The 72089-nt window shown below is 43.2% G+C and overlaps 1 protein-coding gene across 1 annotated transcript; it reads right to left on the reverse strand.

Annotated features, from left to right (window-relative positions):
* Nucleotides 1-2127: 2127 nt before the first annotated feature.
* LOC121582708 (microtubule-associated protein 1B) lies at nt 2128-37657 on the reverse strand. Its single transcript, XM_041898725.2, has 7 exons — nt 37418-37657; nt 32343-32444; nt 15763-15845; nt 11702-11842; nt 6487-11458; nt 6085-6323; nt 2128-5860 (listed from the first exon to the last, which is right to left on the reverse strand). The coding sequence occupies exons 1-7, from the start codon at nt 37599-37601 to the stop codon at nt 5705-5707; spliced, it is 5877 nt and encodes a 1958-aa protein (XP_041754659.2). The 5' UTR covers nt 37602-37657; the 3' UTR covers nt 2128-5704.
* Between the last annotated feature and the right edge of the window lie 34432 nt (nt 37658-72089).

Here is a 72089-nt window from a genome sequence, read left to right on the forward strand (position 1 = left end):
TTACAGTAATCCCACCCTCCCCAAAGATGAATACACACACATATGCTTTTTCGGGGATAAGAAGTCTTCAATTCATGAAATATTCTTCAATTCCTGAATATTACAACACCCTCCTGTTGAAGATTTAGCAATTCTATGTTTTCCCTCAGTGTAATAATTAAAGTAAAATACACTGAGTGTACAAAACATAGACTGACCAGGTGAATCCACGTGAACGCTATGATCCCTTATTGATGTCACTTGTTAAATCCACTTCAATCAGCGTAGAGATAGGTTAAGAAGGATTTTTAAGCCTTGAGACAATTGAGACATGGATTGTGTATGTGTGCCATTCAGAGGGTGAATTGGCAAGTCAAAAGATTTAAGTGCCTTTGAACAATGTATGGTAGTAGGTGCCAGGTGCACCAGTTTGTGTCAAGAACTGCAACGCTGCTGGGTTTTTCACACTCAACAGTTTCCCGTGTGTATCAAGAATGGTCCTCCACCCAAAGGACATCCAGCCAACTTGACACAACTGTAGGAAGCATTGGAGTCAACATGGGCCAGCTTTCGACACCATGTAGAGTCCATGCCCCGACGAATTGAGGCTGTTCTGAGGGCAAAAGGGTTTGGGGGGTGGGGGAGGGCAACTCAATATTAGGAAGGTGTTCTTAATGTTTTTCACACACAGTGTAGATTGCAAGTGACAAAGAATTGCACATTTCTGCACTCAGAATGATCCCATATGGCTCCTGCGCAGCAACCAGTTAATTACTGTCATCTGGAGGGGTTACAATTAATGTGTGTGTGCATGTGTGTGTGTTTGTCAATCTGGAAGGGTTACATTGATAATCTCCCCGTCTAACGAACTCATTAGGACTCTGTTCCAACCCCCTCCCCCTAAACGTTGTTTGTGGCCTAGACAGACAGACAGACACCTGCTAACGATGCTGCTGTGCTGGTAATGATGCTGCCATGAGAAAGGTCACCTTGAGAAGGCTATAGACCACCTGCAGGTGCAATGCTTCCAGGTTCCATCTATCATATTGGTTGGTTCATTCTTTATTCCATCAGTTTCATTGTTAATTGTTGATTGCTTGTTCAACCTTTTCGGGTTCATTTTTATTTTCAGCAAGAGTAAAATTATTGCATTGTCATGCTTCTCACACCCTCATTGCCTAAGAATCTGTCCAACATGTCTCTAATGGGAAAATGTGTCTCAAGCCAGGCTGGTTCCCCTACCAAGCACAGTGGTGACAACATGACAAACAGGGTGACTGTCTGAGCCTCGAATCTCTCCTCCCTTGTCTCCCTATCTCCCTCCAATCTCTCCTCTGGTTTCAGTCTCTTGCTCCAATCTCTTCTCCCTCGTCTCAGTCTCTCTCTCTCTCCGTCCTCTACATCTCTCCCTCTACATCTCTTCCTACAATCTCTCCTCCCTCTCTCCTCTCTCCTCTCTCGGGGTCATAAATCCCCTTGCTGGGCCTGTCTGCCTGGACTGTATGCCTGTCAGGGACACCTGTCACCCTGGAGGCCATGGAGCCTGTCTCTCCCTGGGGCCTCATTGTCCTTTTATAGCCAATCACACACCCAGAAATTATGTTAACCATTAACCTACCAGCCAGCCTCCATACAGCCAGGAGACTGTGTGTCTCTGAATCTACAGTACGTGAGAGCAGATATTATAGCTACAACAACAACCTTACGTTTCTGTCCACGGTTGGTTGGTTGGTCGGTAGGGGGGTTTGCTTTGCTCCAGTGGTCTTCCTCGCTCCTAGGGGGTAGGGATTTGTGTTACTGCTGTTTGTTTTTGATGTGATATATTGATTTTGGGTCTGACCCCTACCTGTTGGTAAAGAGCTAATGCCTGTCCATTAGGGCAAAGCACACATATAATTAAGGATTGCTCTCATGTCTCTCTGTCATGTAATGTAGAGTGAAGCACAGCTTTTCATTGGGTCATGAGTTGAGCCATATAGCCCTGTTTTGTTTTATGATTCTTAGGTCACCAACATAGGGTAAGCTTGTATAGTGAGTCCATTCTTCTTGTTGATGTCATCATCGTAATCATTATCATCACAATCATTATCATCATAGCACCATTACTTCCAAATATACCTTCATTCAAGAAAAAAAGACAGACACAGATTCACAGATTTTCCACAAGAGTTTATTGTGACTCTTTTTGTAGGTTTTAATAGTAGTTCCCTTTACATCAAATGTCCCATAGGAGGGAGAGGAGACATTGCACACAAATATCAGAAAAGCACTAAATAATACTTTCACTTGAAACTAACCGCTACATTAGATATGAGTTTGGAAAAGGAGAGGGAGGATGCAGAGATCACAAGACAATTTTATACCACAGAGCTGCAGACAGACAGTATTAACAATCACCCAAAATAGAGAAAGATAGAAAGAGAGAGTTAAAGCAAGGAATACAGTATAGTAGTTGAGTGAGGAAAGATCAAGAAAGAGTGGTGTGTGGTCGATCGGTCACAATAGTTTGTGGTTTAACGGCAGGATGGTCATGCTTATGATTAAAGTATCCTGTTGCAGAGCTGTACAGGACAACTGGATAACTGTGTTGCCATGGAGACCTGTCGTGGAGGAAGTAACTAAGTCCCTGGCCCTGGTTGGTTGACTGTAATATTTTGTTTACGTTGTTAGTTTTTACTTACCAGTGACCGTTTGTTCTGAGTGGTGGATGCTGTAGTATGTTCGTGGCCTCCCTATAGGAGTGGTCATTAAATTGTTTGGTTGATGTGCGCGGTTGGTGTTTGAACATTAGTGTTTTCTATTGTTCTGTTCATGGCTTTGTGTTACAATTATCATCATTTGTCCTGGCGTTTAAAGTGTCTCGTTTTTTGGTCTTTCACACCCCAACTCATACCCCAAACAGTCACTCAACCCCGTGTTTGACTCTTATCAAGGCGTATCTATACCGAGCTTTACCTGACTCGTAGGGATTTGGCAGAGGTGCTGCCATCTTGCAACCACAAAAGGCATACTGACCACTGCTTTATACACACCCGTGGTCGGCCGAGGTACTACACATCCTCCTTGAGTAGCCAAGGCCATGGACTATGATGAAGCAGATTTAAAGATCTTAAAATTGCCAACATAGTCAGAGGATGGGGCCTTTAGTTTCACTTTTCACTCCATGCCATCATGGTGATACTGGTAACACCTCAAGGAACAACCAACTCTTATATTAGCACAGCCTTGAATTGTTGTTTTGACAGTTAAGAACAGATTTCCCCAATCCTTAAAAAGAGAAAAAAAGCTTTGTATATTTTACATTATTCATGCACATTTCTTCCGACCATTCACCCTGCCACAAAGCTTTTTATAATTATAGTACAGTGTTTTAAAAACATAAAAAAATGTAAGGTTAGGAAAGTATCTCGCTTCACAAGCCTGAACATATTGTAGCACATTCAAGCAGTCGCTAGGGCTCCATTTGTGGTTCTACACAAAAAGCTGGGGAGGACTAGCCAAGTAAAACTCAACTCCACTATGTACTTCACATCAACGGAGTTGAGCGTCGACAAGTGTGGGCGAACTGGAGCTCCGAAATCACATAAAACAAGCCAACCGTTAACATATGAAAAAAAATTTATGCACTTAACTTTAAGTCGCTCTGGATAAGAGCGTCTGCTAAATGACTAAAATTTAAAATGTAAATGTAGTTCCCCACGAATTATGCAGAGTTTTACTTGGCTAGGGAGGACGGACTGAGCAGACGTTTACAGTACACTACATAGGGTTCTATTGAAATCAATAGAAACCAATAAGCTAAAAAGACAAAATCTGAACATAACTGACATTATTTTAAAACAGCGCGCTTTTTAAATTAAGTTTGGCCAATTATACACATATTTTTCATATTGTATATCTTTAGGAGACTAGATTACATTTTAAAAGTTAGCCAAGAATAAATTAAATAAATAACAAATCTTAAAACACTGAGATGAAATAACAAGCATCATGGCCCCCAAAGAAAAGGTTTGCATTAACTCATGTTGACAAAAACAATCAACAATCGTTTGCACGAACAGGATCACAAAGTGTGCAGCGTAATTCTAAATCAAGATAGTGTTAGAGTCATGGACAAATCTTGACTATAATTGTCTTGTTTTCAAAATAATCACAATGAATTAAGACAATAAACATGTTTTATGTTTAATAGGCCCCTCAGTGCAGTTGAACTTTCATCTTGCTCTATGTATTTACTCCATCAGTATTAAACTAAACTCACTCTATACAGAGATTATCTGACAGTTGGGGACAGACTCTTGTTTTATTGTGTTTTACATTTTCTAATCATTCTTACATAGGCTATTTGTCCTCAGTGCATCAATCTTTTACATTCAATTCACTTCCTAAGGCAATAACTTAAATGTGTTCTCCTTGATCCTTTGGTGTATGCAGCTGGGTTAAATCAATTTTATAGATTAGTTATTTTTATAGACAGAGATATAATCAGTGGCTTGAGGCATTGCTTGATGACCTACTATCACACCCAGGGGAGTAACTGATTACATGAAGAAGAAAAAAAATTCAGATTACAGATACTTTTGAAAAACTAGATGAATACTTATTGGATTACTTTGAAATTCAGAAAGGATGTTTGCTTAAAATACATTATGACACCTTTCTGTTCTCTCAATGACATTGAATTCAGCATTGAACAAAGGCGCAAGTTTAAGTTTGTTCCACCTGAGCGAGTGTGACCACTAGTCAAAGACCACTATGATGACACACCAAATGTGTTTGATGGATACTTTGTGTCTTCTTCTAATGTGTCTAAAGGGGAAAGTAATCCAAAAGTAATTTGGGTAATCCAAAATGTTCATTACTGATTTCAATTTTGGACAGGTAACTAGTAACTGTAACGGATTACATTAAGAAAGTAACGGCATGTCCCAGAATCATACACTTTTTGACGTGTAGTCCCAACCTTGAGGACAAATAGATTTCATCATAATATCTCAATAATTTGGCAGTATTGTCAGAACCTTTTTTGTCCCCAATATGAACAAGTATATTCTCATGAATTTTTCTATATTGATTTGACTTGATAATTAATTGATAATTGGTGCTCATGGGAAAGTGAGTTTTCTGAAGAAATCAATGTACGTCAAGAGCGCCAATTTATATGGTGGGAGCATTTTATGTTCTCAATTGATGTTCTCTATAGTGGCCAGATCCAATATTTCATTCCGTACAGGATATTGCTATGACATCATCCCTTACTCAAAGTGCTCCACAAAGCTGATACTTGTGTCAGATACTTCCTTTGGGTATTGTGGACTTCATTAAAACAATTATGTTTGCCATAGTTTTTTCAAACCAGAACATAATTTTAATGTAGGCTATGTATATTTCATTAATGTTGGCACACAGCCTTTGTTTAAATGACATGCGTTTACATTTACTCTATGTCTACGTCATCCCTCACCCCAACACAAAGATACCACTAACAACATGATCCACTTGATCACTAGATCTCTCGGTTACTAGATCATTTGATCAGAAGAGTCCAGAGGGTTGTTCCAATCCAAATTACTAAGACCCCTTCCCTCCATCAGTCCCCTCGCTCAGAAGGTGCTCCCTTGCAGAAACGTCTTGGAACGTCAATGGAGTGCACACTCCAGTGAAGGGAGAAGTTAAGGGAAGAAGAGAAGCATAATTTGGAATGGAACGAAGCCCAGGATCAGGTTCACAGCTCTATCTTGCAGGCGGGGAAGGACTCATCCTGCATGACCACGGTGGAGCTGGAGGCCAGCACCATGATGTTCAGGTCCTGCTGCTTCTCATGGGTCTCCTGGTACCACTCCCTCATCACCTCTGAATCATGAGTCGGGATCAGGGTCACCTGCCAACAGGGAAGAAGGGTTAGGGATTGCATACTATTGTTTCATAAAACTCTGAGCATATTAGCTTCATTTTGTTCAGCTCTAAGAAGCTAAAAAGGTTCTGACAGTATATTCTCAATGTATACTATTTAAGTCTTGTCTATTGTCTCTATGGTGCCTCTCTTTCTGATACTATGGGATTATAACACGGTTATTCTGATAAAAGTTGACTGTCTCACTGTACCTGCATGTTGTTTCCCCACGTGGCTTTGCCCACCAGCAGGGAGTCCAGGACAGCTTTGCTGGGCTCCTGGGCCGTCTGGTCGTTGCCACTTGCTACATAGTAGGAGGACCTGACCCGTTTGAAGAACTCTGCATCCACATTCTTGGCGCTGCAGTGGTTTGGGATGTAAACCAAGTCCATGTACATGGGAGGGCAGTTGGGTACGGGTATTGCAGCTGCTGCCTTTCCACTGCCTGAACCTGAGACAGAGATGCAGCTTTGTTAGAAAAGCAATGTACATAATGGATGAAAAACATGTGATTCTATACTGAGGCAAACTGAGCTTAAACCTTAAACGTATTTCATCAGAAAACGAACCAAAGCTTCTAGACTCATGACCGAGTAAAAAAATATGAGTCTTACCTGCTGTGGCACTTTTCACACCCCTGGATGCAGAGCTATTGGTTGCATTTTTGGCATCTTTCCCTTCTCCCACACTCTTCTTAGGAGAGGCCATTACTTTTGAATCCTTCACTTTTGAAAGTCCAGTCTTTCTGGCTGGTGAGGAGGACTTGGTCTTGGTGAGCTTCTTCTTCTTAGCCTTCTCAGCTCCCTCTGCCTTTGAGTCCTTGGTCTGGTTGTTGTCGTCAGCGGGGGGCTTGTCAGCCTCCGGATCCACCATGGTGACATCTGGGTGGGCTGGAGACGGAGCACAGTCTCTGGGAGCCACAGGAGGAGGATCAGCATGTCTGTAAGTCAGGGTCCTGTCTGTTGGTAGTGTCTCAGAATCATCCTCAGAGTCTATGTTTGCGTCCGCAGTAATAGAGGGACACTCCTCTGTCCCAGGGGGAACATCCGAATCCGTCTGGGAGGGGGCGGATTCACTGATGGAGGTTGGTGGGGTCTCTTCACATTGCTTAGCGTGGAGTTTACCACCAGGGGGTGGAGGTCCTCCACCTGACTTAGCCAGAGGCTTTTCTTCCTCCAGAGGGTTCTCCTCGTTCATGAAGTACTCCAAAGGACTGGGGTTGATGAAGGACGGGGACAGCTCTGTCTTAGGGTGGCGGTACTCACAAGAGGTCACAAGGCAAAGGTCAACATCTGTCCTAGACCCAGGAGAGGGGCTCTTCTTGGAGGAGTCTGGGTCCCTGGAACCACCTGCACACTTCTGATAGTCGGAGAGGTTGAAAGAGAGTGGTAGGTAGGATGGGGAGGGAACCTTGGGGCTGACAGGGGATTTGGAATCTCCACCACATTTGAAGGGATTAGTCTCTGCTGCTAAGGACATATCTGTTTTCTGAGTGAAGCAAGAATAGGAAGGGGAAGAGGGGGAAGACCCTTTCGGGGTGGCAGGGGATTTGTCCATCTGCTGGGCTAAGCCCGGTGACATTTCCCTCATCTGACAAGGTGTAGTTGTCGAGGGGGTGGACTGAGATGCGTCTGATGGGGACGCAGAGGTGGCGCGACCTGAGTCATTGTCTTTGAAGAGCATAGGCTTGTCCACAGTGGGTCTGTACTGCTCGGAGGATCTCAGATCATTCCCCTCTGAGGGGCTGTAGTCCACCTCTGTTGGCCCGTTCTCCGTGGCGCGCAGGCTGCCCGCAGAGGGGTGCTCTGGAGACTGTTTGCTGAAATCTAGGGCTAACGAGTGATCAGGGGACTCCTGGCCAAATGACATGGTGGAATGCTCTGGGGATTTAGGCTCCTGCACTGGTGTCCTTAATTTGGCTGTCTTTGGTGAGATGTCTGGAGAGATTGACATGGGCCTGGGGCTGTCCCCCTTGGGTGAGACCTCTGCCTCCTGAAAAGGGGTTGGAGTCTGAACCACAGAGACAGATAGGGAGTCCTCCACCTCTGTTGATTGAGGGGAGCCGGCTTCAGCATGGAGAGCAGGGGAAGCGTCATCTGTCGTGGGCTCTGGGAATGAGCTGGTGGCCAGTGAGGCGGTGGAAGCTGAGGCAATATGTGAAAAAGTGTCCTCTGCTACAGCCTCATCTACAGGGCTACCCGATTTATCAGACGTGGTTCCCTCCGAGATCGACATTTTACTCTCCTCTTTGAAACCTGCGAAGGGGTTTGTGGATGAGATTGAGGTACTGTCGCTAGCCCCATTTTTCTTCTCATCTTGACTCGAGTGCATTGTTGACATATGATCTAAATCAAAGAGTGGCTTTCCTTCTCCTACAGGCGGCGGGCTCTTCATTGGGGACAGCACCTTCTCTACAGGCGAGGTGTGGTCAGGAATTGGGTCGTCCATGGGGCTGACCCTGTTGGAATCTTCTTTGTCACTTGTAACCTCTACAATTACAGGACCATGGTCATTTGCAGGTGGTATAGAGCCAGCCTTCTCATCCACGGGAGACTGAAAGTAAGGGGTGTGACCAGAGGAATGAGGTGAGGTGGTACCTTCCAATGTCTTGTCATCTGGGCTAGTAGAAGACCCAGCTGCTGCCTTTGATGATCCTGAAAGCATTGTGCACAGTTCAATTGGTGCCACGAATGCAGATGAGTATGAGTCAAAGGTTCCTTTGGGAGCTGAAGGGGATCGTATGAGAGGTGAAGTAGTGGTGAGTACAGAGCTTGCTGAATCAAGACCAAATTTGTCTGACTTGAACCCTTCCTCTTTGTCCTCTTCCAGTGACGATGGTGGAGATATTGTGGACGCAGAAGCGTTGTAGTCCCTGCCTTCGGTGGCATCGCTCTTTGAATGGTCTGACTCTGGGCCGTCGTGTAGCGGAGACAGCCTCTTCCTCTCAAAGTCTCCTAACGTGGTTCCTCCAAACCTGGCAAAGTCCTGAGATGGAGAATCCTCTGTCTCATCGTTAGTGGTCTCGTCACTCATAATGTCCCTTGGAGTGGACATTTCGTCCATTGGAGTAGGCACACTGGAGATCTCAATAGTTGACTGTGTGTGGCCAGATGTAGCAGTGTATGCCTCGTCACGGTTCTCATCATCTGAGGCTACTTCATCATCAGAACCAGCTGGAAGGGTCTCATCATGAATAGATGCAGCCGGAGACGTTTTGGGAGGGGGTGTCACAGACATGCCCCACTTCTGTACTTCTCTTTCATTTCTGTTATGATCTTTTCCACATTGGTCTGCCTCTGCATCCTCGTCCTCAGAGTCCTCTTCTTCACTGTCATCAGCATGTTTATGGTTGTCCATTTCCCTTCTCATTGGCTCATGGACCTCTTCTGTCTCTCCCTTCTCTTCGTAATCTAGCCCAGTTCCCTCATCTTCAAACTTCTCACTGCCGCTGCCGCTCAACTTCCCTTTATGCTCCTGTTCCTCTGGAGTCTCCCCGCTTTCTCCTTCATGCTCAGTGGTTGTGATCCCCTCATCCAGAGACTCTGCTGCTTCAGGGGACTCCTTAGAGTGCATGAGGTCCTCTCTGAGGATCACCACTGGCTCTTCTTCCTGAAAGATCTCCTCTTCTTTGAGCTCTTCAAAGTCCTTAGTGAGGTCCTCTGGAGAAGACATCATGGCTCTTTCTGTCTCAAGGACCTCCGCAGCACAAGTGGCGGTGGCTACCACTCCTGCTGTGACAGCTGCAGCTCCTGCAACAGCAGATTTAGCATCCGTGGCCTTGGGATCCTTCTTGGTGACTTTTGGTTTTGCCTTGGACTTGAAAGGGCTTCCAAAGTCTTTCTTTGTAGTGTCATCTTTTTTCAGAGGTTTTGGTTTTGGTGCAATTTTTTTTCCTTCGCCTAAAGCAGATGGAGTATTTTTTACATCCTTGGACGGCTTCTTCATGTCTTTCTTTAGATCGTCTTTCTTTTGCTCCTTTTTCTCTTCCTTCCTCACCTTCATGGGGGAATCCCTCCTGAAATCTCTGTCTTTCTTTAAAATGTCTTTCTTTATCTTTTGTTCCTTTTTGGGTGTTTCTTGCTTCTGTTCCTTTTTGGGTGTTTCTTCCTTTTTAGATGTTAGCTTGTCATCTTTCTTCGCTATTTCTTTCTTTACCTCCTTTTCATCATTTTTCTTTTCTACAGACTTCCTGGGTTCTTTTTTTATAATCTTCTCCGTAAGAGCTTTTGGTTTCATTTCAGCCTTCTTCTTTTCTGGAGTTTCAGAAGTTGGCTCTGCTTTCACCTTGACTTCTTTTTCCGGTGCCTTCGCTTTTTCCTTTTTCACCAAAGGTTTCTCTTTTTTCTCAAATGTTTTAGTCTTTTCTTGAGTTGATTCTGCATCTGTCTTTGCCTTCTCTGGAGCCTCCTCCTTTGACTCCTTCTTTAAACTTTTGCTTGGTGATGGCCTAGAGACTGACTTCAGACTCTCCTTGCTGTCCGTTTTATGTTTCAGCTTTGCTTGCTTTAAAGCTGGTGCCAAGTTAGAAGATAGCTCCTTCTGGGTGACAACTGGCTGCTTCAAGAAGTCCAAGTGTTTTAGTTTTTCCAAACCTTCAAGGATGTGATACTGAGTGGCATTGCCTGGAAACAGGACACGTACTATCTTCTCTGAAGGGTTCGATGGGTGCCACACAATCAAGGAAGAGATTGAGGTCATATAAGAAATTGGGAGCTCAGATTCTTTTCCATTGGGCAGAGTAACAGAGGCTTTGTCTTTCTCGGTGCCTGTCCACTGCTTCATAAAGTGCTGCAGCTCCTTGCTGTTCTTCGACGGGTTCAACACATACATCTCAAGCTTCCCCACACCCATCTTCTGAAACAGAATGATGGGTTCGATAGTGTTCCCGACCGGCCTCTGCAGAGGCTCGGGCCTCAGATTCAGCTTGCTCAGGTAATGGAGAGTGTGTGCCGCCTCTTCAATGTTCCTCCTCACCCTGAAGTTGGGTTCAGCAGGGTTCCCCAGATTCTCAGGGGTGTTCAAGAACACAACCCCAATGTCTGGGGATATGAGGTTCTTCAACCAGTCGCCAGTAGCTTGGGAACCCTGTGACTGCTCTTCCTCCAGCTCAGCCATCTTCCTCTGGAGCATACTGTTGATGCCTGGCAGGTTGTCGTCCCCGATATGGGTCAGGAGGATGGAGTCTACCCGGTCTAGGTGTCTCACCAGCTTCCAGAAACAGGACTTGCGGTCAGAGCCCCCGTTGATAAGCATGTTGAACCCATTCACCGCAAAGAGGGCAGAGTCGCCGTGGCCGCCGGGAAAAATGTAGCAGCATGGTTTTGAGAGCTTCAGGAAACCGCCAGAGGTCGGAGGCTCCAGCATGTCAAATGGCGATGGGATTTCTACTGACTCCGACAGGTATTCTGTGAACTCTGAGAGACCTTCCATCTCTGGGAGTATCAGTGGTGAGTTGAGCTTCATGTTGATGAAGTCTTGTAGGTTGTGTTTGTCCAGGTTTGAGTTTTTCCAGTCGCCTTGCTCAGGGCAATAGAGGGTTAGGCTTGCTTTGTTTGCTGGGTGAATAGTGCTAAGTAATTCACCAATCTGGGCAAAAGAGAGAGAGAGAGATTTGGAGACCTGAGATTAAAATCATGAGACTGTGAGATCAAACAGAACATATTCACAATTATGACAGATATCAGATGTATTGTGTTCAATCAGATGTAATCAGGAGGTTTGCTAATTGAGAGGTCAGTAAACTTCAGCAGATCATGAGTAGTACTGCAAACGATACAATTATAATTAAACAGTAATTGCTTAGCAAACAATTTGCTCAATTTGACTCACCTCTTGGTCTGTGAATATATCTATGAAGTTGAAGAAAGAGAAGGAGCCAGACTGCAGAATCAGCGCTCCTGTGTTTTCAAAGCATTGTCCTGAAAGCACTAGCAGCTTGTTTCTGGCTGTGTCTGAGATCATCTGACAAACCTATGCAGAAAAAAGGGAGCAAACATGTCAGAATGAAAGACGTCTGTATCATTGGAGTTTCATTGCAATTGTGGCATGAATTTATTTTGCAATCACAGTCACGTGTGGCTCAGTTGGTAGAGCATGGCACTTTCAATGCCAGGGTTGTGGGTTTGATTCCCACGGGGGTCCAGTACAAAAAATGTATGCACTTTACTGTAAGTTGCTCTGGATAAGAGCATCTGCTAAATGACAAAACAAATAAAAAATAATAATAATAACTAATATATCAAATAAAAAGTTTATGTTCAGAGACAATCTTTAGTGAGCTTGGAAAATGCTGTTAGCTGTAAAAATAATCTGATGCAATGGTAAATGAAAAGGGGTTGTATGACTATCCCTCAAGTGTCATGTTGTACTTTATGTCTTTAATACTTATAGTCCATTTCAAAGTGAATTTATCATATTTGGCAGGGTCTACAGACAATCACGGACTACAAAAGGAAAACCAGCCACGTTGCCGACACCGACGTCTCGCTTCCAGACAAGCTAAACACCTTCTTCGCCCGCTTTGAGGATAACACAGTGCCACCCGACGAGGCCCACTACCAAGGACTGTGGCCTCTCCTTCTCTGTGGCTGACGTGAGTAAGACATTTAAGCATGTTAACCCCCCCAAGGCTGCCGGCCCAGACGGCATCCCTAGCCGTGTCCTCAGAGCATGCGCAGACCAGTTGTCTGGTGTGTTTACGGACATATTCAATCACTCACTTTCCCAGTCTGCTGTTCCCACATGCTTCAAGATGGCCACCATTGTTCCTGTACCCAAGAAAGCAAAGGTAACTGAACTAAATGACTATCGCCCCCTAGCACTCACCTCTGTCATCATGAAGTGCTTTGAGAGACTAGTCAAGGTTCATATCACCTCTACCTTACCTGTCACCCTAGACCCACTTCAATTTGATTAACGCCCCAATAGATCCACAGACGATGCAATCGCCATCACACTGCACACTGCCCTATCCCATCTGAACAAGAGGAATACCTATGTAAGAATGCTGTTCATTGACTATAGCTCAGCATTCAACACCATAGTACCCTCCAAGCTCATCATTAAGCTTGAAGCCCTGGGTCTGAACCCCGCCCTGTGCAACTGGGTCCTGGACTTTCTGACGGGCCGCCCCCAGGTGGTGAAGGTCGGAAACAACATCGCTGATCCTCAACACTGGAGCCCCACAAGGGTGCGTGCTCAGCCCCCTCCTGTACTCCCTGTTCACCCATGACTGCGTGGCCAAGCACGCCTCCAACTCAATCATCAAGTTTGCAGATGACACAACAGTAGTAGGCTTGATTACCAACAATGACGAGACCGCCTACAGGGAGGAGGTGAGGGCTCTGTAAGTGTGGTGCCAGGAAAATAACCTCTCACTCAACGTCAACAAAACAAAGGAGATGATCGTGGACTTCAGGAAACAGCAGAGGGTGCACCCCCCTATCCACATCGACGAGACCGCAGTGGAGAAGGTAGAAAGCTTAAAGTTCCTTGGCGTACACATCACTGACAAACTGAAATGGTCCACCCATGCAAACAGTGTGGTGAAGAAGGCGCAACAGAGCCTCTTCAACCTCAGGAGGCTGAAGAAATGTGGCTTGACACCTAAAACCCTCACAAACTTTTACAGATGCACAATTGAGAGCATCCTGTTGGGCTGTATCACTGCCTGGTACGGCAACTGCACCGCCCGCAACCGCAGGGCTCTCCAGAGGGTTGTGCGGTCTGCCGAACGCATTACCGGGGGCAAACTACCCGCCCTCCAAGACACCTACAGCACCCGATGTCACAGGAAGGCCAAAAAGATAATCAAGGACACCAACCACCCAAGCCACTGCCTGTTCACCCCGCTATCATCCAGAAGGCGAGGTCAGTACAGGTGCATCAAAGCTGGGACAGAGAGAATGAAAAACAGCTTCTATCTCAAGGCCACCAGACTGTTAAATAGCCATCACTAGCACATTAGAGGCTGCTGCTGCCTATTGAAATCACTGGCCACTTTAAGAAATGGAACACTAGTCACTTTAATAATGTTTACATATATTTCACTACTCATCTCATATGTATATACTGTATTATATTCTATAATATTCTACTGTATCTTAGTCCATGTCGCTCTGTCATTGCTCGTCCATATATGTATATATTCGTAAATTCCATTCCTTACTAGATTTGTGTGTATTGGGTATATGTTGTGAAATTGTTAGATATTACTGCACTGTCGGAGCTAGAAGCACTAGCATTTCGCTACACGCCTAATAACATCTGCTAAACACATGTATGTGACAAATAACATTTGATATGATTTGATTTTATATCAATGTCCACTTAGCCTTTTACTGCTGACAGTCTTGATTAGAAATATCACCCATTTTAATTCATTTTTACTTCAAATCCCTTAGATTATTAGTGGAGTTGCTCTCGCTCGCTCGCTCTCTTTCTTTCTTTCTCTCTCTCTCTAGTGCCCAACCTCTGCCTTTTTTCCTCTTCACAGGCATGGACTTTTCCGGAATGCTAGCCAGGGTCAAACCTGCAGTGCTGTGAGATATTATTAATGCACAGTTTGATTGCAGACACCGCCAGGCAGGAAGGGAAGCTGGAAGAGTGAAAGAAAGGATCGACAGATCTGCCCTTGTGTAACATGCTTCTGTTTCTCTTTTCAATTTAGAACCTTCTAGTAATTTGGGTGAATTCACTTAGTAAAATGCTGCACTGCAAAGTAAAAATATATAGGGACAAAACAGTAACCTAGAATCCAAAAATAATATAATTCTGTTTCGCTCATGTTTCACTATTCAGTCAGTATTTAGTTTAGATTCCAGGCTAGAATCTCAGAACCTATCTGTTTGTTGAGTAAACCAAGGGTTGTTGTCTTTGTTGTCTTAGCTTTAGCTGTAACCAAGGCAGTAGTCTTCGTCCCCAGAGCTTCTTATTGTGATGGTTCTATTCTAGTTCACATAGCAGAGTAGCAGCAAACAAAGGACTGGGGAGGATAATTGGCCAATTAAGTGTGCCAAGCAGTCACCCATTTCAAGTTGCAGTTGCTTTGAAATGTGTGTATGTCTATGAAGATGTCTTCTATGTATGGGAGTCAAGAGTATGTTTGTGTACGCATTCTTTTTTTTGTTGGTATTTTACCCCCTTTTTCTCCCCAATTTCGTGGTATCCAATTGGTAGTTACAGTCTTGTCCCACCGCTGCAACTCCCATACGGACACAGGAGAGCTCGAGAGTCGAGAGCTCGAGAATCGTGCATCCTCCGAAACACAACCCAACCGAGCCGCACTGCTTCTTGACACAGTGCCCGCTTAACCCGGAAGCCAGCCGCACCAATGTGTCGGAGGAAACACTGTACACCCGAGTCAGCGTGCACTGCGCCCAGCCCACCACAGGAGTTGCTAGTGTGCGATGGGACAAGAACATCCCTGCCGGCCAAACCCTCCCCTACCCTGGACGACGCTGGGCCGGTTGTGCGCCGCTCCCATGGGTCTCCCGGTCGCGGCCGGCTGCGACAGAGCCTGGACTTGAACCAGGATCTTTAGTGGCACTGCGCCACTCGGGACCACTGCGCCACTCGGGAGGCCCCCTGTGTACGCATTCTTGTGGTGTGAGAGAAGGAAGGAGGTTGAGAGGAACAAAGAGAGCAAGAGTAGAAGTGTCTCAATAAAGGAGTATAGAAAATACCAATGAGACCACTGAAAGCATTCCATCTTTCCAGGGTGGTGTTCAGTAAAGGAAAAACGTTTTGAAGAGCTTTGAAATGTTCTGAAACGGTGAGGTGCTAACCTGAACTTGTTGTATAAGAACATATTTTATTTTGTTCTGTTGCAAATGTGCTACAATGTGCCCTACTGAACGCAGCCCAGGTGTGTTTGAATGCAATGTACTTACCTCAGTGCTGACAGCTTCATCTGAGGGGTTGATCAGCACTACTGTCTCGAGAACGCTGCTTTTGTGGTGAAGAATTCTCTGCCCTGAAAACAACACAGGGATACGGAACAACTCAATCAATGTGTGTTATGGAAATAAAACTATCAACACAATGTCTAGATGAATCTAAAATATAAATTCAATACTGAAATTATTTCTGCTTGTTTGTATTTTCTGATAGTGGGTGCTTGTAAAAGCATGTTTTAAAGGGATAGTTTGTGATTTTGGCAATGAGGCCCTTTATCTATTGCCCCAGAGTCAGAAGAACTGGTGGATACCATTTTGGAAGTTGTATTGTCACATACACTGGATAGGTGCAGTGAAATGTGTTGTTTTACAGGGTCAGCCATAGTAGTACGGTGTCCCTGGAGCAAATTAGGGTTAAGTGCCTTGCTCAAGGTCACATCGACAGATTTTTCAACTTGTCGGCACCGGTATCTGCGTGCAGTTTGAAGGAAGTTGCTAACTAGTGTTGGTGAAATTGCTAACTGGCGTTGCAGATACATAAAAATGGTATCTACGAGTTTATCTGGCTCTCGGGAAGTAAAGGGCCTCACTGCAAAAATCCCAAACTATCCCTTTAAATAGCCCCAAACTTTATATGGCCCTATTAAACAGAGGCTACAGCTGCAGCAGATCATTTTTTCCTTTGCCCTGTCAGGCCAGTCTGGCATGTCTGCCCACCAGAGAAGATATATCATTTTAGTAGTCTCCTTTACTCACTTATCAAGGATGCACACAGCCAATTACCCCCACACCCTGTCACCAATGACCCACCCACCACCCCCAGTTGCCCCCAGCCACTCCCAAGTCAACCAGGGAATCAGTGAGAAAGAACCATCTCTTTGTACTCTCTTAGTTTCAGTTTTATCTAATGACTCCAGTGTTTCTTCATTAAATTAATTAATCATGTAACGCCAACTTCATAATTCTCTCCTTTAATATCAAAAGGCAATCGTTAATCATTTTTTGTGGAATCTCATTTCTCTCCCTCTCCCTCTCTCTCGCGCTCTCGCGCTCTCTCTCTCTCTCTCTGGCTACATATTATTAATCAAACTGTTCAGATATGGATGTTTCTGACAGTGTTAATGTGACTATATAAATGTTGATGTCCTCTCCAAAGAGGTGCCTTTATCACTGCCTGTCCAATATGCCTGTGAAATGGTTGGATCTGAGTCAGCCCAGCTACCCAGAATCTAACTACACAAGAAGCCCGCTGGGCACACACTGGTTGAATCAACGTTGTTTCCACGTCATTTCAATGAAATTACACTGAACAAAAATATAAACGCAACATGCAACAATTTCTACGATTTTACTGAGTTTCAGTTCATATAAGGAAATCAGTAAATTTAAATAAATCTATGGATTTCACATGACTGGGAATACAGATATGCATCTGTTGGTCACAGATACCTTTAAAAAAAGGTAAGGGCGTGGATCAGAAAACCAGTCAGTGTCTAGTGTGACCACCATTTGCCTCATGCAGCGCGACACAACTCCTTCGCATAGAGTTGATCAGGCTGTTGATTGTGGCCCTTAGGAATGTTGTCCCACGCCTCTTACATTTACATTTTACATTTAAGTCATTTAGCAGACGCTCTTATCCAGAGCGACTTACAGGAGCAATTAGGGTTAAGTGCCTTGCTCAAGGGCACATTTACATCATTATGCAGACGCTCTAGTCCAGAGCGACTTACAAATTGATGCATTCACCCTATAGCCAGTGGGATAACCACTTTACAATTTTTTTTTGGGGGGGGGGGGGTAGAAGGATTACTTTATCCTATCCCAGGTATTCCTTAAAGAGGTGGGGTTTCAAATGTCTCCGGAAGGTGGTGAGCGACTCCGCTGTGTGGGGGGGGTAGAAGGATTACTTTATCCTATCCCAGGTATTCCTTAAAGAGGTGGGGTTTCAAATGTCTCCGGAAGGTGGTGAGTGACTCTTCAATGGCTTTGCGAAGTTTCTGTATATTGGCAGGAACTGGAACATGCTGTCATACACGTCAATCCAGAGCATCCCAAACATGCTCAATGGGTGACATGTCTGGTGAGTATGCAGTCCATGGAAGAACTGGGACATTTTCAGCTTCCAGATATTGTGTACAGATCTCTGGCAACATCTCTGGTGGACATTCTTGCAGTCAGCATTCCTATTACACGCTCTCTCAAAACTTGAGACATCTGCACATTTTAAAGTGGCCTTTTATTGTCCTCAGCACAAGGTGCATCTGTGTAATGATCATGCTGTTTAATCAGCTTCTTGATATGCCACACCTGTCAGGTGGATGGATTATCTTGGCAAAGGAGAAAATGCTCACTAACAGGGATGTAAACAAATGTGTGCACAACATTTGAGAGAAATAAGGTTTTTGTGCTTATGGACAATTTCTGGGATCTTTTATTTCAGCTCATGAAACATGGGACCAACACTTTACATGTTGCGTTTATATTTTTGTTCAGTGTATGTTGAATAGACGTTGAACTGATGTCTGTGCCCAGTGGGAATCTTTCAGCAGCTTGCTTTATCTTAATCATTTCCTTCACCATTATTATATCTTAAGAACCAACTGGGTGTTCAGTGTTCTTAAGGCAGAGCTGATAATAGTTCACAATTTCATGATAAAACAGGACCTGTGCTTCCTGATAACTACCCAGTCAAGAGCAAGAAGTGAATATAACAAGAGCAGCATGGGAATATAACATTAATACAAAACTGGCATGTTGTCTATATTTAATTTGATTGTGTGCTTCTGCCCTTTGTCTGTGCTCCTCTGGTCCAGGTGGCACCAATACACTGCAATGGCAACCACAGACTCATCATTCACCTATAGTAGTTGAGATTCCTTCCTTTAATCACCTGAGTGGCATCACAATCCATCTTGCTCTCGGTCTCCTCCTCCTCCTTTCACTCATTGTGGCTATACTGCTACATTACTTAACTGAAGAGACTGGCCTTTATGTTCCTCATAATTTACAAAAGCTGTGCTTGATTCTATCACATATCGTAACATGATAACACACGTAAAAGCTTAAGTTCTATCGCTATTGGAAAACCAGCCCATGGTTTGTAACACTAACAACCGGATTCCAACAGAATAGAAAAACAGAAATACAGTGCATGCTCAGTTGGAGGTTGAGGGCTGGGTGGGGGAATCTGCTGCTCTGCTGGTATATAGAGAATACAAGAGTCATGTGATTATCTCAGAAAGAGCGAGAGATAGTGTCTGGTCTCTGGGGGTTCCATACTGCAGTAGGTTCTGGCTGCAGGGCCGATTCATCCATACATATTTCATATTCTAGATAGATCCTCCTCTGAGCTGTACCCATTAACCCTCCTGCTATTGCTTCTCCCTAAGGAGTGTCACTCACTGTGGAGGAGGTGCTCTATTCACTGCTGCTAACGCTAGACTGGCTCCAACATCATGATTGGCCTCACATATCAGAGGAATAGATTTAGCTAGATGGTAATGTTTCTCTTTTCAGTTGGATATCCTGTAATTTATCTTTTCTTTCTTTTTTACAAACCTTCAACTGCCAAGGATCAGGCACTCTAATTTAGAAAGGAGGAATATGTTGAGCATACGCTGAAGCGTTACAGATTCCGCAATAGAAATGTAAAGGTAATTTCCGATTGAGCCGACATATGCAGCGTTTACCGTGAATGCAGTCTCCGCTAAAGCGGGAACATTGCCTTTAAATTTCAATCGATGCGGATTGAATAGAGCCCCTAGTCTAATACCTTTTTAATTTATGGCGGAAATGTATATATCCATCATTCATGGGTGATTCTTTGTCTTGGATAGCTGCCTATAGGGTCTACAGCTTTTGATACTGACACTCAGACTACTGTTGTAAATCCACAGTGCTTATCATTATTATTCCAGGGAGAGATTTTTTATTTTAATATTCTGGAACAAGTTCAGTTCAAGTTCAAAATAACTGGTAGTCTCTTTAACGCTGTACTGTACCTCTTAGTGCAGTTCAAAGCTGGAGCTAATACTGTAGTCACTTGCTGTGTATTCATTTGTTTTCAAAGACTGGCATAACAGCATCAGATGTATTACTTTAAACACCCAGGGAGAATGTTTCAAACCCACAGTCTTTATAGAGATCGATCAGTAGACCCGGCAGCCTATAACTAGAGTCTCTGGATTTCTGTTTGAGTATAATAAGTGACTGAGGGAAACAACCTTTAGCTTGTCTGTAATTATCTCCATACACAAACTACACGAACAGGCTATTTCTCTACCTGCCCCTGTTGTCTTAGCAGGTTGAAGCTAATGGAATGGAAAAGTAGGTGTTTTGTCCCCTTTGTCTGGTTCTCTATGTAGATCAAGTGTTTTGGTTATTGCCCTACTTTACTTTTCTACAGAGAACATGAGGAACAACCGCAAAATAAAATCCTTAAACTAAGCTATAAGCAGTATTAGGCCACAGTCCTAGCAAGCATTGTCTATAAACACAACTAACACGCCCATCTCCCTCTTGGAAAATGATGTAAAAAGAAAGAGAAAACGAGAAAGGAAGGGCCACTGGATTGACCCCTGACCTTTACAGTGGCTCCTCTCTGCTCCCGTCCTCCACCCCCTCCATCACTCCGTCCCTCCAACCCCTCCACTGCCCTCTCAGTGGGAGGGGAGGTAATGTGACATGCATCACTGCACATTATCCTTATGACTGAGCAGAAAAATTGTCCAGTTAGCTAAGTATCTAGCTAGTTATCCAATCACTTAGCCACTAGGCAAGGGAGTTCCTTTTAAATGACAGATGAAATGAGAGAGAAAATACTCTCCTTTGTGTAAGAAAAATCCTGGAAAGCAAGTACGATCAATCTGCTCTTCAGCTGGGCTCTTTTTTATTTTTAGCTCTTTACTGTCTGTCTTCGTATCCATCCATCCCGTCGATCTGTCACTTTATCTTTCTTTCAACTGAATCCAGAGGTCCCATGACATTTCACTGTCCCTAGGCACCATTTCCAATGTCCCTCGACCTCATCCTCGTCTCCCCTCTCTAAACCAGACACTGTTTAGGCTATTTTACTGAAAAGGCACACAGAAGAAAAAACGACTTCAGTAGACTGATTTTGCTAATTTAACAGTGCCTGGTACGGCTGTTGGTCCACAATAATGACACTGTCCAACTTGTACTGAACTCAAAATAGGAGTGAAAAGTGATGCCACAAAACAACCAGTCTATTCAATCTCTTCTCATATTTGAGAGGAGGACACAATTGCAGATTATTAATAGCGATGGCAACTGCAACAACTCAGTTTACAGCTAGGATGGCTGAAGATAGTTGGTGTTCTTATCTATTGCATGCATTAATAATAATAATAATAGATTTCTTTTATATAGCGCTTTTCATTACAAGTAGAATCTCAAAGTCATTTTAAAAACAAAATAAACAAAAATCTATTCAACAAAACAAATGTAGGGATCTGGACATTCTTGGGTGATGGTCTTCCACAGATGTAGATGATAGACAGTTCAGAAAGGTAGTATCTTGAGAGGAGGGAGCATAGATGGTACAGCCAGACAGGGAGGTAGAGATATCTGACAGACAGAGAGGTAGAGACATCTGACAGACAGAGAGGTAGAGACATCTGACAGACAGAGAGGTAGAGACATCTGACAGACAGAGAGGTAGAGACATCTGACAGACAGAGAGGTAGAGACATCTGACAGACAGAGAGGTAGAGACATCTGACAGACAGAGAGGTAGAGACACCTGACAGACAGAGAGGTAGAGACATCTGACAGACAGAGAGGTAGAGACATCTGACAGACAGAGAGGTAGAGACATCTGACAGACAGAGAGGTAGAGACATCTGACAGACAGAGAGGTAGAGACATCTGACAGACAGAGAGGTAGAGATATCTGACAGACAGAGAGGTAGAGACATCTGACAGACAGAGAGGTAGAGACATCTGACAGACAGAGAGGTAGAGACATCTGACAGACAGAGAGGTAGAGACATCTGACAGACAGAGAGGTAGAGACATCTGACAGACAGAGAGGTAGAGACATCTGACAGACAGAGAGGTAGAGATATCTGACAGACAGAGAGGTAGAGACATCTGACAGACAGAGAGGTAGAGACATCTGACAGACAGAGAGGTAGAGACATCTGACAGACAGAGAGGTAGAGACATCTGACAGACAGAGAGGTAGAGACATCTAACAGACAGAGGTAGAGACATCTGACACATAGGCCACAGAGCTCTTCATCCGGCACCTCATCGTCTTCTATAGTTACAGCTCCTCTTCCTCCGTAGGTAGGCTGGACCGTCCACAACTGAAATGTAGCACCCACCTGGGTGATGCTTCGGCGACTGTAAAAGCGCCAGTAAGACCACCACACCTCATTAGTTATAAAGCTACATGTCAAGAGACTTGCAGTGTGATAAATAAATTAATAATAAAACAAATAATGTTGTTGATTATCACATTATCTACATGTATAGATCATCTTTAAAGTGCTCCACAAATGGGCCTCATGTTCTCATATACATTTACATTACATTTACATTTACATTTACGTCATTTAGCAGACACTCTTATCCAGAGCGACTTACAAATATACAGTACAGTACATCCATAACAATCTGATCTTAATGCAATTAATGCATGACAAACTGATCTCTGACTTTTCAATTGATATTGATTGGAATCTGCCATGTTGTTCTTCTCTATCACATTCCGGAAGGGAAGGAGGGTTGATAGATTGGGTGTTGAGCAAGAGATGACTTCTTAATTCTCCAGTTGCTCTTTAGCCAGCTCTGCTGTCTACAGCAAAGACAGAGTACAGGAAAATCCATACTTACAGTATCATATAGCCATCTGCTGTTTGCATAGCTAACTCCCTGTGTGGCAGTGGGGCTCTCCTCCCTCCATCCCTCTGCTTTCCCTCCCTCCATCCTTCTCCTTTCTCTCCATCCTCCTTTCTCTAACTCCCTCTCCCTCCTTCCCTCCCTCCTTCCTCTCCTCTAATGGGTCTGTGCTAGCTGACGCAGTTTGACGGACAGCATATCATCTATCAATCAGACGGGTAATTGCATTCTCCCTCTCTCCCTCCTCTGCTGAGGACTGATCATGCCTCCTGTGAGAAAAAACAACTAGTGACATCCATGTTGTCTGTTTATGCAGGATGAAATTGTTTTTATTAACTGTGTGTAATAGCGCTATTAGTATTGTAGGCATTTTGTTTTCAAAGCTCAACATGAGCACAGGTGCATTTGCTTAATTTGTTTGTTAATTTTATCTATTGGGGAAGCAGGGTTAAAACCAGACCAATTTCCATTACAATGAATGCAGTTTAAAAGCATACCAGTATATCAAACACTATAAGACTGCGTGAATCAGGCATTTATGGTCGAATTGCTGCAAAGAAACCACTACTAAAGGACACCAATAATAAGAAGAGACTTGCTTGGGCCAAGAAACACGAGCAATGGACATTAGACCGGTGGAAATCTGTCCTTTGGTCTGATGAGTCCAAATTTGAGATTTTTGGTTCTAACCGCCGTGTCTTTGTGAGACGCAGAGTAGGTGAACGGATGATCTCTGCATGTCTGGTTCCCACCGTGAAGCATGGAGGAGGAGGTCTGATGGTGTGGGGGTGCTTTGCTGGTGACACTGTCAGTGATTTATTTAGAATTCAAGACACACTTAACCAGCATGGCTACCACAGCATTCTGCAGCGATACGCAATCCCATCTGGTTTGCGCTTAGTGGGATTATAATTTGTTTTTCAACAGGACAATGAACCAACACACCTCCAAGCTGTGTAAGGGCTATTTGACCAAGAAGGAGAGTGATGGAGTGCTGCATCAGATGACCTGGCCTCCACAATCACCCGACCTCAACCCAATTGAGATGGTTTGGGATGAGTTGGACCGCAGAGTGAAGGAAAAGCAGCCAACAAGTGCTCAGCATATGTGGGAACTCCTTCAAGACTGTTGGAAAAGCATTCCAGGTGAAGCTGGTTGTGAGAATGCCAAGAATGTCTAAAGCTGTCATCAGGGCAAAGGGTGGCTACTTTGAAGAATCTAAAATCTAAAATATATTTTGATTTGTTTAACACTTTTTTGGTTACTACATGATTCCATATGTGTTATTTCATAGTTTTAATGTCTTCACTATTATTCTACAATGTAGAAAATAGTAAAAATAAAGAAAAACCCTTGAATGAGTAGGTGTGTCCAAACTTTTGACTGGTACTGTTTATGGATGACTTATAAAGCCAGGCACATTTAACAGTTTGGCTATTGATTATAGACCTAATTTAGTTGGGGTTTCCTCTCTCCTCACTTTTCTTAGACAATTAAGGAAAGGGCTGTTTTCTCGTCTCTTAACTTCGCTGCTGCCTCCACCGCATTGCTCTCAACACCAATATGCTGGTTAACTTTGCTATTATGCACACAGCAACATAGTCTAAGAAAAGGCGGCAATTCAGCAGCGCACTGATGTGTTTCAGAACCACGGACATCATCCGCTATCCAACGGGGGAGAAAGCGTATTTGTTATAAAATAATATTTCTTATTCGTGTTTTTTTTTTAATGGGACACAATAAAATGAACCCATGTGAGCTCATTTTTTATTCTCTTGACAAGTCCTTTGATAAGCATTAAATTCAGTTGATATTAAAGAGCAGATTAGATTACACTGACTGACTGACTAAGCAACTCCTCAGACAGAGAGAGCGAGAGAGGGATGTGCCTATGCATCGGAAGTGAAAGAGGAAACCATCCCTCCCTGACAGACATAGCCAGTATTGCTGCTTATGTAGCGCTGACTCTTTAAGTCTCTGTTTTCACCTTCTTCACTGAATTAATCCCTCTCTCTCCCTCTCTTCTACCCTTCATCCATCCATCCCTCTCTTTCCTTCCTCCCTCTCTCCACCACTCCCTCTCTCCTTTCCTCCTTCCCTTCATCCCTTTCCCTCTCTCTCTCCTCCCTCCCTCCATCCCTCTATCTTCCCTCCTTCTTTTGTGAGACCCAGGCTACTGGGGAGTTAATCTCTCTATCCATCCCTTCCTACCTCCATCCGTTCATCCCTCCTATATATCCCTCTCTCTCCCTCCTTTACTGTGAAGCCCAGACCCAGGCCAGTGGGGGGGTTCATCCAGCTAATTACCCAGGAGTCTCCTCTGCATCTGCATCTGAGCCGCGTTGCACGGCAACAACACACACAACAAAAGAGGCTGGAGAAGAGAAAAAGAGGGAGAGGCTGTTTGGAGGAAAGAAAGAGAGATCCGGGGAGGATGGAGGAGAGAAAACAAAAACGGGGGACAAGGAGGAGGGCAGAGTGTACCTCAGAAGAACAAAAAAAGCCAAAAGCTTTTCATGCTCAGTGAGGTGAAAGTGAAATGGCTATAGACCCCTGCTGTGTCACTGTTTAGCAGTCGATATCATAAGTGTCAAAGTGTATTTTGGCTAGACACTTAAAAATGACATAGCCCACTGGCTTAGGGTTTACATCTGTATGTATCATATGTGAGGTTTATTTGTAATCTACAGTTTCTTATTATGAAATGAGGATGTAATTAAAAAAATATCCCATTGATGTGGAGAGTATTCAATGCAATCCACTGCATCTACATAGGACATTCCCACGTCACTGACATCACAACACCATTTGTTAGACATGGGTGATCAAAGCAAATTCAATATGCAAACCTCTAGGTATGTAAATATACAAACTGCTGATTCACCAGCTGTCGGTTGACAATGACACAGCCCATGGTCAGAGAGGTGAGCTCATACAGGCACACATACATTGCCTTGCAAAAGTATTCATCCCCCTTGGCATTTTTCCTATTTTGTTGCATTACAACCTGTAATTTATATTGATTTTTATTTGGATTTCATGTAAACAAACCTGCCAAGAGAGGGCCGCCCACCTAAACTTACGGACCAGGCAAGGAGGGCATTAATCAGAGAGGCAACAAAGAGACCAAAGATAACCCTGAAGGAGCTGCAAAGCTCCACAGTGGAGATTGGAGTATCTGTCCATAGGACCACTTTAAGCCGTACACTCCACAGAGCTGGGCTTTACGGAAGAGTGGCCAGAAAAAAGCCATTGCTTACTGAAAAAAATAAGCAAACACGTTTGGTGTTCGCTAAAAGGCATGTGGGAGACTCCCCAAACATATGGAAGAAGGTACTCTGCTCAGATTAGACTAAAATTGAGCTTTTTGGCCATCAAGGAAAACGCTATGTCTGGCGCAAACCCAACACCTCTCATCACCCCGAGAACACCATCCCCACAGTGAAGCATGGTGGTGGCAGCATCATGCTGTGGGGATGTTTTTCATCGGCAGGGACTGGGAAATTGAAGGAATGATGGATGGCGCTAAATATAGGGAAATTCTTGAGGGAAATCTGTTTCAGTCTTCCAGAGATTTGAGACTGGGACGGAGGTTCACCTTCTAGCAGGACAATGACCCTAAGCATACCACTAAGGCAACACTCGAGTGGTTTAAGGGGAAACATTTAAATGTCTTAGAATGGCCTAGTCAAAGCCCAGACATCAATCCAATTGAGAATCTGTGGTATGACTTAAAGATTGCTGTACAGCAGCGGAACCCATCCAACTTGAAGGAGCTGGAGCAGTTTTGCCTTGAAGAGTGGGCAAAAATCCCAGTGGCTAGATGTGCCAAGCTATAGAGACATACCCCAAGAGACTTACAGTTTTACATTTTTAGTCATTTAGCAGACGCTCTTATCCAGAGCGACTTACAGTTAGTGAGTGCATACATTTTTCATACTTTCAGCTGTAATTGCTGCAAAAGGTGGCTCTACAAAGTATTGACTTTGGGGGGATGAATAGTTATGCACGCTCAAGTTTTCAGTTTTTTTGTCTTATTTCTTGTTTGTTTCACAAAAAAATTATTTTGCATCTTCAAAGTGGTAGGCATGTAGTGTAAATCAAATAATACAAACCCCCAATTTTTTTTAATTCCAGGTTGTAAAGCAACAAAATAGGAAAAATGCCAAGGGTGGTGAATACTTTTGCAAGCCACTGTACACACACACACACACAAGACACACACACACACACACACACACACACACACACACACACACACACAAGCACACATACACACAAGCACACATACATAGCCCATTGGCACTAATATCTTTCAAATGGCTCAGCGTGAGTGTGCCCTCACCTCCTCAGCCAACAGACAGACAGCCCTTCACTGAGATCAACACCTCTCTCTTAGGAGGGCAGACTGGTGGTTTACTAGTCTGTGTGAGATACAAGCTAATTGTCACAACATTATGGAAAAAGGGGTTCAATTCCATCTTTTGAGTGTCACGCAACTCCCCTCTTTATTTCAAATGTGGAAGGCCAGCAATATTTTACCAGTGCCTTTCATTCACTGTGTTAACCAAGCAGAGTCTCTTCCAAGGACAGTAAAACTATAAATGTGTGTCTATAACGCAGTTCAAACTTTCACCAGCCAGGTGCGTGCCATCTACTGCATGTTATAGCTGGAGCCATCAGCCCAATGAGATACCTCGCTGATCATGACCTGTATGGGTCGTACTCTATAATAGAGACAATATTCCATAGTAATAAAGGCAATAATAAAAGCAATGTTCACAGTGTAATTACAATTAAATAACATGGACATTAGGTAGGTTATTAGTATGGCATAAGGTCTATAAAATGGGACCTCTTGTCTGTTCCCAGTCAAGGGCACCCTGCCCACCAGATGTCCTGCTAGCTATAGGCTCATTAGCCCATTAGGACTACTCCTTCACTGTCCACACTATAGGGACACAGCCGAGCTCACCGCTGACACTGCAGATCCAGGGATACATAATATAATCTCAGACAGCTCAGAGATCACACACTGTACACTGCTTGGGGTTACTGCACCTAGTAACTAACCACAGTACAGAGAGAGAGAGAGAGCGTTAGAGGGAGTGAGAAAGAGAGAGAGACAGACCGAGATAGGGAGTGAGAGAGAGAGAGGGGGGTAGTGTGGGCTCCTGAGTTCTTCTGCAAAAATGTAGAATTAAAGTTAAATACATGAAGGCAGCAATCCCAACTTTTGCCAGGACCCTGAAGGACGTCACCCTCAACCGTAGCCCAAGCACCTCACACAGGAGCAACAGAGCAACGGACAACCTGCCTAGACCAGCGAGACACCCTCCCAGACCTGCAAGACCCCCTCCTGAAGGACCTGCACCGAGAGAACCCACGCCAAGAGGACATACACCCAGACCACAGCATCACCAGCCACACCCCAACCAGCTAAGACCACCCCAAGCAAACCCTGGCCACACCCTATATAGGCCCCCCCATATCAGACCTATGCCCCTTCTGCCCACCCCATGCCCCCCGCCCCTGCGGCAAGGACCTCAACATGACAGCAGGACATATGCCCAGGCCGTGAGCCGAGCAACAGGCCCAACCCCCACTATCACACTCGCCCAAGCACCATCCTGCGACCTAAGAGGTCTGTATCAGATGCTCAACATGCTCTGCTCACACCTACTGTGATGGTCCGGGCCTAAACCACACCAAAACAACACTAAACACTATGGAACACAAAGCTTTTACTATCTCATCCTGGAATATACAAGGTCTGAGATCATCTGCCTTTGGCCTAAAGAGCAGGAACCCAGACTTAAAATACAGACATTGTCATCCTACAAGAAACATGGCATAAAGGAGACGGACCCACTGGTTGCCCTCTAGGTTACAGAGAGCTGGTAGTCCCATCCACCAAACTACCATGTGTGAAACAGGGAAGAGACTCAGGGGGTATGCTAATTTGGCGTAGAGCAGACCTAACCCACTCTATTAAATTAGTCAAAACAGGAACATTTTACATCTGGCTAGAAATTAATAAGGAAATTATCTCAACAGAGAAAAATGTCCTCATGTGTGCTACCTATACGGCCCAATAGAATCCCCATACTTCTCCATCCTAGAGGGGGAGATCAACCATTTCCAGGCCCAGGGACATGTACTAGTCTGTGGCGACCTAAATGCCAGAACTGGACAAGAACCTGACACCCCCAGCACACAGGGGGACAAACACCTACCTGGGGGTGACAGCATTCCCTCCCCTATATGGCCCCCCAGACACAACTACGCCAACATAACCAACAAAAACGGGTCACAACTCCTACAGCTCTGTTGGACGCTGGGTACGTACATGGTCAATGGCAGGCTTCGAGGAGACTCCTACAGTAGGTACACATATAGCTCATGTCTTGGCAGTAGTACTGTAGACTACTTTATCACTTAGTCTCTTAGAGCGTTCAGTCAGTCCACTGACACCCTATCATGATCAATCATGAGGCATCAAAGCCAAAGGAATCAAATCAAATCAAATTTTATTGGCCACATGCACCGAATACAACAGGTGCAGACATTACAGTGAAATGTTTACTTACAGCCCTTAACCAACAGTGCATTTATTTTTAACAAAAAAGTAAAAATAGAACAACAACAAAAAAAGTGTTGAGAAAAAAAGAGCAGAAGTAAAATAAAAGAACAGTAGGGAGGCTATATATACAGGGGGGTACCGGTGCAGAGTCAATGTGCGGGGGCACCGGCTGAACTGAATAATATTAAGAAATGCTATAGATGGACAAAATCTTTCACTGTAATAGTGAAGGTGTAAACTTTGCAGTAGAAAACCTAACAGTATATTTGACCTCTCAGCTTCCCTATCAAATCAAAAAATGTAAAGCAGACAACCTAAGAAAATAAACAACAATGACAAATGGTTTGATAAAGAATGCAAAAACCTATGAAAGAAATTGAGAAACCTATCCAACCAAAAACATAGAGCTCCAGAAAACCTGAGCCTACGCCTTCAATATGGTGAATCATTAAAACAATGCAGAAATACACTAAGGAAAAAGAAGGAACAGCATGTCAGAAATCAGCTCAATGTAATTGAAGAATCCATAGAATCTAACCACTTCTGGGAAAATTGGAAAACTCTAAACAAACAACAACACGAAGAGTTATCTATCCAAAACGGAGATGTATGGATAAACCACTTCTCCAATCTTTTTGGCCCTGTAACAAAGAACAAATAGCAAAAAACATATACATGATCAAATAAAAATCTTAGAATCAACTATTAAAGACTACCAGAATCCACTGCTGGATTCTCCAATTACATTGAAAGAACTACAGGACAAAATACAAACCCTTCAACCCAAAAAGGCCTGTGGGGTGGATGGTATCCTAAATGAAATGATAAAATATACGGACCACAAATTCTTTAACATCATCCTCAGCTCTGGCATATTCCCCAATATTTGGAACCAAGGACTGATCACCCCAATCCACAAAAGTGGAGACAAATTTGACCCCAAAAATGACCATGGGATATGCGTCAACAGCAACCTTGGGAATATCCTCTGCATTATCATTAACAGCAGACTCGTACATTTCCTCAGCGAAAACAATGTACTTATTAGCAAATGTCAAATTGGCTTTTTACCAAATTACCATATGACAGACCACATATTCACCCTGCACACCCTAATTGACAAACAAACAAACCAAAACAAAGGCAAAGTCTTCTCATGCTTTGTTGATTTCCAAAAAAGCTTTCGACTCAATTTGACACAAGGGCCTGCTATGCAAATTGATGGAAAGTGGTGTTGGGGGGAAAACATACGACATTATAAAATCCATGTACACAAACAACAAGTGTGCAGTAAAAATGGGCAAAAAACACACACATTTCTTTCCACAGGGCCGTGGGGTGAGACAGGGATGCAGCTTAAGCCCCAACCTCTTCAACATATATATCAACGAATTGGCGAGGGCACTAGAACAGTCTGCAGCACCCGGCCTCACCCTACTAGGATCTGAAGTAAAATGTTTACTGTTTGCTGATGATCTGGTGCTTTTGTCCCCAACCAAGGAGGGCCTACAGCAGCACCTAGATCTTCTGCACAGATTCTGTCAGACCTGGGTCCTGACAGTAAATCTCAGTAAGACAAAAATAATGGTGTTCCAAAAAAGGTCCAGTTGCCAGGACCACGAATACAAAATCTATCTAGACACAGTTGCCCTAGAGCACACAAAAAACTATACATACTTTGGCCTAAACATCAGCGCCACAGGTAACTTCCACAAAGCTGTGAATGATCTGAGAGACAAGGCAAGGAGGGCCTTCTATGCTATCAAAAGGAACATAAAATGTGACATACCAATTAAGATCTGGCTAAAAATACTTGAATCAGTTTATAGAACCCATTGCCCTTTATGGTTGTGAGGTCTGGGGTCCGCTCACCAACCAAGAATTCACAAAATGGGACAAACACCAAATTGAGACTCTGCATGCAGAATTCTGCAAAAAAAATCCTCTGTGTACAACGTAAAACACCAAATAATGCATGCAGGGCAGAATTAGGCCGATACCCGCTAATGATCAAAATCCAGAAAAGAGCCGTTAAATTCTACAACCACCAACAAGGAAGCGATTCACAAAACTTCCATCACAAAGCCATCACCTACAGAGAAATGAACCTGGAGAAGAGCCCCCTAAGCAAGCTGGTCCTGGGTCTCTGTTCACAAACACAAACAGACCCCACAGAGCCCCAGGACAGCAACACAATTACACCCAACCAAATCATGAGAAAATAAAATGATAATTACTTGACACATTGGAAAGAATTTACAAAAAAAACAGAGCAAACTAGAATGCTATTTGGCCCTAAACAGAGAGACCACTGTGACTGACCCAAAATTAAGAAAATATTTTGCTATGTACAGACTCAGTGAGCATAGCCTTGCTATTGAGAAAGGCCACCGAAGGCAGACCTGGCTCTCAAGAGAAGACAGGCTATGAGCACACTGCCCACAAAATGAGGTGGAAACTGAGCTGCACTTCCTAACCTCCTGCCAAATGTATGACCATATTAGAGACACATATTTCCCTCAGATTACACAGACCCACAAAGAATTTGAAAACAAATCCAATTTTGATAATCTCCCATATCTATTGGGTGAAATACCACAGTGTGCAATCACAGCAGCAATATTTGTGACCTGTTGCCACAAGAAAAGGGCAACCAGTGAAGAACAAACACCATTGTAAATACAACCTATATTTATGTTTATTTATTTTCCCTTTTGTACTTTAACTATTTGCACATCATTACAACACTGTATATAGACATAATATGACACTTGTAAACATATGTTTCCCATGCCAATAAAGCCCCTTAAATTGAAATTCAATTGAGAGAGAGAGAGAGAGAGAGAGAGAGAGAGAGAGAGAGAGAGAGAGAGAGAGAGAGAGAGAGAGAGAGAGAGAGAGAGAGAGAGAGAGAGAGAGAGAGAGAGGGGAGTGAGAGAGAGAGAGAGAGAGAGAGAGAGAGAGAGAGAGAGAGAGAGAGAGAGAGAGAGAGAGAGAAAGAGATTCTCTGAAATTGTAAAGAATTGATGTACAGGTGAATATCCTTCATTAAACATGAAGACTGTGAAGGTAACTCCGAGATTGCATTGTCACTTCTTCACATTTGTTTTGTGCTTGACCTTACCTCGTACGTCTGCAGAGAAACGGGCTGAATGTCTGGAGACAAAGAGCTTTAGTTCCTGATCCAGGTTACAGTCTATGAGGTTGGTGTCCCATGAGCGAATCCCTGCACAGAAAACAAAACAATCAATGGAAAGAATGACATGAGTGCAGAACCCACTTCATATATCACTAGGCTAGCCAGGCAGAGGCTGGCGCACAATCAATATTCCCCATTGATTTTGCATCAAGGGCCTTGGATTTGGCTTGTAGCAGGCAAAAGGTCCAGATTTGTTCAATTCATAAGTCTCAATGCCACCAGCATCTATTAAAAGTTGGTCTCACTCTTCCATTTCATTGGGTCTGTCCTGGAATGAACACGTACCATTTGGCATGAGAGAGGAAATCTATAATAGGAAATATCTATAAAGTGCTTTAGCTTTAGTTTGCCAGGGACTGTGGGTGGTGCTGCTAGCCAAGGCTGAGTCATAACCAGGGTTCTGTTGTCATCGATCCTCTCTCCATGACACTGTTGCTTACTGTAATGAAACTGGGTGTGTTTAAACTCTGATGAAAATAGGAACATTTCCTGTATTGGTAAAATACAAATGCAAAGCCATACCAATGCAAGGCTACTAACTTGACTCAATTCAATTTGATTAAATTCATAAAATATTACAGATAAGATCAATATATCATATATACCCCTTTGACTTTTTGCACATTTTGTTGTGTTACAGCCTGAATTTAAAATGGATTAAATTTAGATTTTTTGTCACTGGCCTACACACAATACCCCATAATGTCAATGTGGAATTATGTTTCTCAAATTTTTTTAATAAAATGTAAAAAACAAAAATGAAACATACATTGAATATGTCTTTGAGCATGGTGAAGTTATTAATTACACTTTGGATGGTGTATCAATAAACCCAGTCACTACAAAGATACAGGCGTCCTTCCTAGCTCAGTTGCCAGAGAGGAAGGAAACCACTCAGGGATTTCACCATGAGGCCAATGGTGACTTTAAAATAGTTAGAGGTTAATGGTTGTGATAGGAGAAAACTGAGAATGGATCAAGAACATTGTAGTTACTCCACAATACTAACCTAATTGACAGAGTGAAATTAAGGAAGCCTGTATAGAATGAAAATATTCAAAAACATGCATCCTGTTTGCAACAAGGCACTAAAGTAATACTGCAAAAATATTTGGCAAAGCAATTAACTTTTTGTCCTGAATACAAAGTGTTATGTTTGGGCAAATCCAAAACAACACATTACTGAGCACCACTCTCCATATTTTCAAGCATAGTGGTGGCTGCATCATGTTATGGGTATGCTTTTGACTTAAATCTACTTGGAGATCTATGCCAAGTCCTGAAAATGGTTGTCTAGCAATGATCAACAACCAATTTGACAGAGTTTGATTATTTTTTAAAGAATAATGGGCAAATGTTGTACAATCCAGGTGTGGAAAGCTCTTAGCGACTTACCCAGAAAGACTCACAGCTGTAATCGCTGCCAAAGGTGCTTCTACAAAGCATTGATCAGGGCTGTGAATACTTATGTAAATTACTATTTCATTTTCAATCAATTTGCCAACATTTCTAAAAACATGTTTTCACTTTGTCATAATGGAGTATCCAACAGTGCAGATAAAAAACGGTATATACAGTTGAAGTCGGCAGTTTACATACACCTTAGCCAACTACATATAAACTCAGTTTTTCACAATTCCTGACATTTAATCCTAGTAAAAATTAGGATCGCCACTTTATTTTAAGAATGTGAAATGTCACAATAATAGTAGAGAGAATGATTTATTTAAGCTTTTATTTCTTTCATCACATTCCCAGTGGGTCAGAAGTTTACATACACTCAATTAGTATTTGGTAGCATTGCCTTTAAATTGTTTAACTTGGGTCAAACGTTTCGGGTAGCCTTCCACAAGCTTCCCACAATAAGTTGGGTGAATTTTGGCCCATTCCTCCTGACAGAGCTGGTGTAACTGAGTCAGGTTTGTAGGCTTCCTTGCTCGCACACACTTTTTCAGTTTTGCCCACAAATGTTCTATAGGATGGAGGTCAGGGCTTTGTGTTGGCCACTCCAATACCTTGACTTTGTTGTCCTTAAGCCATTTTGCCACAACTTTGGAAGTATGCTTGGGGTCATTGTCCATTTGGAAGACCCATTTGCGACCAAGCTTTAACTTCCTGACTGATGTCTTGAGATGTTGCTTCAATATATCCACATCATTTTCCTTTCTCATAATGCCATCTATTTTGTGAAGTGCACCGGTCCCTCCTGCAGCAAAGCACCCCCACAGCATGATGCTGCCACCCCAGTGCTTCACGTTGGGATGGTGTTCTTCAGCTTGCAAGCCTGCCCCTTTTTCCTCCAAACATAACGATGGTCAATATGGCCAAACAGTTCTATTTTTGTTTCATCAGACCAGAGGACATTTCTCAAAAAAGTACGATCTGTGTCCCCATATGCAGTTGCAAACTGTAGTCAGGCTTTTTTATGGTGGTTTTGGAGCAGTGGCTTCTTCCTTGCTGAGCGGCCTTTCAGGTTATGTTGATATAGAACTTGTTTTACTGTGGATATAGATACTTTCGTACCTGTTTCCTCCAGCATCTTCACACGGTCCTTTGCTGTTGTTGTGGGATTGATTTGCACTTTTCGCACCAAAGTACGTTCATCTCTAGGAGACAGAACGCGTCTCCTTCCTGAGCGGTATGACGGCTGCGTGGTCCCATGGTGTAGGCCTTGAAATACATCCACAGGTACACCTCCAATTGACTCAAATTATGTCAATTAGCCTATCAGAAGCTTCTAAAGCCATGACATCATTTTCTGGAATTTTCCAAGCTGTTTAAAGGCACAGTCAACTTAGTGTATGTAAACTTCTGACCAGTGAATACAGTGAATACAGTGAATTATAAGTGAAATAATCTGTCTGTAAACAATTGTTGGAAAAATTACTTGTGTCATGCACAAAGTAGATGTCCTAACCAACTTGCCAAAACTATAGTTTGTTAACAAGAAATTTGTGGAGTGGTTGAAAACGAGTTTTAATCACTCCAACCTAAGTGTATGTAAACTTCCGACTTCAACTGTAGGAATAAGATAAGGTGGAACATGTATTGACGAGCAGTCAAGACAGGGTCAGGGCCTGGGATAACATCATGGGTGTGGTTAAGACACCAACAGTAGAAAACCAAAGGGCGAGGCTTGGTGTGTGCTGATCGATTCAACAGGGAAAAAAATGCCTTACTCGAAGATGATGAAGGATTACTGGAACTGTTTCAGTTGTGTCCAATTCCTGATTGATATTTGACTTGACATGAGGTAATGGCACTAGCAGCATCAACCCATTCAAATCACAAATATTTAATAGATTTCTCACATAATAGGCTACCAAACACAATAATAATAATAATAATAATAATAATAATAATAATAATAATAATAATAATGTTTCAAAACAAAAGTCTAGTTTTTCCTTTTTTTTTTATCATGCATTCATGGCATATGATCATATTTGCCATAATAACAATTAGCCTATATGCCTGAAAACCTACTATGCCCTATCTAATAAACATAACCAGTAATTGAATGTTTCACATGGCCTAAAATATGAAAAGCTTTGTTAATAGTGTGTTTATATTGTAAACAAAAAAGACAGTAGGAAAACCCTTACATGAATTTTCAAAGGCCTCAGCAGGTTTTTCACCTTTGTTCCAACATTTTATGAAACATGGTGCCGTAATCCACAAACACATTTGTTCTTCCGCCATAGTTTCTTCTTGTCATACCAACCTGTGTGCCCGGTGGCCTGTCATTCAGAAACGCCCTTTTTGTTTGAATAGCGCTCCCTACGACTTTCATTAGGGACCGCAGTGCGGAGTGGGCCACGCCTACATGCCGGTGTCGGATGAGAGAGAGCGGGATGCAGAAACGAGAAAGCAGGGATGGGGGTGGGATGGGTCCCGCTGGGGCGGGGACGGTGAGTGATTTAAAATGCAGCAGCAAGAAGAGGGTTCGTTATCACGCACGTAGACAAAGCAACATCGTGTTCAAAATATGGTACTATTTGAGTGCGAACACCTGCCAATAAGTAGCCTATACCATCCTTGTTGTTCTGTAAATGAACACAGTGGAAGAAAAGCTGTCTCGGTAATTGAGAATGAACAGTGTAGACGAGGCTATATAACATCGAATATATATATATATATATATATATATATATATATATATATATATATATATATATATATATATATATTATTATTATTATTTATTTTTATTTTTTTATGATTTACGCATGGGTAAAAGGGACAATAGGCTTTGGACCCCTTTATAACAGTAGGCATATGTATACATTTTTGAACACGAAACAACGGATGCACCACACCAAAACAAGCAGACGCAAGGTGTTTCCCAGGGGTGGTCGATACTCTCTCCCTGGTCCGCATCACATCCCCAAGAAAAACAATATGTCTTATTGACTCACAATAAGAATGCTGAATCATTCTCCGCAGCTTTACCACGTGTGACTGATTTAAAGCAACACTGCAGAATAGATTATGTTATGGAAAGGTATAGCCTGCAGTCCTTATATAGAATGTGTATGGAGACAGGGAGAAGAGGTGCGGGGGAAAGGTTGTTGGGGTGTCGACGGATGCCATCTGTTTGATTTGCGCTACCCACAGATTTGCAGATACCACACTGGGAGGGGCCGTGCGCCCAGCCAGCAATATCACATCACTTCAGCAACAACAAAATCATTACGTTTTCCATTCAGGTGGCCTATTGCTTTATAGCCTAATGCGTATGGAAGTGGATGTATCCAAAATGAGATTGTGTTATACATAAAGTAAGCAGCCTAAGTTCAAGGTTACAATGACATCCAGACTTGGCGGATAATGTGGTTCTGTTCACAATATTCCCAATAAGAATATAAAGTAGGCTATAGTTGTATGACAAAGCATTCAGCACATAAAGTGATGCTGCTGCTGCTACCACCTAGGCTGTGGATAGCTTACACCACCTCCTCAACACCGGGCAAGGCTATATCATCCCTCAGTCTTCTTACCTTTTTCTACATCCGCAATGGCACACTTCAAGTGATCCTCCGTGACTATTTCCCCAATAACCACAAGCAGGTAAAATTTGTTGTCGTCAAAACGGTGCGAGAGACTCGCGGACATTGGGGATGCCAGAACGTTGCTCGAGCTGCTTAAAGTCTCAATGTCTGCAGATGCCACAAGCGTCGCCATCCTCGCTTACACACCGTGCAACACACACCCCTATCCAGCTACGGAGCTGAGTGGTAGTCACCAGACATAAAGTACGCCGTGAAAGGAGTGGTCCTGCCTTTTATACCCCTAGACATTGTGTCATGATCGGTAACCGGGGGAGGAGACGTCATCCGCAGCGAATCAAACTCCCCAGAAGCTGATTAGAGGGAGATTGATGAATCCCCAAAATGTTTTGGTGTAGGCCTACTTTTCTATAATGAAATTTCGTGTCCCTCTCATTTTGGTAAGTGCCATGACTATTTTATAGATTTGAACATCTGTTAATGCAGGTGCAGGCCTATTGATATTGGCCTACTGATGTTTTAGAAAGGATATAAGTGTAATATCTTAATTTGACTATTTTCTCTCTCTCTCTTTCTTTTTCTCTCTCCATCTCCCTCTCTTTCTCCTGTGTGTGTATGGAAGTGTGTGTGTGTGTGTTTGTCATGGCAGCCTTATTTAGAATCTCTTATCATCTCTGGTATGATCCATTGGTTCTGCCTCAGATACTGTGCTTGTCTCTGTCTGCACTGTCACTGCCTGAGAAGGGCCTGCTGTCACATAACCTGTCAATCCCACAAATACCAGGATGATGAGTGGGTAAGCTCCTCAGCTCTCCTCTATCAGCACCTTCTGCCCTTTACTTTCATGTCTGTTCAAGTTTACTTCTGAATTGATAAGTGATATGTCACACATACAGTGAGGGAAAAAAGTATTTGATCCCCTGCTGATTTTGTACGTTTGCCCACTGACAAATAAATGATCAGTCTATAATTTTAATGGTAGGTTTATTTGAACAGTGAGAGACAGAATAACAACAAAAAAATCCAGAAAAACGCATGTGAAAAATGTTATAAATTGATTTGCATTTTAATGAGGGAAATAAGTATTTGACCCCCTCTCAATCAGAAAGATTTCTGGCTCCCAGGTGTCTTTTATACAGGTAACGAGCTGAGATTAGGAGCACACTCTTAAAGGGAGTGCTCCTAATCTCAGTTTGTTACCTGTATAAAAGACACCTGTCCACAGAAGCAATCAATCAATCAGATTACAAACTCTCCACCATTGCCAAGACCAAAGAGCTCTCCAAGGATGTCAGGGACAAGATTGTAGACCTACACAAGGCTGGAATGGGCTACAAGACCATCGCCAAGCAGCTTGGTGAGAAGGTGACAACAGTTGGTGCGATTATTCGCAAATGGAAGAAACACAAAATAACTGTCAATCTCCCGGTGAGGAATCAGCCCAGAACTACACGGGAGGATCTTGTCAATGATCTCAAGGCAGCTGGGACCATAGTCACCAAGAAAACAATTGGTAACACACTACGCCATGAAGGACTGAAATCCTGCAGCGCCCGCAAAGTCCCCCTGCTCAAGAAAGCACATATACAGGGCCGTCTCAAGTTTGCCAATGAACATCTGAATGATTCAGAGGAGAACTGGGTGAAAGTGTTGTGGTCAGATGAGACCAAAATCGAGCTCTTTGGCATTTACTCAACTCGCCGTGTTTGGAAGAGGAGGAATGCTGCCTATGACCCCAAGAACACCATCCCCACCGTCAAACATGGAGGTGGAAACATTATGCTTTTGGGGTGTTTTTCTGCTAAGGGGACAGGACATCTTCACCGCATCAAAGGGACGATAGACGGGGCCATGTACCGCCAAATCTTGGGTGAGAACCCCCTTCCCTCAGCCAGGGCATTGAAAATGGGTCGTGGATGGGTATTCCAGCATGACAATGACCCAAAACACACGGCCAAGGCAACAAAGGAGTGGCTCAAGAAGAAACACATTAAGGTCCTGGAGTGGCCTAGCCAGTCTCCAGACCTTAGTCCCATAGAAAATCTGTGGAGGGAGCTGAAGGTTCGAGTTGCCAAACGTCAGGCTCGAAACCTTAATGACTTGGAGAAGATCTGCAAAGAGGAGTGGGACAAAATCCCTCCTGAGATGTGTGCAAACCTGGTGGCCAACTACAAGAAACGTCTGACCTCTGTGATTGCCAACAAGGGTTTTGCCACCAAGTACTAAGTCATGTTTTGCAGAGGGGTCAAATACTTATTTCCCTCATTAAAATGCAAATCAATTTATAACATTTTTGACATGCGTTTTTCTGGATTTTGTTGTTGTTATTCTGTCTCTCACTGTTCAAATAAACCTACCATTAAAATTATAGACTGATCATTTCTTTGTCAGTGGGCAAACGTACAAAATCAGCAGGGGATCAAATACTTTTTTCCCTCACTGTATATATACAGGTAATAGCCGGTGCCCCCCCACATTGACTCTGTACCGGTACCCCCCTGTATATAGCCTCCCTACTGTTATTTTATTTTACTGCTGCTCTTTATTTTTTTTTACTTAACAATTTATTTATTTTTTCTTTATTTTTTAAATGCATTGTTGGTTAAGGGCTTGTAAGTAAGCATTTCACTCTAATGTCTACACCTGTTGTATTCGGCGCATGTGGCAAATACAATTTGATTTGATTTGATTTTAATAACATGGCTACACTAGTGTTCCCTTCATTTAATTATCCAGCTTCCCTCATTGTTGCTCATCATGACTCCCCAGCTTTTGATTTAGTAAAATACATCACAATAAACAGATGTGTTCTTCTTTATTAGGACCGAAACTGTCTTTGACTGTCTGATGATTCTGTCATGGAAAACAAAAAGCTGGTGACATGAAAATAATATTGAAAAGACAAGGACATGAAAGCCAGACAGCTAGGATAAATTAAAAGAGACTAGGGCCTAGATTCAATCAGATCAAGCATTAACCAGCGTTGCCGGTGTTTTGGCGGTGTTGGAGCTGTAACTGTGGTATGAGCTGACTCTTGTGAGTCACAAACCACTCCCTTTGTTATCCCTACTGTGTTAGAAGTTCAAAACAGCGCTAGAAAGTGTAGGCTCCATTCATGTTGGAAATAATGACTCTCAAATATCAAACCATTTATGTTCGGCTAATGCATGTATAGCGCATGGGGATGTGTAAAACGTACTCCTCAGCCTGAAGTGTCCCCACTTGCGCCAGCGACTAGCTAGCTTTTCGCATGGCGCTGACTGGTAAGACGCTTCAGGAGGGTGGTCACGTGTGCTAGCAAAGTAGAGGTCCTGGGTTGGAGCCTCGATGTGAGCCAAATCAGGAGGAAGTGGTACTCACTAAGCAAGCAGCCTTACGTCCTTTACAGTGGTGCCGTGACCTGGATCTACAGTTGCGCTGGGGTCGCTGTTGAGTAAGTTTGAAGGGTGAATGTAGCACATGGAGATGTATGAAACATACTCCTCAGCTTTAAGTGTCCTGTTGCGTTGCTTCATTAGCTAGCTTTTCGCATGGCGCTGACTGGTAAGACGCTTGAGGGAAGACGGTCACATGTGCTAGCAAGGCAGAGGTCCGGAGTTTGCGCCAGGTGTGGACCGAATCGGGGGGAAGCGGTACTCGCTAAGCAAGCAGTGTGACATCCTTTACACATGTTTTCTTGTTAATTTGGATGGTGGGATTTATGCCTATCAGTCTAATTCGAGTGTTTGAACTTGTTAACGCTACTGCATGAATTTCTAACAGGCACTCTGATACTTGTGAATACGGGCCCAGATCTGGGTTGGAGGGGGCATGGTCATGTTGAGGCCACTGAAGTCCTGGGATGAAATAGCATATCAAACATTCATTACCCACAGCTGGGAAAGTATGAAAACATAAAATATGCAGCAGGCTGTCACTGACAGTCTCTCTCCCCCTAGTCTCCTGGTCTCCCAGACACAGACAGGGGGAGAAGGGATGGAGAGGGGCGGAGGGTGTGTGTGTGTGTGTGTGAGCGAGAGCGCGCGCGAGAGAGAGTGTCGAGATGGGAGGTGGGTGGGTGGCAGGCCAGGACTTTAATAAGTAAACGGTAGTCTTAAGATAAGGGCCTGAGAGGGAGCATGTCAAATGTTCTGATGTAATTCAGAAAGACAGTTGGCTGTCCATGGGAAACAAATGACATGATGAGTTGGGAAGCATCCATCATAAACTGTAGGTAAGCATACACAATACACACTGTGTATTTCCTTTATCAGCGAATCAAAGGGCAGATCTTTGGGGAATCCCTTGTCTCGCTGCACCCCCTTATTGCCCCAGTTACACAGGGAGAGATCTGTGCACAGCAGGTACAATGCCTGCATCTTCCAGTACCTTACCTTCCTTATGGTGTGTGCTGTACATTTATCCAGTGTCTACTGTACGTTGAATGACATATCTGACATTAGAGTGGTCGTTTCCATGGTTCCTTGGCGGGATGGCGACCATCTGCCCTGCCTCAGCATGGGGTCAGAGATTAAGACTTCATCGCCATGGCGCCACGCACTGCAGGACGATTAGAGAGAGAGGAGGGGTTTGTGGGTAGTAGTGCTCTCGAAGCGATCTCTAAAGTGCTGGTGTCCAGTGATGGAGAAGAGAGAAGAAGTGAATAGTATCCTGCTGTGATTAATGTTGAGTAGGATATGGGTCTGTTACAGTTCAAGAGTTCAGGCAAGACACAGTAGGCCAGTAAGTATACTCATGTAAGATAGTCTACTATACAGTATATACAGTATTCACATAGATTGCTTTTGGATTACTGATACAGTGTTATTTGGGTAGTTAATTGGATTGGTTCTGACATTTCTTGATTTTTTATTATTATTTGTGTACTTGATTGACGTTTTACTGCACTGAGCTATATTGTATGCTCAAAAAAATTGGGAAATTAAATGATTTTATACTAAGATCCGCAAGTAGATCTTCCAGAAAGACAATAACCCCAAGCACACATCAAAATCCACAAAGAATTTGGTTAATTGGCAACAAAATCAACATTATGCAATGGCCATCTCAGTCTCCGGACTTGAAATCCATTGAAAACCTGTGGTTTGAATTGAAGAGGGCAGTCCACAAGTGCAGACAAAGGATATCAAGGATCTGGAAGGATTCTGTATGGCGGAAGGGACTAAGATCCCTCGCAATATGTTCTCCAACTCATTAAACATTTTAGAAAAAGGCTCAGTGCTGTTATCCTCGGAAGGTATTGAATGGTATTAAAAACAGGGGTGTCAATAACTTTGACCCCTACCTTTTTGAGAATTTGTCTTAATGTGTTAAACAAAATCTCTTTCTCTGAGCAATTGTATTAGTATAAAATGATATAATTTCCCAATTTTTTGAGCATACAATATAATTATTTATTTTATACAGTATTTTATGCTCATCTTTATCAAGGGTGGGAATCATTTCGGACCCCACTTTATATCGACTCCTATACACCCCACAATCCTTGTGCTATGTGACCTACTTAAAGCATTGCTGCACTGTAGGAGATCACCCAATGTGAATCAGTCCTGAGTCAGGCTTTAGCATAGATATAAAACTATCTGTAAGGTGGAAGCACTAAAGCAGGCAGGGCGGGGTGAGGGACTGGGCATGGATGGTACATGGGACCCCCATCTCCCTGACACTGGCATCTCCCTGGGCACGATGTGGGTCACAGCAGCACAGCGAAGAGTGCCCGCCTGCGCCCCCATGGAGCTGCCAAAACTGATGTGTCACCCAAGCGATGGAGTGGAGGGGGGAGGTTAGGGATGGGGAGGGTAGCTACTTGTCTCTATCTCTGTATAGTTCATATGAGGATGGAGTTAGAGGGGAAACATGGCTTGTCACCCCAAGGTCTCTAAAGAAAAAAACCAAATGATCAAAGAAAGTTGTTACGTAGTGGGCATGATGATACAGTACATTAGTTTGTGCCAGTGGTGGAAAAAGTACCCAATTGTCATACTTGAGTAAAAGTAAAGATACCATAATAGAAAATGACTCAAATAAAAGTGAAAGTCACCCAGTAAAATGCTACTTGAGTAAAAGTCTAAAAGTATTTGGTTTTAAATATACTTTAGTATCAAAAGTTAAAGTATGAATCATTTCACATTCCTAATATTAAGCAAACCAGACGGCACGATTTTCTTGTTTTATTATTTTACGGATAGCCAGGGTCACACTCCAACACTCAGACATAATTTACAAAGGAAGAATTTGTGTTTAGTGAGTCTGCCAGATCAGAGGCAGTAGGGATGACCAGGGATGTTCTCTTGATAAGTGTGTGAATTGGAAAAGTTGTCAAAAATATAAATAGTAAAGTAAAGTACAGATACCCCAAAAAACGACTTAAGTAGTATTTTAAAGTATTTTTACTTAAGTACTTTACACCACTGGTTTGTGCAGACCTACCCCATAATATACAGTAAGCGATGCAGATTGTGACCAACACAAAAAAAAGGAACGTTCTTAAATGGTTCTTCCTCAGCTCGTAAGGTTCCTTGGATAACTTTTGCAAGAGAAAGAACCTTTGAGTTAAGTGGAGGATTCTTGATGTGGCATCTACTGTTCTTCAGAATTCTAAAAGGTTCTTGAAATCTATGGAAGCCTGCAGATGTGTCCCTTTCATAGCACACAGCAAAGTGTTGATTAAGGAGTTAAATTAAAGGTCCAATGCAGCCATTTTTATCTCAATGTCAAATCATTTCTAGGTAACAGTTAAGTACCTTACAGTGATTGTTTTCAATTAAAAGGGTCAAAAAGTAACAAAAATAGGACTGTCTGGGATTGGTCTGAGTGGGGAGGGGAAAACTGTAAACTAGCTGTTATTGGCAGAGAGGTTTGGAACTCCCTTTCTTATTAGTCTATTAATTAATTTACCGCCTGGCATCACCAGGCGGTAAATTAATTAATAGACCAATAAGAAAGAGAGTTCCAAACCTGATGTCACCAGGCAGGCCAAAACTCCAGCCCACCAAAACAGGCTGAAATTTCAGGCGGTCTTTTCAAACAACTCTTACACTGAAAGGGGGGGCAGTATAAAAATAAAATAAATTGTATGCACTCACTAACTGTAAGTCGCTCTGGATAAGAGCGTCTGCTAAATGACTAAAATTTAAATATAAAACAAAGGAAAATCCCGTTTTTGACTGCACTGGGCATTTAACACTGTAAAAATTAACACTCAGTGGTGTAAAATAACCCTAGGGTTGGTGAATATAAACCGGAGTTATCACACATCATTATCATATTTCCCAGCATGCTCTATTGCAGGTAGATTTTTAGAATATTTGTTTCAATATCAATTTCTTTTGCATGTACATTGATTGATTAATTGATCTTATGCTACTAAAATAAAATAAATCTTTCTAAACTAAACCAATCTGTTACTTGGACTTAATGCACCCGTTACTGAAATGGTTGTTCAAGTTTAGATGCTTTAGGTAGTCTCAAATCTTAGTCTTCCCTACCCTGGCAGTCATTCTGAATGTCTGCCAGGTGAATAAAAATAGAAAATGTTGGATATCCCCGCTCAGGCTGGATTCCAATAGGAATTAGCCGTCACTTTGCAAGCCAGCATAATGTGACTTTCATGCCTGATGTGGCCTGTAAACCATGAGTTTCAGGCCACTGTATTAGAATAAAACTAGGCCCTCAAAGTAAGGCCTTGTGAAATATGTATTGTATTGTCTTAAATAATTCATTTTGAATGATAACACATTCACTTAGGATCTCACTTGGTAAAGGCCAATGACCTTGCCTCTGTCGCTAGCAAACACAGTCATGGGTGGTATTGGTAACTCTAAAATCCACTCGAAAGGCACCCGGGGAAATATGCAAATAAGGTGTTGAGTGTGTGCGGTTCTTCAAAGAAGAACGAACCATCCCATTTAAGGTTCTTCAGAGAACCAAAATTGTTCCCCTAAGGCATCTCTCTGAAGAACCTTATTTGGTTCCAACTTGAAGCTTTATTTTTTAAGAGTGTATAGAGTCAGACAAACACTGTCAGACCTGTTTTATCAGGGCATTAGTCACAGGCACCCCGCTATGCATGCCCTTCAGTGTGTGTGTGCGTGGGATGCGCGCGTGTGTTGAAGGCATCCCCTTGTTGACTGTCCGCCCTCCTGCTGAACTTAGTGTTGTGTCTGCAGCTCTGTGCTGGAGACATGTTTCCATTAGGCAGAGCTATGTTAGGCTGGACTGACTGGGCTGGCGGGGAGATGGGCTGACTGGCTGGGAGGCTGTTCTAGTTCTCTAACCTCAGCTGACACTGACTCTGGAAAAAGACAGAGCACAGCTATACCCTCAGAGCTTCGATATCTATGACTCTTTCTTGTTCTCTACTTTATGTAAGCCATGTCGTTTGAATGTCTCAAAACACAACCATTTCCTTTCCCATCAATGATAAACTTCATCATACTTTGTATATTTTGACAGGTGAGGTAGCCTATAGCATCGTTCCACCAACTATGGCGATAACTATCAGCCACTGTTTTCAGTTAGGAACCCAAAAATGTTCCCTGTTTTTCCATGTCAGATCAGGATGGAGAGGTCATTAGTTATTAGTTTAGAGGACAGGACAGGACATAACAGTGATGCTGAGGAAGGGAAACTTGGCAGGCTCAGGGTGGCATGGCGGTCTCTCTCTCTTTCCCTGAAAAGTCAATAGCCTCTATAGACACAGAACTGCAGCTCTTACGCTGCTTAAAGGGATACTTCTGGAATTTGGTAATGAGGCCCTTTATCTACTTCCCCAGATTCAAACGAACTCATGGCTAGCATTTTTAAGTCTCTGTGTCCAGTATGAAGGAAGTTAGAGGTAGTTTCGCGAGCCAATGCTAACTAGCGTTAGAGCAATGTGCTAGCAGATACACTTCCAGTCATTGTGCTAATGCTAGTTAGCATTGGCTCGCAAAACTACCTCTAACTTCCTTCATACTGGACACAGACACATAAAAATGGTATCCACGAGTTCATCTGACTATGAGGAAGTAGTTAAAGGGCCTCATTGCCAAAATCCCGAAGTATCCCTTTAAGTGATATCCAGGAGTGATGAGGAGAGAGAGAGAGAGAGAGAGAGAGAGAGAGAGAGAGAGAGAGAGAGAGAGAGAGAGAGAGAGAGAGAGAGAGAGAGAGTGAGTGAGTGAGAGAGAGAGAGGAGCCTTTAGTGTAATGGCTTTTTGGGCATCACCCCAGGAGGTGTCAGACCTGATTTAGGGAGGTAGAGCTGAGCCCCGAACCCGAAGCCCTGACTGCTTCATCGCAACCCATAATAATCAGTGTGTGTGTTTGTGTGCGTCCCTCATTACGACCAACGAGGTAAAGAGATGCTGTGAAAGCAGTCTGGTTCAGGACCAGGGAGCTTTGCGACAACCTGAGCGATAACGTCCTCTAGTGGTTTTAAGGGTCCATTTATTTTTGCACCTTAAATACAGCATATTTTCACTCAACAAATATACAGCTACACAATTTATATTTGGTTTTTGTATCTCCTAAAGTGGAGCAAAGAGCCTCAAAAGTAAGTGAATCTCCATCTACTTCATACTCCACAGACACGAAAACACAGACACACACGTCACTATTCATTTAATTGACTAAGCAAAACAGTTTCTACAGATTCCATCTCTTTAGAACACAGTGACCCCGCTGAGTAACGTCCTGTTGAATGACAGAGCTAATCTATAAATACTGTATATTACAAGATGTACTTACTCCTTCCTTCAATGAGCAATAGCTTTTTGTCCCCTTCCAAAGAAAACAGGGAAGTTCCAACCTTGCAGTATTTATTGAGACATGTTTATGTGTTTGTTTTCATACCATTGAAGAAGAGTGTTCAAACCACTTCGCCTTGATAACTCAGCTAGCAGGACGATTGTTGTTTCTGTCACAACTTAACAAAGGGATTTGTATAGCCTTTAAATGAACTTAATAGCAAAACAACAGTAAGGTACTAGTCCCAGATGTATCACAGGGCTTCAGTCAGTCAGTCTGTAGATTATTTACACACTGTGTCCAGAGAGTGGTGCTGTGGGGCTGTTGTAACAGCAGGAGGAGAAGCCTTGAGAAGACAAGACTGAAGAAACCATCCTCTATCTGCCACTACTGGGCATTAGGCTAGCTATGACAGCCAATCCAATTAATCCTATACTGAGTAGAATATAAAATGAGTAGTGGAATGAAAACCAACAAATTATAGAAAATGGATGATGGGGAAATTCTGCAGACGTTGCTAGTTCCAAAGACTTTTAGAGACATGGTTTGTGTTGTGTATTGCTGCAGAAGACGACACATTGGCTCTCATGACCTCATGCAGTGTGATTGAGTGTCTCTCATACCTCACCCTAGCTAGCTACAGACCTTTGGAGGATACCCAAGAACATATAAGGAGAGATTTGGTTTCTCATAACTCTCTCGAATAAATATCCAACCACCACTTGATAAAACAACAACGTTTGATTATGTAATATGATTTATGCTTTTAGCCGGGCACGATTAGTATGTCTCATTGGATTATTAATGTAGCGGGATAACTACAGTATTTAGCTATAAGCCAGTTAGAAGAAGTAGAAAATATATTGGTAATCTTTCAGGTATTTCAAATATTTCATAAATCAAAAACTAATGCTCCATATGCTACTAATGGGGACCTGCCCATAAAAGACAATAGCTGTATGACTCTCAGAGGCACAATTACTGGTTTCCATGTTTTCCATTTCTGGACTATCAAATCATGTTATAGTCTCTCTCTCTCTCTCTCTCTCTCTCTCTCTCTCTCTCTCTCTCTCTCTCTCTCTCTCTCTCTCTCTCTCTCTCTCTCTCTCTCTCTCTCTCTCTCTCTCTCTCTCTCTCTCTCTCTCTCTCTCTCTCTCTCTCTCTCTCTCTCTCTCTCTCTCTCTCTCTCTCGCTCTCTCTCTCTCTCTCTCTCTCTCTTTCTCTCTCTCTCCCCTCCCCATCACTCCTGGATATCACTTAAAGGGATACTTCGGGAAGTGGTAGTTTTGCGAGCCAATGCTAACTAGCATTAGCGCAATGACTGGAAGTGTATCTGCTAGCACATTGCTCTAACGCTAGTTAGCATTGGGTCGCAAAACCACCTCTAACTTCCTTCATACTGGACACAGAGACTTAAAAATGCTAGCCATTAGTTTATTTGACTCTGGGGAAGTAGATAAAGGGCCTCATTACCAAATTCCCGAAGTATCCCTTTAAACAGCGTAAGAGCTGCAGTTCTGTGTCTATAGAGGCTATTGACTTTTCAGGGAAAGAGAGCGAGACCGCCATGCCATTTTCTCAACGGACCATGTCCACTCACATTGAGACACACAGACACTAACACACAGACCTACACATATGTGCATGCATGAACGCACACGCACGCATGTGTTACCCCTCACGCACAAGCCCACACACACTCACTATGCGTTGTTCCCAATCAACCTTTCAGCATATACAACGAGTCTGGATTCAGACTGTATGTTCAATCTAAATTAGTTAGTGCCTATGACTCATTCAGATCTGTCATGGCAGGGCTAGGTGATATTGAGCGTGAAGTATTCTCCGCGGGAAGACTTAAGGGAAGTCTATGTAACTGCTCCTTTTCTGGGGACTTTCTCTCCTTACACATGGTTTAGATTCATGCACACACACACACACACACACACACACACACACACACACACACATATACACATCCTCTCACGCTGAGGTGCCAACAAAACAAACATGACTCATTATTTTTTTCAATAGTTTATCCTTAAAAGGTAGCTTGCAATAGAGCATGTCTTATGTTGAGATACTGTAAATGATTCAAAAAGTCAGAAAATTCTGTGGAATACAACAAAGAGCTGGGTGCAAGTTGAAACTCATTGTATGACTTGTGAGGTAGCTATATGTGCACTGTATAGTATTGGTTTGAGAGAAGTCAATCACAGTATTATGTCTTCAATATTGATGTGACATTTCCCTTTCAGTTTTGCATGTAAACACTGTTTTCTACTCTCTCTCTCTCAAACTGCATGTTTGACTACCAGAGCCCTTCCCTGAATGGTATTTCACAAGGAGCTTCTCGTATGTGCATTCTCAGCAATATTGAGGGACTAGTAGTGTCCATGTCTGGCCAATGTTACCAGTCTCTGCCAACAAAGATGCCATGCTGTCGCTGATTTCCAAGCACACAGTCTGTTTATGAAAGCAAAGAAGGTCAGCTTTAAGAGTCCATGGGACCGCTCCTTGGGAATGGTTTTGACATGATCAGACAGAAGAATATGAAGAACCACAGCATCGTAGTATGGGAGCTGGCTCAGTCAGGCTTGAGCATAGAGAGGGCTGAGGGAGATTTCATCCGCAAACAGACCCAGCTAATCTAGTTCCTCAAGCCACACACACACACACGTGCATGCACACACACAAACACAGACACACACACACACACAGACAAACACACAAACACAGACACACACACACACACACACACACACATTCACACACACATGCATACACACACACAACTCAATATTGAGAATGTCTTCCTAATGTTTTGTACACTCAGTGTATAATTACAAATATGGTTCTTATGACTACGATCAAATTGGCTAAAAACATAGTTAGTAGTCTATGTACTGTATGTTTATGATCGAATACCATACCATATCACCAAATTGTATTAGTTTATATTGTCCATCTTGGCATTGTTGTGCATCCACAGGGCCGTGTTGTGCTTAGTCATGTTTGCAGGAACAATGACAACACAGAAAGGCATGCAGCGTTAGAAGTTGGAACAAACAGGTTTCAGTATTCCGGAGCCTCTTAGATTATGATTCTGACGAGATTTTAGGGAAAGTGTTTGGCTGGCCAGAACCAATGCCTCGTAAAAGAGCGAAGGAAAAGTGGAAAAGGTCTGTCTCACACAATCAATTACCAAACATTCCTCTTTCACTGTCATTTACAAGACTGATAGGCATCTATCTACAGATTGAATACAAGTTTGTCACCAATGGTCAAGCATGCTGGTCTTTTTGTACTGAAGGGAGAGTTTCACTCTGCTTTTGGCGAGGTTTGAAAGCCCACAGTTGATAGAGGCAAATCAATTTGAGAAAATTGGTCTCTTGGTATAATTCATTACTTGTGCCTGAGAAGTGGCAGCTACGAGCTAGACAGCTGTCCAGTGACAGGGTGTGTTGGGGCATTCCAAATGGCACTGGACCACCAACAGCTGTAGAGGACTGGAGACATCTGTAGGTCATAGGAGAAATGCACATATATGCGCACACTCGCACAAACGCAAACACGCAAAAAAAAACACACACACAAACACAGGGGCATACAGGGGCACTCACATCCTCTCAATATCACTGGGACAAAGCACAACAAAGTATTCCTTAGGCTACGGTGGAATTTGTTAGCTACTGGGGAATACTGTAAAGAATTCCATAGAGCCTAGAAACAAATAACAGTTATTTTTCATAGTTGAATCTTGTGCCACAGCAGCTGTTATAGTATTACTAGAGTCATTATACCCTTCATTTTTCTTGGGAACTCCATCCCTGCCACGGTGTGTCATGTAAATGCCTGGACTGCACGCTCAGTAGCAGAGACCAGGGAGTGTGGGGGGGGTCATACAAAGTGCTCTGTGGTTCCGTTATCCATTCCCACGGAAACAAGGAACTTGAGCCCTGAAAAACAAAAGAAGTGGTTCCCTGTTTTTTGGGGCGTTGATGTTCTTAATCTTCACATGACTATTGCAATACAGAGCTACCGTTTTGCTGATCGCTGCTACTGGCTCATGCTGGTCAGGTGATTAGTCCTTAATCCACTTATATCACACGTGAATCCATATGGTATATAGATAGATCATCTGAACCCATATGGTATATACAGTTGAGGTCGGAAGTTTACATACACTTAGGTTGGAGTCATTAAAACTCGAAAGCAAAGGTAACTGAACAAAATGACTATCGCCCTGTAGCACTCACCTCTGTCATCATGAAGTGCTTTGAGAGACTAGTCAAGGTTCATATTACCTCTACCTTACCTGTCACCCTAGACCCACTTCAATTTGCTTAACGCCCCAATAGATCCACAGACGATGCAATTGCCATCACACTGCACACTGCCCTATCCCATCTGGACAAGATGAATACCTATGTAAGAATGCTGTTCATTGACTATAGCTCAGCATTCAACACCATAGTACCCTCCAAGCTCATCATTAAGCTTGAGGCCCTGGGTCTGAACCCCGCCCTGTGCAACTGGGTCCTGGACTTTCTGACGTTATTTCATCACATTCTCAGTGGGTCAGAAGTTTACCAACACTAAATTAGTATTTGGTGGCATTGCCTTTAAATTGCTTAACTTGGGTCAAACATTTTGGGTAGCCTTCCACAAGTTTCCCACAATAAGTTGTGTCAATTTTGGCCCATTCCTCCTGACAGAGCTGGTGTAACTGAGTCAGGTTTGTAGGCCTCCTTGCTCGCACACGCTTTTTTAGTTCTGCCCACACATTTTCTATAGGATTGAGGTCAGGGCTTTGTGATAGCCACTCCAATACCTTGACTTTGTTGTCCTTAAGCCATTTTGCCACAACTTTGGAAGTATGCTTGGGGTCGTTGTCCATTTGGAAGACCCATTTGCGACCAAGCTTTAACTTCCTGACTGATGTCTTGAGATGTTGCTTCAATATATCCACATAATTTTCCTTCCTCATGATGCCATCTATTTTGTGAAGTGCACCAGTCCCTCATGCAGCAAAGCACCCCCACAGCATGATGCTGCCACCCCCATGCTTCATGGTTGGGATGGTGTTATTTGGCTTGCAAGCAACCCCCTTTTTCCTCCAAACATAACGATGGTCATTATGGCCAAACAGTTCTATTTTTGTTTCATCAGACCAGAGGACATTTCTCCAAAAAGTACGATCTTTGTCCACATGTGCAGTTGCAAACCGTAGTCTGGCTTTTTAATGGCAGTTTTGGAGCAGTGTCTTCTTCCTTGCTGAGTGGCCTTTCAGGTTATGTTGATATAGGACTCGTTTTACTATGGATATAGATACTTTTGTACCTGTTTCCTCCAGCATCTTCACAAGGTCCTTTGCTGTTGTTCTGGGATTGATTTGCACTTTTCGCACCAAAGTATGTTCATCTCTAGGAGACTCCTTCCTGAGCGGTATGACGGCTGCGTGGTCCCATTGTGTTTATACTTGTGTACTATTGTTTGTACAGATGAATGCGTTACCTTCAGGCATTTGGAAATTGCTCCCAAGGATGAAACAGACTTGTGGAGGTCTACAATTTCTTTTCTGAGGTCTTGGCAGATTTCTTTTGATTTCCCCAAGGTCGGCCTTGAAATACATCCACAGGTACACCTCCAATTGACTCAAATGATGTCAATTAGCCTATCAGAAGCTTCTAAAGCCATGACATCATTTTCTGGAATTTTCCAAGCTGTTTAAAGGCACAGTCAACTTAGTGTATGTAAACTTCTGACCCACTGGAATTGTGATACAGTGAATTATAAGTGAAATAATCTGTCTGTAAACAGTTGTTGCACAAATTAGATGTCCTAACCGACTTGCCAAAACTATAGTTTGTTTACAAGACATTTGTGGAGTGGTTGAAAATCGAGTTTTAATGACTCTAACCTAAGTGTATGTAAACATCCGACTTCAACTGTATGTTGTGAAGTTGTTCGATGTTACTGCACTGTCGGAGCTAGAAGCACAAGCATTTCGCTACACCCGCTATAACATCTGATAAACACGTGTATGTGACAAATACATTTGATTTGATTTGATTTGGGCAGAACTGAAAAAGCGTGTGCGAGCAAGGAGGCCTACATACCTGACTCAGTTACACCAGCTCTGTCAGTAGGAATGGGCCACAATTCACCCAACTTATTGTGGGAAGTTTGTGGAAGGCTACCCGAAACGTTTGACCCAAGTTAAACAATTTAAAGGCAATGCTACCAAATACTAATTAAGTGTATGTAAACTTCTGACCCACTGGGAATGTGATGAAATAAATAAAAGCTGAAATAAATCCTTCTCTCTACTATTATTCTGACATTTCACATTCTTAAAATAAAGTGGTGATCCTAACTGACCTAAGACAGGGAATTCTTACTAGGATTAAATGTCAGGAATTGTGAAAAACTGAGTTTAAATGTATTTGGCTAAGGTGTATGTGAACTTACGACTTCAACTGTAGTTGGATCATGTGAACCCATATGGTATTTAGATAGATCACGTGAACCCATATGGTGTATAGATAGATCATGTGAACGCATATGGTGTATAGATAGAACATGTGAACCCATATGGTACATAGATAGATCATGTGAACGCATATGGTATATAGATAGATCATGTGAACCCATATGGTACATAGATAGATCATGTGAACCCATATGGTATATAGATAGATCATGTGAACCCATATGGTACATAGATAGATCATGTGAACCCATATGGTATATAGATAGATCATGTGAACCCATATGGTATATAGATAGATCATGTGAACGCATATGGTATATAGATAGATCATGTGAACCCATATGGTGTATAGATAGATCATGTGAACCCATATGGTGTATAGATAGATAATGTGAACCCATATGGTACATAGATAGATCATGTGAACCCATATGGTATATAGATAGATCATGTGAACCCATATGGTATATAGATAGATCATGTGAACCCATATGGTACATAGATAGATCATGTGAACCCATATGGTATATAGATAGATCATGTGAACGCATATGGTATATAGATAGATCATATGAACCCATATGGTACATACAGTGCATTCGGAAAGTATTCAGACCCCTTGACTTTTTCCACATTTTGTTACGTTACAGCCTTATTCTAAAATTGATTAAATTGTTTTTTTCCCACATCAATCTACACACAATACCCCATGATGGCAAAGCAAAGGTATACAAAACTCCTCCCGGACATATTACATTTACATAAGTATTCAGACCCTTTACTCAGTACTTTGTTGAAACACATTTGGCATCTTCTTGGGTATGACGCTACAAGCTTGGCACACCTGTATTTGAGGAGTTTCTTCCACTCTTCTCTGCAGATCCTCTCAAGCTCTGTCAAGTTGAATGGGGAGCGTCGCTGCACAGCTATTTTCAGGTCTCTCCAGAGATGTTAAATTGGGTTCAAGTCTGGGCTCTGGCTGGGCCACTCAAGGACATTCAGAGAGTTGTCCCAAAGCCACTCCTGTGTTGTCTTGGCTGTGTACTTAGGGTCGTTGTCCTGTTGGAAGGTGAACCTTCGCCCCAGTCTAAGATCCTGAGCGCTCTGGAACAGGTTTTCATCAAGGATCTCTCTGTACTTTGCTCCGTTCATCTTTCCCTCGATCCTGACTAGTCTCCCAGTACCTGCCGCTGAAAAACATCCCCACAGCATGATGCTGCCACCACCATGCTTCACCGTAGGGATGGTGCCAGGTTTCCTCCAGACGTGACGCTTGGCATTCAGGCCAAAGAGTTCAATCTTGGTTTCATCAGACCAGAGAATCTTGTTTCTCATGGTCTGAGAGTCTTTAGGTGCCTTTTGGCAAACTCCAAGCGGGCTGTCATGTGCCTTTTACTGAGGAGTGGCCACTCTACCATAAAGACCTGATTGGTGGAGGGCTGCAGAGATGGTTGTCCTTCTGGACGTTTCTCCCATCTCCACAGAGGAACTCTGGAGCTCTGTCAGAGTGACCCTTGGGTTCTTGGTCACCTCCCTGACCAAGGCCCTTCTCCCCCAATTGCTCAGTTTGCCTGGGCGGTCAGCTCTAGGAAGAGTCTTGGTGGTTCCAAACTTCTTCTATTTAAGAATGATGGAGACCACTGTGTTCTTGGGGACCTTCAATGCTGCAGAAATGTTTTGGTACCCTTCCCCAGATCTGTGCCTCGACACAATCCTGTCTCGGAGCTCTTAGGACAATTGCTTCGACCTCATGGCTTGGTTTTTGCTCTGACATGCACCGTCAACTGTGGGACCTTATATAGACGTGTGTGCCTTTCCAAATCATGTCCAATCAACTGGATTTACCACAGGTGGACTCCAATCAAGTTGTAGCAATATCTCAAGGATGATCAATGTAAACAGGATGCACCTGAGCTCAATTTCGAGACTCATAGCAAAGGGTCTGAATACTTATGTAAATGAGGTATTTCTGTTTTTTATTTTTAATACATTTGCAAACATTTCTAAAACCTGTTTTCACTTTGTCATTATGGGGTATTGTGTGTAGATTGATGAGGAACCTTTTTTATTTAACCAATTTTAGAATAAGGCTGTAACGTAACAAAATGTGGAAAAAGTCAAGCGGTCTGAATACTTTCCGAATGCACTGTATATCTACTGATTGTGTTAAATCAGGTTTCCTGGGTATTTTGAAAGGTGTCCCGCAGTGGTCAATTCTACCTTTTACTCTTTACAGTAACAATATCAACTTGTCTGTAAAAAATGGTTACCTGCACTTGTATGCCGATGATACTGTTGTGTATGCTATTGCCCCCACGGTTGACAAGGCTCTATCTGAACTACATTCTGCCTTCATTGTAAAGATGGGGAGAGGTCTGTCCGTAATAAAGAGATGCTCTGCTTTTTTGACACCACACTCCAAAAAGCAAGTTCTGCAGGCCCTAGTTTTGTCTAATCTTGATTATTGTCCAGTCGTGTGGTCCAGTGCTGCAAGGAAAGAGGGCGGCAGGTAGCTTAGTGGTTAAGAGCGTTGTGCCAGTAATCCCCGAGCCGACTAGGTGAAAAGTCTGTCGATGTGCCCTTGAGCAAGGCACTTAACCCTAATTGCTCCTATAAGTTGCTCTGGATAAGAGCGTCTGCTAAATGACTAAAATGTAAATGTAAATGTAAAGACCTAGTTAAGCTAGGACTTTACAAAGCGGCACGTCTTGCTCTTCATTGTAATCAGAGGGCTGATATAAATACTATGCATGCCAGTCTCTCTTGACTAAGAGTTGAGGAGAGACTGACTGCACATGAATGTGTTGAAAATCCCAAATTGTTTGCATAGTCAATTTACACACAGCTCTGACACACACACTTTCCCCACCAGACATGCCACCAGGGGTCTTTTCACAGTCCCCAAATCCAGAACAAATTCAAGAAAGCGTACCGTATTATATAGAGCCATTATTGCATGGAACTCCGTTCCATCTCATATTGCTCAAATAAACAGCAAACCTGGTTTCAAAAAACATATAAAGCAACACCTCACGGCACAACACCTCTCCCCTATTTGACCTAGATAGCTTGTGTGTATGTATTGATATGTAGGCTACGTGTGCCTTTTTAAAAAGGTAGTTCTGTCCTTGAGCTGTTCTTGTCTATTAATGTTCTGTATTATGTCATGTTTCATGTTTTGTGTGGACCCCAGGAAGAGTAGCTGTGTCACGTATACTCCCCCTCTGGCCTCTAGATCACCAGGCTGCTCTTTATTACGCACACCTGTCACCATCGTTACGTGCACCAGCGCCTCATCAGACTCACCTGGACTCCATCACCTTCTTGATTACCTCCCTTATATATGTCACTCCCTTTGGTTCTTTCCCTAGGCGTTATTGATTATGTTACTCTGTTCCTGTCTGTGCGCTACTCTTGTTTTGCTCCATGTTTTATTTATCATTAAATGCACTCCCTGTAATTGCTTCCCGACTCCCAGCGGACATTGTTACAGAATAACGCCTCACCAAAGGGAAGCATCAGGGAGTGTTTTTTTTTTTTTTTTTTTTTATATATGTGACGTCGGTCCGGGTGCCGCTACCGGAGCAACCGTGGATGCCTCAGCTGGCTCGTCAGGCTTCCATGCCTCAGCCAGCTCGTCAGGTTTACAAGACCCGGTTGGCCCGTCAAGCGTCCATTGCCGAGTCTACCGAGGATGCCTCAGCTAGCTCGTCAGGCTTTCATGCCTCAGCTGGCTCGACAGGTTTACAAGACTCGGTAGGCTCGGCAGGCTCCCATGCCTCAGCCGGCTCGGCAGGCTCCCATGCCTCAGCCAGCTCATCATGTTCCCGCGCCTCAGCCGGCTCGACAGGTTCCCGTTCCCGTTCCCTGGTTCCCCATTCGTTCATATGCCACTGTGATATACAATAAAGCTGTGACAACAAAAAGACAACAGTCAGACAGTGACGGAATAAATTCAACTACACATATGTTTGTTTCATTACAAAACCGGAGAGCAACATCTGTCCGGTGAAGTCCACAAAGCAAATATTGCATGTAACAAACAGTTATATGACCTGCAGCATGGTCAAGCAAGTCAATGTTTTTGACAGGTTACTAAACAGTTAATGATTTAGAACCACAGAGTCAGAACAAAGATAACGGGAGCACTGCCTCTGCTATTTTAGCAAAATTTCAAGTCAAACATTTAAACATAATCAAATCAACAAGGCTATATATGTTTAGGTTAATACACTGAAAACAAACTTAAAGATACCAAAAAACGATTTAGTCCAATCAATGTTGCTAAATATCATGTGGCTGTCCATGGTACTGATTTATGTCTGTGTGTGTGTATGTGTGTGTGTGAAAGCATGTACAACAAAAATTGGGACTCACCCTACTTGTAGACTAGTTGAACGCCAATGCCGTCCTCCTCTCTTACATGTTGGCAAAACGGTCTATGGCTCTGTACGCTTTTAGTTTTAGTTTTCATAGGCTTCCTAGCTAAAATGCTTGCTAGCCTAATTTCCTCACATGGGCAACAATGTACCAGCTAAGTTAGCTAACGAGCAAGTTAGCTAGCTAGTTAACGTGTGCCTACTAGGCTACATCTAGGCTACATATTGAACTTCAATCATCTCAGGCCAGTGGCACAATATATGAATTTATGGTTAGATCAAAATCACCATCATAATCATTGGCCTGTACAGAGAATTAAGTCAAAACCAGCTACTGCAGGACATCAACAAAAACAGACCAGAAAAAGACAAGTTTTTTTGACAATGATGACGTTTTTGCTCAGGATGTGATTTGATTGGTGTGAAGTTAAATCCAAACTGGCCCAGCTGAGCTCAACGCTGATTGGCTAATTGTTTTATAATTTTTTTATCAAGGGAGGCCAAAATCTTGCTGGCATCAATTAATCAATCAAATGCTACGGCAGCAACATGTCATACTCTTTTGTTCCAGACAGCATCAGATACATGGGCTGCACATACTGAGACAGAGGGGCGCTTTCTCTCGCTCTGATGATTTCTACGGTGAGATTCAGCCACTTGCGAATTGACAGAAAACTATGAAAACACAGAGAGACGAAAGATAAATTATTTCATAATTTGTATTTTGTTATTGGTCAAATATTTGGGGAAGGCTGGCTTCCCTTGGCCTCCATGAATACATGACACTGGTGCTGACCAACACAAAGAATGTTATGTGGAGATTACAGCTACTTTTTCCTGATGACTGCTAGATTTCATCAATTCGAATGAGTTCAGTAAACTCCCACACATTTTTATTGGATGATAAGTGAGCCTAGTAAACTGAACCTTATTTTGTTTGGTTGAGGTGAAGGACTTACGGTATTTTTGCTAGACTGTTCCCACATGTTTCGGCCTTTGAATATTTCTGTGTATCTAAAATAATGTGGTCAGATAACGATTGAATCACTCCCCTGGGTAAAATGGTATCTAAGAGTCAAAGCCAAGAGACCGCTCTACTGAGGAATGATAAATATGACATGCTCCCACTTGCTCCAACAGGGCATGGAATGGAACTTTTAGGATAGCACATCCTTTCAGTCCTTGTCTTATTTGTCCAGTCACCCAAATTAGTGAGGTGCAATTATCTCTGTCCCTATTTCTCTCTCTCTCTCTCTCTCTCTCTCTCTCTCTCTCTCTCTCTCTCTCTCTCTCTCTCTCTCTCTCTCTCTCTCTCTCTCTCTCTCTCTCTCTCTCTCTCTCTCTCTCTCTCTCTCTCTCTCTCTCTCTCTCTCTCTCTCTCTCTCTCTCTCTCTCTCTCTCTCTCTCTCTCTCTCTCTCTCTCTCTCTCTCTCTCTCTTCCTAAGTCCTTTACCATGAATACTTTAGTGTAAAGTGTTACCCCACCTCAATGTGAGGTTATTACTTCATAATGCGGAGGACACCCTCTGATGGTGATGTCCCGTCTGTGTTTGCCCAGGGGCTGAATGTGTTCCTCTCAGAGTAACAGTGACTCAATGTACAAGTCAACTCAACCAAACTACTGTATGAGTCAATGGGGAAAGAAAGTGTGGCAATACACCGCTACAACAATACAGTTACAATCAGCTCCCTTTTCCTCACTGTACTTGTCGCTTGATGAAGCAGATACAGAAAGAAAATGGGTTACATATTGTTTTTTTTTATTTAAAAAATGTTTTATACAATCCTACAAGGCATTTACTTTTAGGAGTGGAAATGGCCAATTGCATTTTTTGAGTGGGTTGTTGCACACTAAAAAGAGGTAGTGATACAGTAGCACAGGGCTATAAGGCACATACAGTAGCCTATACTGTACATACTGAAACTACTGTACTGTGTGTCTTATGTTGGACCTGAAGTGTTATGACAGAGGGATGGGAGTCAACAGAGAGATAGAGAGCACGTGTTTAACATATGGGACTGATATCGGAACAGGAGTATACAGTACGTCAGTGTGCAAAGAGACAGAATTACATGGACCCCAAAATGGTTCTACTTGGAACCAAAAGGGTTCTACCTGGAACCAACAAGGGTTCTTCAAAGGGTTCTCCAACGGGGACAGCTGAAGAACCCTTTTAGGTTCTAGATAGCACCTTTTTTTCTAAGAGTGTACAAGAGTGTGTAGAAATACTACTTGTGTTTGGCCCCATATGAGAGTTTAGTTTGGTATTAAAAGCTGTAACATATCTCCATTGTTGTTTGGCAATAGTTACATTTGTTTTACAACCAAGCACTCTGAAAAATTGAAACGCTTTAAAGGTATGATAAACTATCAGGGTCTCAAACCTGGCCATTTACAGTATGTGAATGAGCTACTGAAAAAGCAACCACGCAGCAAGATAAAGAACCTGGATTTGTAGCGCTAAATTACTTCTTTTTTTTATCTGATTGTGTCACAACGCAATTTGCTAGCCAATAAATTCTGGTGTAATATTACAAGGAGCTGGGAGTATCATGTTAAAAGACACCAAGGTTAGATATATCATCTGATCTGGAGGGGTGCTGCTGGATGGTAAACACATGCCAAGTATTCAAATCCATCTTATATGAAATCCAGTTAATATGAATAAACACTGGTAAACATCAGAACACATTCTCTTATAATGGTAAACTACAAACTTAATGCTAAAAATGTAGTATGTAATACATCCACATGAGGAAGATTCTGCATTGCTCAAGTTGTGATGCTATTAACTGTCACCTTTTATAACAATAATACTAGATGGTTGTTAAACTGTCAATCTCATTTTCCTGTCGAACAATTTGCTCTATGGTAAATATACAACCAACTAGATCTCACAACAAAGATAATTGTTACGCCTCTGGTGTGATAACAGTGTGATACATACAACCCAAACGGTTGTGATGATAGTTAGCTAATGTATTTGTTGTTTTTAATAAGAACCTGACTCATCGATTTACACTACCAGTCAAAAGTTTGGACACACCTACTCATTCAAGGGCTTTTCTTTATTTGTAAAGATGTTTACATTGTAGAATAATAGTGAAGACATCAAAACTATGAAATAACACATATGGAATCATGTAGTAACCAAAAAAGTGTTAAACACATCAAAATAGATTTTATATTTGGGATTCTTCAAATAGCCACCCTTTGCCTTGATGACAGCTTTGCACATTCTTGGCATTCTCTCAACCAGCTTCACCTGCAATCTTTTCCAACAGTCTTGAAGGAGTTCCCACATATACTGAGCACTTGTTGGCTGCTTTTCCTTCACTCTGCGGTCCAACTCATCCCAAACCATCTCAATTGGATTGAGGTCGGGGGATTGTGGAGGCCAGGTCATCTGATGCAGCACTCCATCACTCTCCTTCTTGGTAAAATAGCCCTTACACAGCCTGGAGGTGTGTTGGGTCATTGTCCTGTTGAAAAACAAATGATAGTCCAACTAAGCCCAAACCAGATGAGATGCCGTATCACTGCAGAACCTTAGACTCCAACATTCCTACATTCTGATTCCAACATTCTGACAGCAAACCCTGCTACTATGAGCTTGCTTCGAGCACCACTGAGTTACAGACAGAGTTACATGTACCCCCACACTGCCACTTCCCAAAAACATACAGACAGTGTGTCACGATCGTCATACATAGAGGAGGACCAAGGCGCAGCGTGTTGAGCGAACATACTTTAATTAGTTAAAGTGCACACACGATACAAAACAACAAAACGACTCGTAACGTCCTAGGTAACAATGACCAACTGGAACAAAAACCCACAAACACCAAGGGAAAACAGACAGTTTAAATATGGCTCCCAATCAGAGACAACCAGCCACAGCTGACACTCGTTGCCTCTGATTGGGAGTCACTCAGGCCAACAAAGAAACAGAAGAACTAGAACCCCCAACAAAGAAATATAACACATAGAATGAACAAACCCTGGCTCAACATATAGAGTCCCAGAGCCAGGGTGTGACAGTACCCCCCCTAAAGGCGCGGACTGCGACCGCGCCTCCACTAGAACAAAACAGGGGAGGGCTGGGTGGGCATTCCTCCGGCGGCGGTTCTGGCTCCGGCCTTGCCCACCACCCTCCAATAAACCCCCCCATAGCGCCCCTGGTCCGGTCTGGCCCCGCTGGCTGGAGCTGAACTGGACGTAGCAGGAGCGGTTAGCTTCAGCTCCGTAGTGGAGCAGTTGACCGGTACCTTACCAGGCACCGGTGACCCAGGCACGGGTTGTGCTGGACTGACGACGCGCACCCCTGGCTTGGTGCGTGGAGCGGAACGGGCCGGACCGGGCTGACGACTCGCACCCCTGGCTTGGTGCGTGGGTAGGAACGGGCGAACCAGGCTGACGACTCGCACCCCTGGCTTGGTGCGTGGAGTAGGAACGGGCCGGACCAGGCTGACGACTCGCACCCCTGGCTTGGTGCGAGTGGCAGGAACAGGCCGGGCCGGGCTGGCGACGCGCACCGTAGACTTGGTGCGAGTGGCAGGAACAGGCCGGGCCGGGCTGACGATGCGCACCCCTGGCTTGGTGCGTGGAGTAGGAACAGGCCGGACCGGGCTGGCGACGCACACCGTAGGCTTGGTGCGAGGAGCAGGGACAGGCCGGACCGGGCTGGCGACGCACACCGTAGACTTGGTGCGAGGAGCAGGGACAGGCCGGACCGGGCTGGCGACGCACACCGTAGGCTTGGTGCGAGGAGCAGGGACAGACCGGGCTGGCGACGCACACCGTAGGCTTGGTGCGTGGAGCAGGGACAGGCCGGACCGGGCTGGCGACGCACACCGTAGGCTTGGTGCGAGGAGCAGGGACAGGCGGACCGGGCTGGCGACGCACACCGTAGGCTTGGTGCGAGGAGCAGGGACAGGCCGGACCGGGCCGGCGACGCACACCGTAGGCTTGGTGCGAGGAGCAGGGACAGGCCGGACCGGGCTGGCGACGCACACCGTAGGCTTGGTGCGAGGAGCAGGGACAGGCCGGACTGGGCTGGCGACGCACACCGTAGGCTTAGTGCGTGGAGCAGGGACAGGCCGGACCGTACTGGGGACACACACCACTGGCTCTATACCGGGATCTGGAACGGGCCGGACCGGACTGGTAACACACCCCAGTACCTCTCGCCGTGCCTCTAAACCTTCCTTCCCTTCCTTTACCAGTGACCCCCGTAACCTGGTGGCCCTCTGAATACGCCCCTTGTCTGCCTCCGTCAGCCCCGTCGTCCATGCCGTGTGCCCCCCCCTAAAAAATTTCTGGGGTTGCCTCTCGCCTGTCCGACGTTGACCCGTTTGGCGCCGCTGCTCCTCTCTCCGGCGCGCCTCCACCGTCTCTTCCCACGGACGCCGATCCATCCCGGCCTGTATCTCCTTCCATGTCCAGGCTGCCTGCTCCTGGACACGCTGCTTGGTCCTTGTATGGTGGGTTTTTCTGTCACGATCGTCATACATAGAGGAGGACCAAGGCGCAGCGTGTTGAGCGAACATACTTTAATTAGTTAAAGTGCACACACGATACAAAATGACTCGTAATGTCCTAGGTAACAATGACCAACTGGAACAAAAACCCACAAACACCAAGGGAAAACAGACAGTTTAAATATGGCTCCCAATCAGAGACAACCAGCCACAGCTGACACTCGTTGCCTCTGATTGGGAGTCACTCAGGCCAACAAAGAAACAGAAGAACTAGAACCCCCAACAAAAAAATATAACACATAGAATGAACACACCCTGGCTCAACATATAGAGTCCCAGAGCCAGGGTGTGACACAGTGCGAGAGTGCTAGAGAAAGGAAAGAGGAGAGAGGGAGATAAAGATAGAGATATGGTTCTAGAGTAATGCTGAGCTGAGGCAGCGGCTGTTGTCATCACATTCACCTTGACCATGACCCCTGACCTATAACCTCTGACCCCTAACACATGAATCAGACCAGGGTCTGCATTACCTCAAACAGCATGGGTGTGCGTGTGTGTGTGTTTGTGTGTTTGTGTGTGTGCAGGCATGTGGGCTTTTTTCACTTTGAGCACTCCAAAGGTCTGTGCATGACCTTGTGTGTGTTGGCATGTTTAAGTGATTAGGTGGGTGCCTCTGTGCATAGCTTATCAGAATGAAAAGAAAATACACTGTTCCTACATTGATGTCAGGTACTTCCTGGACTTAAAACACATATTCAACATAAAATGTAATAACGGTAATGAGAGATTTACTGTTAATCTAAGTGCTGACGCAGGTGGTCTTTTCACATGTGATGTGAAATATTTACCGTCTATAGGAACTCTGCTGTTTTCTGACATAAGAGATACGGTCATACTATTCTGATAAGGCTAGATAATATACGTGCAAAGCTTTACTGAAGGGGAGCTAAGGCCTCCACGTTCAGACTGGTTAAGTAGAGATGTGGGGTTGTTTTTGAGGGGATCAGCCAAGCTGCTATGGATATGAGATTTATAAGGAGGAAACAACTTTTACTGCACATAACTCTATGTTTCCATCTTATTCAGGAATAACATCCATTTATTTCATGTTATTAGTGATTGCGTTATCAACTGAATACAGCATACAGCATCTGGTACAAGAGCACCAGAACAGCATAAATCAACAATAATCAACTTACTGTGAGTGATTGTTGAGATTGGTAAAGCCACTCCAATCCTCTCACACACCAGGAGATGGACCATGAAAGACCATCGCTCTGTAGCCAGCTCTGGACAAAAATTGATGCCTAGCTAGCAGTGATACACGACATGCCAAGCAGCAGCTATGACAGCGCCACAATATCCCATTTGTTTTGATTAATGAAATGCTTGTTTTCTTTAGCCTCACTTTCTTTGATTTTAACGAAGACGGATGACATTCTCCTTGACTTCTGACCCCTGACCTTTGACCCTGGCTCTACAGTGATCCTATGGAGGGGTTAGCTTTCCTGTCAGCTTAGAGTTCACCCTGGACCAGAGCCACTTTGGTCTGACACAGGAAACTGGCAGTGCATGTGGCTCTAGTAAAACAGGAAGTGCTTTGTTTCTCTCTGCAAATATTTCATCACTCTGCAGCAGGCCCTAACAGCCCCTGGCATAGCTCAAACACACACACACAGACACATACACACACACACACACACACACACACACACACACACACACACACACACACACACACACACACACACACACACACACACACACACACACACACACACACACACACACACACAGGCTCATTCTGCAGGCCGGGTGGTTATGCATCTCCTTGCATAATGTGACATAAACAAACAAAAGCCTGCATGGTTGAATGTTCAAGTCATTAGAAACAGTAATCTAGTGGGGTAAGAACTAGTGGGGAGTAAAAAAAGCTGAAGGAACAATGTTTCATAACTTCACTGTTCTTCACAGTGAGCTGTTTTTGGATCTGTTACGGTCATTTAATTGATAATGAGAACCAGGATTATAGGGACAGAGAATTGCTGCTGGCCCTTTAATGTTCCCAACTGCAGTTCCAATGGCGTGTGGTATATCAACACAGAGGGCTGCTTAAGCAATGTTTCTCTTAGGTCCAAAGTAAATTATTTCTGTTTTGCTTTTCTTGCAAAGCCCAGTAAAAGTCTGACAGATGTGAGCAGAAAGATGTTTCTCTTGCCTTTCTCTCTTTCTGTCTTTCTGTCTGTCTGTCTGTCTGTCTGTCTGTCTGTCTGTCTGTCTGTCTGTCTGTCTGTCTGTCTGTCTGTCTGTCTGTCTGTCTGTCTGTCTGTCTGTCTGTCTGTCTGTCTCTCTCTCGCTCTCTCTCGCTCTCGCTCTTATTCTCTCTGTATCGTTTATCACCAGAGAATGGTCTGTGTTTCCATTATTTGCCACTGTTCATGACCAACCAATAAAGTTGTACTTTATTCCAATTCTAGTTTCCCTACTTTTAGTAGGCTGTGAAAGATGAATCTTGTGTTTTGCGAGGATGTGGATCGTAGCATTACCCAAGAGGACAGGAAGCTCACCTGTTTCCACAGGAAATTAGGTCAGTGTATGATGGAGGGAGTGGGGCAGAACATTCCCCTCCTGTCCAGAGCAAACACAGCTTCAAAGATCAAACAAAGAGATGAGACAGACATTCTCTGTGACACGCACGCATACGCACGCACACACACATGTGCACACACACACAGACACCCACATGTACACACACGCACACACATGCACATAACTGTACACACTCTCACTCACACACACCCTTTTCCCAGTGAATCCAGTAATTGTCAACATGTGCAATAGATCATTACCAACATTTGTTTAATGTTTTTCTGATTATACACAAGGGTTCTCTTTGAGTAAGAAATCGTCTGAGTTGATGTAGTGTATATGAAGAGCCAGCTCTAGCCTTTTGGGGGCCCTAAGCAAGGTTTAGTTGCAGTTTTAAAGCAAGTTTTCTGCATTTCTACACATTTTGCCATGGGGCAGAGACATTTTTGCAGTTTTAAAGCTAATTTCCTGAAGTTCTACCCATTTTGCCATTGGTTGGAGAGAAATCTTGGCAATTTGATGACACATTTCATGCAATTCTATCCATTTTGCCATGGGGCATAGAATTGTTTGTAGTTTTAAAGCACATTTCCTGCAATTCTACACATTTTGCTATGACTTATGCCATGTTAATGATATCTGAGTGAGCAAGACTAACAAAATCAGTGGGGGCCCACTGGAGGTCAGGGCCCCTGGGCGCGTTGGTATTCGGCCATGATTACTACAAATTTAGATAACTGGCAAGACTAACTTACCAATCAAAAGATTGTTAGCTGACATGGCTAATTGAGTGACTGACAAAACAAGAGAAAAACTGCTGATACACAATCACATTTCAAACTTGCACCTTGTCTATTCTACTATTCTAACTCTCAATAGTAAGTTGAGACCCCGACTGAGTTTTTGGTCGGGGGCCCCTTTGCGGCCGGGGGCCCCTTAGCGGCCAGGGGCCCGAAGCGACCACTTATGCCTGGAGCCGGCCCTGTGTATATTTCAAAAATAATTGCTACCTCATGTTTATTAAAATACAATTTCTTGGATGAGTTACACTGGAAATATTTCAAATTACATTCTGTGCTGTATGTAAATCGATCGTGACGAGTAGATGTAATTGTTTTCAGTTCATCTAATTGAATTGTACGTTATGAAAAATGTTGGTACATTAGCATGAAATATAATGACAGCTATAGGGCTGGCTAGCCTATACTAATATGATCATGGATGTACAAAATTACTGATCAGCAAGATGCAGACATGGGTCTAAATTCATAATAAATACGCCTACTCTCTAAATATAATATTCCTTATAGAGCAGAAGCATTCTACATAGAAGGAATTATGAGTAATCTGTATTACATTTGATAAACATGATTTCCATTCCTGTTTCCTGGTAGGCTACAATGTTTGTTGATGTTTCATGTTTGTATTATGCTGATCAGTTTTCTGTAATATTCTTGTTACTTACAACCTAAACCTATAATGCAATTCTGTCACAATATATATTTTCCACACAGACATAAGCCTATATAATTGAACGGCAGTTGAGGCAGAGAGTCACCAATCTAAGTCTCCAATCTTAAATTCCCTGTAATCTCTACAGCATCCTGTACACTCACTGTTTGCCTGCAACCAAGGTCTGCAAGGTATCTTGACGTGTCTTTATCTTAATGGTTTGCGTGATAAACAGATAACACAACAACAGTTGGTTCTGGTCAACTTCAGAAAAAGTTAAGTCTGCTGAAATGCAGGATCCTCTGCAAAGACAAGCCAAACTGTAACCTAGTTCCCAGGCTCAATTGCTAACTGGCTGGGGACAAGATTAGCCAGACTCCAACTCACGTCTTGTACTTTAGTGTGAATTCTGTGCTCTATTTGCTTTCTAAACCCCTGTTGTGATGAAAAAGTCCCAGATGATGTTTGTATGATTCACTAACTTCTCAGGAATCAAATTGGCAGGGCCGGCTCCAGGCATAAGCGCCATAAGTGATCGCTTAGGGCCCCCAGCCGCTAGGGGGGTCTCAACTTACTATTGAGAGTTAGAATATTAGAATACACAAGGTGCAAGTTCAAAATGTGGTTGTGCATTAGCAGTTTTTCTCTTGTTTTGTCAGTCACTCAATTAGACATGTCAGCTAACAATTTTTAGATTGGTAAATTAGTCTTGCCAGTTATCTAAACTTGTAGTAATCATGTCCGAATATCAATTTCCCCAGAGGCCCTGACCTCCTGGGGGCCCTCATTGATTTTGTCAGTCACTCTCACTCAGATAACATTAACATGGCATAAGTCATGGCAAAATGGATAGAATTGCAGGAAATTAGCTTTAAAATTGCAAAACCCACAGCCCAATGGCAAAATGAGTAGAATTGCATGAAATGTGTCATAAATTGCCACATTTTCTCTCCACCCCATGGCAAAATGTGTAAAACTGTGACAAGGTGAGGTAGGACACAGGAGCAGAGAAGAGAACCAGAAGAGGACCCAGTGGTTTAGAATAAACGTAACTACTTTACTGGGAAAAAGTTCAACAGTAGGTACAAAGTAAAACTTGGGAAAACAACAAACACTATGACTCGATAACTCACTCAGGAGACAACCGCACATGTCAAACAAATCAAGCTTCTGCAAAGGGTAACAGAAAACACACCTCTCTAAAAGGAAATCATAATTAGTAACTGAAAACACCTGTGTCATTAGTCTCTAGGGCGATGGTGACAGGTGGAACCATGACAAGAACTGTAGAAAACTTGCTTTAAAACTGCAAACATTTCTCTCTGCTCCATGGCAAAATGAGTAGAGAAAAAATAAAGTTGTATTACATTTGTTATAAAATTACTGCATTTTCTCTTCGCCCCATCACAAAATGTGTAGAATTGCAGAAAACTTGCTTTAAAACGGCAACATTATCTCTACGCCCCATGTCAAAATGTGTATGACTGCAGGAAATTAACTTTAAAACGTAAATATTTATCTCCACCGTCAATAGTGAGGCCTCCCAAAAAATGTGCCCGCTTGTACACAACTCCCCTCTTTCTACACAGCCACACATCCTCTGCTCTTCTTCTAAATAGATAGAAATAGATAGAAACAGATAGAAACTGATAGAAACAGATAGAAACTGATAGAAACTGATAGAAACAGATATAAATTGACAGAAACTGATAGAAACAGATAGAAACTGATAGAAACCAAACATAGATCCATTAAGACAAGGGCCGGGATTCAATCGATAGTGCTTTGTCGACAATGCGCCATTTAAAGGTAATTTCCGATTGAGCCGACATATGCAGTGTTTACCGTGAATGCGTTCTCCGCAAACACGGGCACATTGCCTTTTAAAAGGTGCATTGTCGACAAAGCGCAATGTAATTGAATCCCATCGGAGGTATTTTTTCATTATGACACTTTGAAAAAGCGATGTTTTACCACGTACAAGACTCCCAGCTTTCGTTTCTGTTTTTGCTATTTTGCCGGTTAATGAATGTGTGCCTGAAGCAAACAGAAAGAGAGGCAAAAAGAAAGATGAAATTGCAACAATTATTTTTGATGAGACACTTGGCATCTCGTTTATTTGGACAATGGTGTAACGGTATCCTTGTAGGTAGCTGTTTTGTTCTTTTGTTTTGATTTATTCTGAGTGTCGAATGGCAAGTGGGTGGAAATGACGGCCAACACCAAAATGGAAACATCAGAGAAGACGAAAGACACGTGACTGAAAGAAGAAAGAGAGAGAGAGATGGGGAGCGAGAGAAAGAGAACAAGAAGAAGAAAGAGGGAGAGAGAGAGAGAGAGAGATGGGGGAGAGAGAGATGGGGAGAGAGAGAGAGAGAGAGATGGGGGGGAGAGAGAGATGGGGAGAGAGAGATGGGGGAGAGAGAGATGGGGAGAGAGAGATGGGGAGAGAGAGAGAGAGAGATGGGGAGGGGGAGAGAGAGATGGGGAGAGAGAGAGAGATGGGGGAGAGAGAGATGGGGAGAGAGAGAGAGAGATGGGGGGAGAGAGAGATGGGGAGAGAGAGAGAGAGATGGGGGAGAGAGAGATGGGGAGAGAGAGAGAGGGAGATGGGGGGGAGATGGAGATAGAGAGAGATGGGGGAGGTCTTTTGGATGTTCTGTGCCATGTTTGTGGTTCAGAAAGAGTTTTCGGTTAAGTTAGTTTTTTGTTTTCATCTTTATCTCCAAAAACCTGCAAATTGATCCTAGCGAACACTGATGACTGATCAGTACAGCTGAGACATACTGTACAGTACACAACTCCCCTCTTTCTACACAGCCACACATCCTCTGCTCTTCCTCTCACGAAACAGATAGAAACTGATAGAAACAGATAGAAACTGATAGAAACTGATAGAAACTGACAGAAACAGATAGAAACTGATATAAACAGATAGAAACATATAGAAACAGATAGAAATGGATAGAAACAGATAGAAATGGATAGAAACTGATAGAAACCAAACATAGATCTATTAAGACAAGGGCCGGGATTCAATTGATAGTGCTTTGTCGATAGCGCCATTTAAAGGTAATTTCCGATTGAGCCGACATATGCAGCGTTTACCGTGAATGCAGTCTCCGCAAATGCGGGCACATTGCCTTTCAAAAGGTGCATTGTCGACAAAGTGCACTGTCATTGAATATCATCTGAGGTATTTTTTATTATCCTATAAGAGACTTTGGAAAATCAATGTTTTACCACATACAAGACTGCCAGCTTTCGTTTCTGTTTTTGCTATTTTGCCGGATAATGAATGTGTGCCTGAAGCAAACAGAAAGAGAGGCAAAAAGAAAGATGAAATTGCAACAATTATTTTTGATGAGACACTTGGCCAGGGGCGGTGTGTTCATTAGGGCGATATGGGCGACGCACTGCCAAACGGGAAAAGGAAGGGATTTTTTTTCTAATCAATTATATCACGGCAACAGTAGTTATCAGTGTTCTAATCTAGACGTCTGATCTGCCACTAAATGTCCAATCAGGCTAAAGTCGTGCTTCAAATGGCCCCGCCCCTTTTGGGGCGATTTCAGTCAGGTTGAAAATCGCCCAGGAGTCTCTCATAGACTATCATGTAAAATCATTTTTTTTTCAAATATCAGAGCTTTCAATACAATCTCTATGGGTTCCGGGAGGGCTTGCACTTACGCGCTTTCGTCATACGTAACATAAGTAACCATGAACATAACTAAGAAAAGAGCGGGTAGCAGCGTCAATCAATTCACGTACAACTGTCAAGATGGCTAGCTTTGCGAGGCAAAGATGAAACTGAGGGCTCCACCAACCCTGGTATTTTTCTTGGACTTGTCAACTTTGTGGCACAATTAGATGAGGTGTTTGATGACCATCTTAAAAATGCTAAAGTTTTCAAGAGCACATCAAAAACCATTCAAAACGAGCTACTGGAGTGTATGCTAGCGGTCATGAGGGAACATATTGTGGAGGAGGTGAAGTCGGCGAACTTCGTAGCTATCCAAGCTGACGAGACCACGGACATTTCTACACAGACACAGCTGGTGCTTGTGCTGAGGTACATAGATAGCAACCACAAAGTGCAGGAGCGCTTTTTTGAGTTCCTTCCCATCTCGGAATCAACCTCAGTCTCAATCGCCAGTGTGCTTTTGGAGAGACTGAACGGTCTTTTTGCCGACGACGAGAAAGTCAAACTCATTGCGCAAGCTTACGATGGATCCAGTGTGATGAGGGGAGAGAAGGCTGGTGTGCAGCAAAAGGTGCGTGAGCATTTCAAGAATGCCCATTACGTGCATTGCTATGCGCATCAGCTGAATTTGATCATGCAGCAAGCTAGAACAGTTTCAGTACAAGTAATGTAGCCTCTCTCTCTCTTTGTCCCTCCCTGTCTGTCTCTTTAACACACACACGCCCAAATCAGTTCACAGTTGATGTTGTTTAAAATTGTTATTTTTCATTTTTTTTAAAGTAAAAAAAAAAAAAAATCTGTTCATGTTCATTTTTACAAATCTATACAATTGGC

This window comes from Coregonus clupeaformis, chromosome 15 (genome assembly GCF_020615455.1).
Source record: "Coregonus clupeaformis isolate EN_2021a chromosome 15, ASM2061545v1, whole genome shotgun sequence".
Taxonomy (NCBI): domain Eukaryota; kingdom Metazoa; phylum Chordata; class Actinopteri; order Salmoniformes; family Salmonidae; genus Coregonus; species Coregonus clupeaformis.

What these genes read in the sequence shown, in the direction of transcription:
- LOC121582708 (XM_041898725.2), bottom strand. Translation starts at nt 37,601, where the DNA reads ATGGCGACGCTTGTGGCATCTGCAGACATTGAGACTTTAAGCAGCTCG. An exon ending in CATTGCGGATGTAGAAAAAG is followed by an intron (nt 32,445 to 37,417) that starts GTAAGAAGACTG and finishes TTTTCTGTGCAG; the next exon opens with GGATTCGCTCATGGGACACC. An exon ending in TTTCTCTGCAGACGTACGAG is followed by an intron (nt 15,846 to 32,342) that starts GTAAGGTCAAGC and finishes TGTTGTTTTCAG; the next exon opens with GGCAGAGAATTCTTCACCAC.